At 48.9% G+C, this 70,272-nt stretch overlaps 3 protein-coding genes across 3 annotated transcripts in view; all 3 read left to right on the top strand.

The window, feature by feature from the left end:
• The window catches only part of ITPRIPL2 (ITPRIP like 2), a 1,392-nt gene extending 704 nt beyond the window's left edge, over positions 1 to 688 (top strand). The window contains exon 1 of the mRNA XM_056866600.1: positions 1 to 688. This exon is cut by the window's left edge and continues 704 nt beyond it. Coding sequence (XP_056722578.1) covers positions 1 to 688 — 688 coding nt within the window.
• An 18,921-nt stretch (positions 689 to 19,609) lies between these two features.
• On the top strand, positions 19,610 to 52,908 carry SYT17 (synaptotagmin 17). The gene is made up of 8 exons (XM_056866384.1): positions 19,610 to 19,624; positions 26,151 to 26,168; positions 27,015 to 27,163; positions 29,111 to 29,250; positions 31,070 to 31,689; positions 35,279 to 35,396; positions 39,207 to 39,362; positions 52,712 to 52,908. Exons 1-8 carry the CDS (start codon positions 19,610 to 19,612, stop codon positions 52,906 to 52,908), a joined length of 1,413 nt encoding a protein of 470 aa, XP_056722362.1.
• A 7,109-nt stretch (positions 52,909 to 60,017) lies between these two features.
• Positions 60,018 to 69,756, top strand: CLEC19A (C-type lectin domain containing 19A). Its single transcript, XM_056866440.1, has 5 exons — positions 60,018 to 60,105; positions 65,277 to 65,442; positions 66,440 to 66,533; positions 67,890 to 68,022; positions 69,655 to 69,756. Exons 1-5 carry the CDS (start codon positions 60,018 to 60,020, stop codon positions 69,732 to 69,734), a joined length of 561 nt encoding a protein of 186 aa, XP_056722418.1. The 3' UTR covers positions 69,735 to 69,756.
• Positions 69,757 to 70,272: the final 516 nt, after the last annotated feature.

Raw genomic sequence — 70,272 nt, 5'->3', positions numbered from 1 at the left:
TGCCAAGGTCAGCCTGGCCGTGGGGCCTGGCCGCCCGCTGGCCCTCCACGTGGCGCCTTGCTCCGACTACGTCTGCTGCCACCTCTCGCTGGCCGTCCGCCTCATCCCCGCCGTCCCCTTGGGCGAGGCCCTCTACCTCACCCCCTGGCCTGACCCCCGGCCCGACGCCTTCTGGACCCTCGACGTCTCCCGGCAGGAGCAGCGCCTGCTGAGCTGGCTGCGGGAGCAGGCCCCGGCCGACGCCTGCCACCTCAAGTGCCTGCAGCTCCTCAAGGGCCTCCGGGACCTGGGGGGCCGCTCCCTGGAGCAGCCCCTGGCCGCCCAGTGGGGCCGGGTCCTCTCCTCCTACGTCCTTAAGACGGCCCTCCTCGCCCTTCTCCTGCGGGGACCCTTGCAGGCCTGGGCCGACCGCTTCTTGGTGGAGAGGCTGGAGGACTTGGTGGCCTTCCTGGCGGAGGGCCTGCGGAGACACCTCCTGCGCCACGTCTTCCTGGGCAACCCCGCCCTCCCTGAAGCCGTGGGCCTCCCCAAGTTCCTCAAGGAGGCCGCGCCCGTCAACCTGCTGGCCGACTTTGAGGGACCCACCTTGGACCGGGTGGCCGCCCACCTCCTGGACACTTGGCGGCAGGCGCCCAAAATCATCCGCATGTACAGCGGCCACGGGTACCAAAGGACGCATCCCGTCTGAGACGGCATCCCGCGCTCTCTGATGCAACTGAACATAAGCGCGCAGCTTTATATGTCGTGGGATCCCTATATAGAAGAGTCGGTCACGTTCACGTGGTTGACCTTTGTGGGTTTGTCGTACGTGTTCGAGTCGGTTCTTAATTCTACGGACATTGACGTATCGGGAAAAATAATTCCAAAAAGAGACACTTTAAATGCTGTACGCGCTTCTTTGGAGCAGGCGTGGCGTGAGAAGAGGCGTTCCTTGTTCTACGCAGGAGGGAATACTTGTAATTTGCCATGCGTTGCTTCTACTTGGTCTCCATCCATTAAGAGAGAGAAATCATTCCAAAGGAGGGGAAAGACACGGTTGACTTGGATAATCTGCCGTGGGTGCAAGAGGCATTCCCTGCTTTCTCTCCCCACGGGGAATGCCTCTTTTCAGAAGCAGCTCACCGTGTACTTATGTTTTACAATATAAACATGACTTTTGTGGGAATCGGCGGTCTTGGGCACGTTCCAGCCGATCAGAATGGTTTGAGCCGATTTCATCTAAGTGTTTAATGTACCGGAGTTTGGGGCCTTAACCGGAATAGGTTCATACCTTAATACGTGCCTTCTTGGATATTTCCGGCCCGATAAAGAGTTCCCTTTGAGGCATCATGGAGGAAAGGGCAGGTGACTAAGGAGAGTTACTCCGGTCTAAGCCCATTCATTTCAGTAGGCTTACCCTGGAGTAACTCTCCTTAGGAATGCCCTGTAAGCCTGCCAGCTTAGGCACAGCTCTGACAATCATGTAAAAGATGGTAAAGACTCCCCAGCGTGGCTTTCGCAGGGTTCACTTGCACGTTTCAATTTCTTCTGTACACCCCCCTTTCCCCAAGTTTGCACCTTCTGCTTTAGGAAGGAGTAGAATAGTGCGGGGAAGGAGGGAGAAAGGGAAAAATTAACCCTCTCTTCCCTTGTTCTTTCCTTGCTGGAAAAAGTGGTTATTCCTTGCTTTATACCCTTTTTTATACACTTTCCCCTGCCCAGAGGGGTAAAAGCAATTCCGGGGGGGGGGGGGTATAGAGATAAAGCCCTCCCTCCATCTCTTTCCCTGCCCGATCCTTGGTCAGACAGTGTGGAGGTTGCCTTTTAAAAGAAAATGTCACGCGCCCTTCTTGTGGATAAAACTTGCTTTGGAACGGGGTGATGCCGGAAGGTCGTCACAACCAAGGCACGAGCTAGTCTGAAGTCCTGACTGGAGCAGTGCCAAATTGGGGTAAAAAAATATTTGGCCCCGTACCTCGATCCTGATAAATTCTTAGGAACTGGTCTGACGGGACTGTCGAGGTTCGAGGTGGAAACGGCCGCATTGCCAGCTGCTTGTTTCTGGGATTAGATGTCAAGGAAAAGGCCCGCGTCCTTGGGGGTGTGAAACTGTCTTTGAGCAAGTGGATCCTTGAAAGTCCTGCTGGAAGGCAAACGCTGCGGGGGGAGGGGATGTGCAATCTGTGCCCCCCCCTTGGGGTATCTTCTCAGTGCAAGAGCCCTTTTAGGCTTCACCAGGCCAGTGGGCGTAAGAGCTGCTCCACTTTGGGATTGGCATGGCCGCTTTGTCATACGCAAGCGAGGGTTGTGTCTTTCCCCACTTCAGATATTTGAAGTGGGAGTGCATGCTTTCGGCTGAGCTGGGAATCGAGGGAAGGGTGTTCATCACGTTGCTGGGCTTTTGGCCAAAGGGCCTGAAAAAGGCAGGACGTGATACCGAGGTCAAGGAGGAACGACAAAGAAGCAGTGTGGGTTTTGGTGGTGTTTTGGGACGGGGAATGAAAACGTCTTTCTGAAACGATACAAAGGAACCGGGTATATTCGAAGGGTAGGTTGCTTTAGGGACGTGTGGCCAAGTACGTGTCCAGAGACCAAAAAAAAAAAGCACTTTATTTTTATAAGGACTTTCCTCGTTTGTTTTGTGCCTAAAGGCTTTCTTTGAAACATAGAGCATCAGTGTATACATAAGCTGCCTTTTTGAGGGAGGGAATTTGTTCTGATCCTGAAAGCTCTTACAAAGAATTTGGCCGGACGTGATGTTGGATTGTCTGTGGGTGAATCTTCCCAGCATTTGTTAAAATAAAAGGGCTTATGCAGAGCCCCGGTTCAGGTAGAAATAAAACACAAGTCGGGCAGTGTCTTAAAAGATTTAAAATTCGTTCCAGCCTAAGTTTAATCTTTATCCCAGAATGCATTTTGTTGATCTTCACGGTGCCGTTGGATTCTCGTTTTTAGTTTGCCTCTGCCCATTTGGAATTACTAGTTCAGATCAAAACCAGTTTTGGGGGGGGGGGGGTTAATCCTTCCCACCTGGGGTGACTTTGCCGATTGAAACCAACCGTTTTGATCGGCAAATATGTACGTTTCCAGGGAAAGAAATGGTTAAAACCACCAAGGGGGGGGGGGAGGACAAATCTCAAAACAAGGGGTTATAAGTGATTATAATTGATAAGTTGTTTTAAGTGGCCCAAGTTTACTGTGCCAGATGTGTTCGGAGATTGATGTTGCCGGCTCCTTTTTTTTTTTAACTTGGAAGTGCTAAACCCAGCCCCCACAACCCCTGATCTGACTTCTGTGGCTGCTGCTTCCCTTTGCAAAACAAAGAACTGGCGAGATCTGTTCATGGATCTCTCGGGATCATGCCTAGCTTGGCCTTGCAGAGGGATCTGCCGAGGCGAAAACAGTATTTTGCTTTAAAAAGTTGCCTTTTTTAATTTTAAAGTTGCATTTTCCAGTCCGCAATTCTAAAAAAAGAAGCTAGTTCGTCAAGAAGACTCATGCAGAGTTTTCTGTAGGTAGTAATAACAAACTCGCCGGGTGAAATCTCCCAGCCCTCAGCCAAACCTTCCCAGACCGTGGGCCTTTTAAAGTCAACAGGAGTTTCGTCTGTCCTTCATGTCATGAAAGGTGGCGCGTCGATCCTTTTTTTGCACGTGTCTCGGCTGGGAGCCCGATTTGGGTTTACTCCCAAGTAAGCGTGCAAGAGATCGGAGCTGCAATATTGTTTTGAAGCCAAAGTTTTGCAAATGGCAGAGACTGTTGACATTTCCAGAGGACTTGGTATGAGCTCAGGGTGCAGAATAAGAATTTGAACTGCTAGGCTGTAGTCGTGGAATTAGGAGCAGAGCATGTCAAGAGTGTGGCTTTTAAAATCAGCTTTTCCTATAGATGCTTTGGTTATCAGAGGCTGGGGATTATTTTTTTAAAAAAAGCTTGCTTGTTGTCTATGCCTAGTCTTAGCATGCCGGGACTCACCAAAATGCTTGTCAATGTCTATTAACTAATTAAATATTTATTTAATTTCTACACCACCTCTTCAGAGACCTGCTTGAGGCATCTCAGGAAAATAAAACGAGCCAAAATCCACAACGTCAAAATAATTTTTTAAAAACCCAGCCAGTAAAATCCTAGATGCATAAAAACAGCTTTATGGTCATTGATAAAGTTTATTGCCTGCGGCCGAAGGTCATCACAATCCATTGAAAACATTAAAATCACATAAAATAACATTAAAATAACTTTAGAACAGTCTGGCCCAACAGAGACTAGTATTTAAATATGTTCCCTGATTAAAAACAGCTTTCGCTCGGATTTTCTTAGCAGCTAAAGCAAAGAGTAGACACTTTGTAGGAAACATCAGGATTGGCGACTGATAGAAGGAAGAGCAACTTCTCTGGATCTGGAGAAAGATCTAGGCCCTTTAGAAACACTCCAAGGAATTTAAGTCTGGAGGAATTTAAGTCTTCCTCATGCCTAGACCTTAACCATCCTCCCCAAGAGGGCCCATTAACTGCATTGGGAGGAAGTGGCGGTATGTATGTTGCCCCTTAGAGGCCAAGGGGGATTCACTGTACCAGAAGCGTTGCGTGACCCCATTTAAGGGTCTCGAGAACCGGCTTCTGACCAGGAAGATTCGGTGCTGCATTGCAAAAGCAAAAAAGAAAGGGATCCGCCTTTGTTGGACCGGAGCGATTATTTAAAAGCCGCGCTTTCAGATCTGCTTGCTCACAAAACATTTTGGCAAACTCGGGGCTTTGTTAGATTCACTGCTGGGTTGTTGTTGTTTTTTAAGTGCCTCCATCTCTGGCCATTCAGCCGTCACTTGGCCGGTCTGAGTCGTCCCTCTGTCTCCACAGATTTCATCGTTGGGAGTGGTCGGCGGGCTTAGGAAGTTGCAGGGCCAAGGGCTTGTTTATTAAACAGCCTTGTAGCCTAATGAGGCAATCTCTGTTCAAATCGAAGGCCTGCACAGCACGCCATTTTTCAACACCGCCGCGGAGCTCGCCTCTCCGCCCGGCGTATTTTGAAAGCGCTAAAATCTCCGCTGAGCTGTTTGCCTCTCAGCTGCCGGGAGGTAAAAACGCGTTTAATGTGGCCACCTCACCGATCGCCCAGCGCGAGCCGTAATGGCTCCCAGGTGACCAGACAGACAAGCTTTATAAACAGTTCTAGTGTCACAAATGACTACTATAGGTGCTAGTAATTTATTTGCAAGGCTGATGTAAGATTTGCAGTATCATAAGTACACCTGCAGAAGCAGGCTCTCTTTTAAGGTACAGTTTTCTCTTTTGCAAAGGTTCACCGGACCCTGAGGATGTTCCTGTGCCTTTAAGGGTTGCATAGGAGGGAAGATTCTGCCCAGTGTGGGCATGGGCTTATAACTGGCCACCCTGTCTCCTTACTTTGCAGCTCTTAAAGAAAAAGGATCCCTTTCAGGAACTGTACGCGGTACAAGCCTTTCCTATACTGTTATCTCTCCACTAAGAACTTGCTTTGTGTTGTGTTAACGTATTCCTATTTTGTGTGTCCAGTCTCTCTGCAAAACAAGGCAAATCGAGTACCGAACTTGCACCGGGCAACTGGGGTACGATCGCTTTCATTGGTTGTTGATCGGGCTGCACTCCTAGCCCTTTCACACATTCTGACAAGCACCAAAAGGAGAAAAGCTTAGTTGCATTTCCTAGACTTGTGCCTTCTCCAAGGCTCAGGAAAAAAAGGCGTGGAAGGCGTTTAAAAGTGTGGAAACCTTTTCTAATGTTGTACGCAGGCCAATGCAAGGGTGAGTCACTCATGTTTCCTTTTCAGGGCTTCCTGGAGGATGCAGAAGTATTCCGAGGGTTATTTAGGTACCAGCGCCGGGGAAGGTTGGGCTTAAGATGTTAACTAAGTTTTGAGCGTTGCAACTTTTCTAGCTTTAAATAATAATATTTTTAAATTGCACTCCCATTGTTTTGGTGAAAAGCGGCTCTGATTTGAAACGTGCCGCTAATAATAAACCGCTGTTTTGAAACATCTGAGCCTGCTTGTTTGTGTGCTGATAGAACGCCCCAGCAAGGAGCAGATCCCGCTGAAATGAACAGGACTGGCAAAAGGCCCTGTGAATTTGCAGCGACGCTCGTAAAAGGAGAGTCTGTTTTGTGTCTGCAGCTACTTTCTACCCTCTCACCAAACCAGATTCTTCTAAAGTTTTCCTTGGCGTTAGAGGTGCCAATGAGGCCATTCGACCTCCAAAATATCAGGTGTTGAGGCCTCGGCGAGTAGGATCTGCCCTTCTCTCCTGTGCCTGTTTCATGGTTGCAGTGCTTTGACACAGATTTTCAACATGTGATGCAGAAGAAGAAGAGTTGGTTTTTGTACCCCGCTTTCTTCTACCATAGGGAGTCTCAATGCAGCTTACAATCGCCTTCCCTTCCCCACAACAGGCACCTTGTGAGTTAGGTGGGGCTGAGAGAGTTCTGAGAGAACTGTGACCGGACGAAGGTCACCCAGCAGGCTTCATGAGGAGGCGTGGGGAATCGAACCCGGCTCTCCAGATAAGAGTCTGCCGCTGTTAACCACTATACCACAAGCAAAGTCGTTTGAAGCTATCTTCAAAAATGGAATGAATAAATGCTCCTAACACTGATGGATAACCTTCATCTTCCTTAGGAGTTTATAAACTTTTTTTTATATATATAAATGCTGTTCTGAAGTACCGTTGCAACGGCCATATTGTGTTTGGGGACCCATTGTCTTGATAATCGATTTGATTTGATTTCATGCGGCTGTTGGGCAGAGCCAAAGGTGTCGGCGACACCTGTCAGGTAGAAACACAAAGCCGTATATTGGGCTGTAAGATATGTAAGAAGGAAAGAATATCACCAGTCCCAACGATGGCCTCCGTCACAGAATTCTGCTGACTTGTAACAGCAGTGAATGCGCGCACACACAAAAAGCAATTCTGTGTTGATCACGGCCGTCCTAAAAAAGAACAATTTGTGCTTATTACTGCCAAAGGTGTGTGTGATGGGGGTGTGTGTGGAAGGCGTGCGATATATATTATAAGACTCCATGGGGCAGGTTGTAAGCACATGGCAGGAAGGCAGGTGACAGAGTCAGGTAACAGGAAGAGGGGGATCCAGAGTTATGACCTCAGGGCTCACGGCCAAGATTATGGGCAGCAGAGCAGATTGGCAGTGCAGTCCTACCAGAGATCTCCTGCTATTACAACAGATCTCCAGGTGACCGCGATCAGTTCCCCTGGAGAAAAATGGCCGCTTTGGCAATTGGACTCTATGGCATTAAAGTGCCTCCCCAAACCCCGCCCTCCTCAGGCTCCGCCCCAAAAACCTCCAGGTATTTCCCAACCTGGAGTTGGCAACCGTAATTAGTTGGGGGGCTGTTATTTTATCAGACATATAATCTTTTAAAATTTACTTTAGCATTTGTGCTTTATTTGGATGTTTATACCTAATCTTCAGGCGAGTACTCAAAGTAGATTTCAGCCGCGCTGAAACCGAAACCATACATTAAAACTTCAAAAGGAAAACGCCCAAAAAACAACAACCTATCAGCATTTTCTTCAGGGAGAGAATAATGCAAACCCTTCCTCTCTCCCGTTTTGAACGCAATCCGCTTTGCATGTGTTCATGCTTTTCGAAAGCTTTATGTTGAGTTGGCTTGTTCTTGGCAAGGGTCCGAGAAATTCCACTTCCTGAATGAACTAAGCATTAGATCAACGGTTATAGAGGAAGTGAATCATTCTTCCCCCCCCCTCCTTTCTTTTGAGACAGCTGTATCGCCGCTGCAAAAGACATGGGAAAAAAGATATTTCTTTGCTGTTCTGGAAACTGATTATTGAAACCTGCCGAAAATTGGTGCCGGTGAGCCCCGTTGCTGGGGTCGATGCAGAAGGCTCGGTGCTTGAGTGTTGCGCTTCTCAGGGCATTCCTTGGAGATGCCGTTTTGCTGCCTGGCAGATGGTCTCCCGATTCGTGGGGGTCTGCCAGGAAGCCAGCCTGACATATTAATCACTCAAAGACATTCTCATATGTATGAAAACGTGGGCGTCGTTCCTTCATCTGCAAAGAGTAGTGTGGAAAGCCACGGCCCATGGGTGGCTTTAAAAATGCCCCCCTCGCTACTATCGCCCTACATACATCTTGGCCCAAACATACCCCAAGGCAGCTTAAATACATATATAAAACATCAATACAATTAAGCAATCTTCAAGTTCTTGAAGGGCTGTCATAGAGAGGTGGGTGCCGAGTTGTTTTCTGTTGCCCCAGAAGGTCGGACCAGAACCAACGGGTTGAAATCAAATCCAAAGAGTTTCCTTCTAGACATTAGGAAGAATTTTCTAATGGGTTCCTCAGTTGAACAGGCTTCCTTGGGGAGGTGGTGGGCTCTCCTGGAGGTTTTTAAGCAGAGGCTAGATGGCCATCTGTCAGCAATGCTGATTCTATGACCTTTGGCAGTTCATGGGAGGGAGGGCATCTTGGCCATCTTCTGAGCATGGAGTAGGGGTCACTGGGGGTGTGTGGGGGAGGTAGTTGTGAATTTCCTGCATTGTGCAGGGGGTTGGACTAGATTACCCTGGTGGTCCCTTCCAACTTCTAAAGCAAAAAATTACTTTCCTCATTTATATCCCACATATTTTCCTACTGGGGATCCAAAACAGCTTAGATTATTCTCCATTTTATCCTCATAACAGCCCTGTGAGGTAGGTTACGTTGAGAGAATGTGACTGGCAAGTTTCCATAACAAAGTAGGGATTCGAACCTGGGCCTCCCAGATCCTAACCATTACACCTCACTGGAATGTGACTGGCCCAAGGTCACCCAGCAGGAGCGGAGAATCGAAGCCGGCTCTCCAGATTAAAGTCCGCTGCTCATGTGGAGGAGTCGGGAATCAAACCTGGCTCTCCCGATGAAAGTCTACTGCTCATGTAGAGGAGTGGGGAATCGAACCCGGTTCTCCAGATTAAAGTCCATCGCTCATGTGGAGGAGCGAGGAATCGAACCCGGTTCTCCAGATTAGAGTCCGCCAATCATGTGGAGGAGTGGGGAATCGAACCCGGCTCTCCAGATTAAAGTCTGTCGCTCATGTGGAGGAGCGGGGAATCGAACCCGGCTCTCCAGTTTAAAGTCTGCTGCTCGTGTGGAGGAGTCGGGAATCAAACCTGGCTCTCCTGATTAAAGTCTGCTGCTCATGTGGAGGAGTCGGGAATCGAACCCGGTTCTCCCGATGAAAGTCTGCTACTCATGTGGAGGAGCGGGGAATCGAACCCGGCTCTCCAGATTAAAGTCTGCTGCTCATGTGGAGGAGTGGGGAATCGAACCTGGCTCTCCAGATTAAAGTCTGTCGCTCGTGTGGAGGAGCGGGGAATCGAACCCGGTTCTCCAGATTAGAGTCTGCCGCTCGTGGAGGAGTCGGGAATCGAACCCGGTTCTCCAGATTAGAGTCCGCCGCTCTTAACCACTACACCACGCTGAGTTCTGTAGCCACTGGCCCTCAGCTTTTCCCAAGGGTGTTCCTGGCTGGAACATCTAGTCCAAGGAGAACCACGAAGAGGCCCTCGCGTTCTGCGTTCGAGAAAGAAATGCAACAACTAAATCTAGAGAGCGGCCCTGCACCGCTTGCCACGGGGATCCGGCGAACCGCGGCCGATCATTACCTTTTAATCACCTCTCGACATGGTTTCCGTTTTGGAAATGTCGGTCAGAGGCGCCAGAAAGCCCTGATGGACAACCGCCTGACGTTAACAGGCGCAGCGGCCGCCCGAGTTTCTCCCCGAGTAATGGATTGCTTGCGCCGGTCCCTGTGGTTAACCGGCACGGCGAGGCGCCTCCATCGAAAGAGGAGAGTGGTTGCAATTTCTAAAGGGGAGGCAGACAAAGCAAAAGCACCTGAGGCCTGAAGACCAGATTTTGATCAAAAAAGGGAAATAAAGAAAATGTGCTTGGACCGATGTTGCCAATTAGGGCTTTGGGGGTGGTCTGGTAACAAACCGGATTTATCTCGGTAAGGGGAGCAGGCCGAGTAAATCCGAGCAGTGGTTTAGAAGGCCTTTATAAAAGAACAGGAGGGGGGACAGAAAGTGGGGCAGGAAATTCTTGGCTTTTAAACAAAATTCAGCAGAGGAATTGGGCCACGCGACGGATGTAGTACGCAGAAAGTAATCTGGATAATGCCGAGGGGGGAAATGCAGGCAAGATCCGACAAAGGGAAGGGAGAACGCGAAACCCTTTTGCAAGTCTCAAATAATCCAGCGGCACAGGTAAAGATCTGGTGGAGGTAGAAAGAGGCACAATATGATGTGTGAATCCTCTAACTGCATCAGGGTGGATTTAAATCAAATTGATTTAAACCACTAGTCAGTAGGACTAGATTTATAAGAAGAGTTGGTTTTTATATGCCAACTTTTTCTACCACTTAAGGGAGACTCAAACCGGCTTACAATCGCCTTCCCTCCCCTCCCCACAACAGACACCCTGTGTGGTAGGTGGGGCTGAGAGAGCTGTAACTTGCCCAAGGTCACCCAGCTGGCTTCGTATGGAAGAGTGGGGAAACAAACCCAGTTCACCAGATTAGCCTCCGCCGCTCATGTGGACGAGTGGGGAATCAAGCCTGGCTCTCCAGATCAGAGTCCACCGCTCCAAACCAATGCTCTTAACCACTACACCACGCTGGCTCTTTTAGATCATGGTTTTCAAGACTCTTTGACTGCCTGCTGCCATTATAGGTTCTCTCCTCCGGGGAGAGAATAATATGATAAATCTCAGGCTATACACACAAAGTTCCCAAGACTTGTGGGGTATTCTGCTCAAAAGGTTTCTCTTTAATTTTCACTGTTTGTCCCTCCCTCCTCACACTTAGCTCCTTGTGCAGATCTGTTCCACTCCAAACAATCTTCTATTCATTGAACTTCTTGAAACTTGGCACTCAAGGGGTAAGGGGTTGGTTCTGGTAAGTAGATTTGCAAGGGGACAATGGGATTAAAGTATTTTCCATCAACTCTGTATGTTTATTTTGTAATGTTTTTGCTGCGAAGAAGAGGCATGTTATCTCTGCAGGCACAAATCCGCAGTTTTGAGAACTGCAAAACCAAGCATCTGTGACGATGATATCTCCGAGATAGAAAAATTGTCCCAAATAGTCTTACAGAAACCTCTGGAAGAGCATGACATTGTGAACGAAGGGCTGGAATTCACTTACCAGAAAATTTAAATATTGCATGACTATACAGCCTCATGCTGCGTAATTAAAAATGAATCCTTATTTCATGATAAATGGCCTTTGGACTATAAAGTATTTTTAAATCACTGGTTTTTAATCCATCCTGAACTCTATACAAACAGATTTGTCATCTTGTTTAGGGCGCTTGTGAGTCAGTTGGGCCAGACAAATGGTTTTGCTCTTGCAGCTGTGGGGTGGGAGGGTGCCTTTTGCTTCCGGGGAAACTGCTGTGCGGATGGGGGAAACGACCGCCGGGGCAGGTGTCAGCCTTATCCAATTTTGCCTCCTGAGCTGAGGATTTTGTCCTCATTAAAAGATCGCTGTGGGCCAGATGCTGATGTCTTCCTGGGGCTGATGTCTTCTCACTGCTTGTCTCCTCTCTCTTTTCGGCCTCCTTCCTTTTGCAAGCCCTGCCATTTTGTGGGGCTAATCACATCGGCTGCTTTTGCTCCCAAGGAACTCTACGACGATAAACACCGATAAAAAATGCATTCCTGTCTATGTGGGCTCCCGCGGAGTCCCATTTAGTTAGCTGGATTAATATAAGGTAAATGGGCAGATCGCTGTGCTGCTCCTGGTATTTTTTTTCTTTTCAATTTTATGGTCCTAAGACCAAACATAAAATGTTTACAGGTACATTGCTTTACCCAAACCGGCAGTATAAAACAATACCTTTTTGGTTAAAACGCCATACAAAATATTACTCTCTTTAAAAAATAAAACTGGTCAGCAATATAATATTAAACGATCCACTCTACAACTTTTCATTTCTATTTAGATTTCCTATAGTTAAATACTATTCTTCAAAACGTGGCCGCTAACTTTGTTACCTGATAAAATTCATCCTTAAGAAGGATGTTAACTCTGGTGAATTCAGGATAACTAGTGCTCTTCTTTAAAAGAGGGCCAAGAATCTTCTCCCTGCCCTCCCTATAGTAACCGCACCTAAGAAGGACGTGTTCCAGTGTTTCGGGTTCACCAAGGTTGATTTGGGCATGACGCCAATGCTGAGGCTTCTCCGGAAAGCCCTCTATGGCATCTGCTCCAAGATGGGTGAACGATGGCTGGGGCGTGCCAGGATTTGTCCACACAGCCAAGAGGGAGATTAATATTTTGAGATTGGACCCAGTGTGTCTGTGCATCGGTCAATACCAGCTCAGCCCGATTTGACCCCTGAAGTGTTCTACGGCAAGTAAAATCCCATGGAGGTCGTGCCTAGAAGCAGTGATAATGAAGGCCAGTGACCCAATACTTAACTAAAGTGGAGGAAAGAGAGCAGACAATCATAACATATTTTGAAAACTAGACCCTTCAGCCGATCTCCAAGAAGCGCATGGGGCCAGCTATAACTCAGTGGCCCCCATAACAACATAAGTATCGCCTGCTACGGTAGGTCAGACCAGTGGTCCATCCAGGCCAGCATCCTGTCCCACGGAGTGGCCAACCAGTTGCCCTGGAGAGCTAACAGGGCATAGCGTTTGGAAACGTTTCCTGACGTCGCCTTCTGGCACTGGTATTCAGAGGTTTGCTGCCTCTGCATATGGGGGCTCCCTTCAGTCACCTTGGCTAGTAGCCACTGATGGATCTCTCCTCCGTGAATCCGTCGAATCCCCTTTTGAAACCATCCGTGCCCATGGTACGCCAGTATATTCATAATTCCAATTATTGTTCCTGTTAGCCAAACATAGCTTGTCACTCTTAGGGATGAATCAGTGCGCAAAACCTGGGACTTCCTATCCATTAGAGCTGTACAGCCAGCATGGTGTAGTGTGTCAGACGGACCTGGGATACCCAGGTTTGATTACCCACTCTGCCACGGAAGTTAGCTCTCAGGCCGGTCTACCTCACAGGGTTGTGGTGAGGATAAAATGATGAATGTTGTAAGCTGCTTTGGGTCTCCATTGGGGAGAAAGGTGGGGTATAAATGAAGTAAATAAATAAGCAAACGGTTTATCAAAACTCATGAACGTTCTCTGTATTTTTCTTGATTAGATCTGCATTTTGCATGATCACGTTTCACCCAGTACTTTGTGTATTTCACAGCCCCTTGACTCTGCTGTCAGTCTGTTTTTAATACTTCCTATAGAAAATGTCTGCATAATGAATATCCACTCATAGCATCTGAAGAGGTGAGCTCTGCTCCGTGAAAGTGGATGTGGAATAAAATGTTAGTCTATAAGGTGTTGCAAGTCTTCTGTTTCTTTTTGTGTAAAGTCCCACTTGATCTAGCAAGTCCCGAAGCAAAGTAATCCGCTTTGGAGGAAATTTACTTGCAGGGATTCCAGCTCTGTGAAGCTATCTGATTTTGGGATTGCAAGGTGGCAGGTGAGAAGTCTGATTTGTTATTCTGGTTTCTGAAACGTTCAGCTTTTCTCCTCTTGGTGTCACTCTGCTGCTGCTCTTTACAATGGCAACTGCCTCTTGGCCACGGTTCTAGTCCACAAGGGCCTCCTATGCTTTCACAGTGAGTACAAACACAGATTAGTCTTCATTTGGTTGCTGATTTGTACTTTTTGCTGTTCGTACCGATAGCAGTTGCCGCTGTTACATGTTGGAAACCTGAAAAATCACCCCCTTTCCCTTACAAGAAATAATGGCCTCCACCAGTTTTGGGGTCTGATCCAGCCTTCCGACTCAAGGCGACCCTATGAATGAAAGTCCTCCAAAATGTCCTATCTTTGACAGCCTTGCTCAGATCTTGCAAATTGAGGGCCGTGGCTTCCTTTATAGAGTCTGGTCTTCCTCTTTTCCCGCTGCCCTCACCTTTTCCTAGCATGACTGTCTTTTCCAGTGATGGTCCGGATAAAAGGTGTTACATGGATTTGGTTCTGGTATTTGGTGTATCAGGTCAGTTTGGTGCGACAGCACATTTTCCTGTACGGCTTCTGCTGGATTGGGGGGGGGGGAAATTCCCTCCAAATTCCCACTCGCTCTTTTGCATTGACCCGCCTACGTGTTGCTATTTGGCAACATCTCCATCTGGTGACAGACAGATGGATCCCTCTGCTTCCAAGAGATGCTTCCTCCAGATACATCCTTGGGGTTTTCAAGAAGGGGTGGGGAGAATAATATTTGAAGGAAAGGCGAAGCTGGGAAAAAGAGATGCAAGTTGCTGAAAATGTAGCAGGTGTCTGAGCATCCGAGCAGTGTGGGGGAATGCGCCCGCTTGCCAAGTGCAAGAGAGGAAATTTTTAAAAAACACCGTGCAATTGAATGACAAGCTGAAAAACCCCATCCTTCCCAGTGGAGACATCATAACTATTCGGGGTGGCATGCGACGAATATCTCAGGAGCAGACCCTGAAGCGAAACCCATGCGCCAGGAAGAAAAGTCTGGTGAGGAAACTGTGCAGGGTGCGGAAAAAGTGAGGGCCTTTTTTTTTCCCATTGGAAAGACCAGTCGTGTTGGGTTTGGGTGGCTGTGGGAGAAATGGGGAGAGCTGGTGTTCCTGAGCCGCGGGGGGGGGGGGGGCTCGTGCGCATTCTGATGTAGCAGGCGCAAGCTCAGGTGGATCTGAGCATCGTCGCTCCTTCAGGGCAGGAGGGAGAACAGAAGGGGCTGGCAAATTTATGGGTTCGTGGAGGAGAAGCTGCTGATTCAGCCTTGGGGTGCAGGGATGGGGGGTTAGAATGACAAGAGCTTGCAAAGGAGAGGCACGGCGCTCAACAGCCAGCTTCTGCCAGGTTCTAAAGTGTATTTCCCTCCCCCGCCTGTCCAATAAGCCCAGGTGCGTCTGGTATTTTTAGGGTTGCTTCCCAATGGCTGGCAACTCCGTAAGCCTCGTGATGAGACTGGAGATGCTCTTTATGCACCCGTGTGGGGACCGGGGAGGAACGCTCCTCCTTGGTGGCAGGGAACTGCGAGCATCCAGATGCACCTGGGGGGGGAGAGACCATGTGTGAAGGTGCATGATGATGAATGGGTTACTTTTTTATATACCGAGTGCGACCATGTCCATTTTTGTAGCTGAAGCTGTGTGTGTGGGTACGCAGGGCCGGTGGAACCATTAGGCAAACTAGGCGGTCGCCTAGGGCTCAGGCCTCCGAGGGGTGCAGATCCGGCCTGAGGGGCACCGTTTTAAACAGATTAGTTTCTTTTTTAAAAAAAAATGCAACTGAAAATTTATATTTTTTTACTTTAAGATAAGTACCACAACAGCGCTATGGAATATAATCAACTGTAACGTCTTATAAAAAGTTTTGTGCTTTTATTTTTTTCTACCCGACGTCTGTTTTTGAAAACTGGTTAGCAGTGGGGGGGCACAAGTAGTTAGTAGGGTTGCCAGGTCCCTCTTTGCCATTGGCGGGAGATGTGGGGGGCGGAGCCTGAGAAGGGTGGGGTTTGGGGAGGGGAGGGACCTCAATGCCATAGAGTCCAATGTCCCAAGCGTCCATTTTCTCCAGGTGAACTGATCTCTGTTGCAATAGCAGGAGATCTTCTGCTATTTCCTGGAGGTTACAAACTTATAAACACAGCAGCATAAGACAACAAAACACATAAATCATACATGCAAAGAGTGCTATATTCTATGTGCAATGGTCAAATACAGGGAATAAATATATACAGTGATGTTAACTTTGAGTTCCTTATACCACAAGAGCAGACATATTAACTGCCTTGAACATATTCTGATGTATTCTGATGAAGACCTCGGGTCGAAACTGGGCGTTAATCCGGACCCCTGTAATACACCTTGGACTGTGAAACTTGTATGACCCCAACTTCATATTGTCGGTGCAATCAACAGGATACAATTCCGTGATGCACTTCAACAACAAGGCACCCAAATGTGGCAACCTTGAAAGGATTACTGATGGACAATGACTCCAAAGACACTGGTTCTAAAAAAAAAACGTTTAACTTTCGTATATAGTTCTTTTTGTTTAGTTAACATCACTGTATATATTTATTCACTGTATTTGACTATTGCACATAGAATATAGCACTCTTTGCATGTATGATTTATGTGTTTTGTTGTCTTATGCTGCTGTGTTTATAAGTGTGTACATTACAGTAGGCTGATTTTTTTTGCCATTACCTGGAGGTTGGCAACCCTAGTAGTTAGCCTTGCCCAGGGCGCAAAAATGACTGGCACCGGCCCTATGTGTGTGTGTGTGAGAGAGAGAAAGAGAGAAATGTTTTTTCTCATTTGTTTCTAGCACAAGGCATATGTTTAGGATGCAGAAGATCCCAGGTTAATCCTTGGCATTTTCAGTGAAAGGGTTTTAGGCATCAGGTGCAGGGAAGGACCTTTCTCCGCCTGAGACCCTGGAAAGCTGCCGCTATGTGGGCAACAATTACCTAGATGCATCAGCAGTCTCGTTTGGTAGAAGGCGGCTTTGCAGGTTCGTGTGTGGGGCCAGCATCTACAATGTCCCAGGTTCAAGCCCGGGCATTTCCATTTGAGTGGATCTTGAGCCGAAGGGCTGGGGAAGATTTCTGCCCAAGACCCTGGATCACTGCTAGGAGATCAATCAGAAAGCCGATTTTGGTTTTCAAATAAAGCAGTTTCTAGCCTGTGGGTCATACTAGTGGCTTGCTTTGCTGTTGGATCAGGTCTGCGAAGATCCTTGTTCAAATCACACGCACACCCTCACTATCGGCCTAGCCTGCTTCAAGTTGCCAAGACCAACTTGGAGATTTGGGGGGTGATGTTTGGGGAAGGGAGGGAATTCAGCAGGGTTATGATGCCATAAGAGTCCACCCCCCCCCCCAAAAGCGGCCATTTCCTCCAGGGAAACTGGTCTCTGTCGCCTCGAGATCCGTTGTAACTCCGATAATATGGAGGGATGGGCAACCACGTGTGCTGTCCCAATCTCCTTGTAAGGTGGGATAAAAACACAGCAGAGAGATTTCTGAGCTCCCCCGTCACCTACTCCTGAAGCATTGAGACCGGATCCCATTGGAGACCAAAGCAGGAAAAGGAGGGGGTTAGGGACCGGCTGGCCTAGGCTTGCCAACCTCCAGGTGGTACCTGGAGACCTCTTGGAATTGTAACTGACCTCCAGACCACATTTGGACTAGGTGATGTGAACGACCTCTGCCTGAAATCCTGGAGAGCCGCTGCCGATCTGAGTAGACAATACTGACCTTGGTGGACGAAGGGTCTGAGTCAGGCAACTTCATGTGTTCGTGTATTTAATAAGCGGTACCCCAAACTCCCTCCCCCCATTTTCTCTTAAATTTCAACATTTTCAGTCCTCTCCAACTAACTGGGTTAATATTTAACACACACACACACCCCAAATATTTTGCATTGATAATCTTTGTAATGGGACTCTGGCGCTTACATGGGTTCCTAGGATGCTAAATTGCTTTTGGGACTGGCTACCCGGTGAGGTCGGGGAGGGGGAGGCTGTGATTTAGTCGCAGGGTGACTGCAGGGAGCATGGATTGGGGCCAGAAGGTTTAACTCCCCTCTGCATTGTTTTCTGGACTGAAACCGTCCACCCCACGGCTGCTTTAAGCCCTGATAGACAAAAAACGTTTCCATATCATCTGTACCCATAGAACCATAGAGTTGGAAGGGACCACCAGGGTCATCTAGTCCAACCCCCTGCACAATCCAGGAAATTCACATCTACCTCCCACACACACACCCCAGTGCCCAGAAGATGGCCAAGATGCCCTCCCTCTCATGAACTGCCTAAGTTCATAGAATCAGCATTGCTGACAGATGGCCATCTAGCCTCTGCTTAAAAACCTCCAGGGAAGGAGCGCTTACCATCCCTTACTGCTTTTTGCAGCTAAATACCTGTAAGTAGATATGATCGTTTTATTAATTTTTACTTTGTGCATTTTTATCTCATCCTTCCTGCAAGTAGCTCAGGGCAGTGCGCGTCATTCTTCCCTCCTCTGCATTATTCTATAACCCTGTGAGGTAGGCTAGGCTAAGAGAGTGACTAGCCAGTGGTCACCCAGTGAACTTTCATGACAGAGAGTGGGAATTAAAACCCAGGTCTTTCACTTTTGGCCATGACATTGGCCTTGAAATGGAGAAATGGCATGGAGTTAGAAATGGCATGTACCGGTAGCTCAGGAGTAGACACTTTCAAGCTGAGACATGCAGCAACACAAGCCTTAGCTCTTTTTTTGACATGCTAGCTTTCTACAGGCAAGGAATGTCATCGTGTGAATGAGTGTTCAGACAGACAGTCCTGAACTGCAATCTAAAAATTCTCTCCACAGAGAAAACTAGCATCTCAGGGAATGTGGTTCTGGACAAGCTTCTCCCTGACATTCCAGTTTTCTATGTGGCAGGGATTGGTTTGGCTGAAGAGCATTGCATCCTACAAGTCCACCGCTTGAAATGGACGCAGCCTGTGCACAGATCGGCCACTACAAAGAAATTTGTATTAATATTTTCATGTCACAGGCTAGTTCTGAAACAGATAAGGGTTTGAAACTGTGCAAATTCATAGCATCACAGAGTTGGAAGGGACCACCAGGGTCATCTAGTCCAACCCCCTGCACAATCCAGGAAATTCACAACTACCTTCCCCCCCCCACACCCCCAGTGACCCCTACTCCAGAAGATGGCCAAGGTGCCCTCCCTCTCACGCTCTGCCTAAGGTCATAGAATCAGCATTGCTGACAGATGGCCATCTAACCTGTGCTTCAAAACCTCCAGGGAAGGAGAGCTCACCACCTCCCGAGGAAGCCTGTTCCACTGAGGAAACGCTCCAACAGTTAGAAATTTCTTCCTAATGTCTAGACGGAAACTCTTCTGATTTAATTTCCACCTGTTGGTTCTGCTCCGACCTTCTGGGGCAACAGGAAACAACCCGGCACCCTCCTCTATATGACAGATGATGAGAGGGAGGGCACCTTGGCCATCTTCTGGGCATGGAGTAGGGGTCCCTGGGGGTGTGTGTGTGGGGGAGGTAGTTGTGAATGCCCTGCCTTGTGCAGGGGGTTGGACTAGATGACCCTGGCGGTCCCTTCCTGAGCCTCTGAAGCCCTACCCAAAGGATGACCAGTGCCAGCGCCGTCCCCGCCAGGCTCCCCTCTCCCGTTGACCGGTCCAGCCCTGGCCGTGGCGACCAGCGCCCCCTCGCGGCCGGTCCGAAACCGCACCCTCCCCGGAGCAGCCCTGCTTCGACGCGCATCCCGGCGGCGACACGTGTTGCGCCGGGCACAGCCCCCAGCCCCTCGCCCTTGCCGGTGCGATCCCGGGAAGACGGGCGTTGCAAAGGGGTTGCAAAGGGGTTGCAAAGGGGTTGCAATGCCATGCCATGCGATCCGATAGCCTTCCAGCCCTGGCAAGGGGTTGGGAGCTTGGAGCAAGGCGTGGACCCGGGGGGAGGGAGGATCGGGCCAGCCGGGCACGTCGGAGCTCCCCGCAGGAGGCCAGGCGGAGGCTGACGCCGTGCCCAGGGCTGGGCGGCCGGGGCCGAAGGGAGACCCGGGAAAGATGGCGTATGTCCAGGTAGGGCTCGGCAGGGGCGGGGGAGGCGATGCATGGGGGGCTGGGGGGCGGGGGGGGGAGATGGACGGGCCAGGCTTGCCCAAGGGAGGCTCCCCCCCCCTCCCGCGAGAAACTTGGGCCAGAGGAGTTGAGCGGGGAGCGGCGGACTTTACTCCCCGGTGCAAGATCCAACCTGTATCACCGTGCCTTCGATTGGCAACGGGCTGGGGTCAGCCTTTTAGTTAGTTCAGTGTGCACGTATATGTATGTACGCATATGCACACATACATAGAGCTGGAAGGGACCTCAAGGGTGTGTGTGTGTGTGTGTGTGTGTATAAACACGAGTCAATACACACACGTGTATATAGATATAGAAATATATAGATATATATCCCTTTCATAGCTAGAAGGGACCTCAAGGGTGTGTGTACGTGTGTGTGTATATATATATATATATATATGTACACATATATGTGTGTGTGGTATCTATCTATCTATCTATCTATCTATCTATCTATCTATCTATCTATCTATCTATCTATCTATCTATCTATCTATCTATCTAGATGTGACGTCACCCCATGGGTCAGCAATGGACTTTTACCATCTGTCTGTCTGTCTGTCTGTCTGTCTGTCTGTCTATCTATCTATCTATCTATCTATCGTGTGTGTATATACACACTCACACATATACATACACACACACACCCTTGGGGTCCCTTCCAGCTGTATGGAAGGGATATATATCTATATATTTATATCTACATCTATCTGTATCTATCTGTATATGTATGTGCACACGTGTGTGTGTGTATGTATTGACTTGTTGTGTTTGTTGTTTTGGCCGGCAAAGCGCTCATGGGTTAACGGGGTTGCTGCAAAAAACGGGCTCGGAGGAAATTGGATCTGTGTGTCGTCATAGCTGAAAGTGAAGCCCGGGCTTGAGAGGAGCCGGGAAAGGTTTGCTGGGTGCAAAAAGGGGGTGAACAAGTATTTTGCACGCACGGGGAGGGCTTTTCCTGCTGACCTTTCCAGGCGGGTGTTGTGTCCCCCCCTCCGCACCCCTGGTTGTGACTGTCAACATCTAGGAAGGGTGAGCGTGCATGTTGAAACCTTCATGAAAGGGAAACGAGGAACGTTAAAGGGAGCAGGATTTGCACTCAGGGCTCTGGCAGAAAGAAGAGGGATTGACAAGTTTTGCAGAACTTTTCTTCTGATTTTTTTTTTGCCCCATTTGTGCATGGCCAATGTGGACTAGAATGATAAGTGGTTCCCGAGAGGTTCTGGGTATGTATAAGATCCAGCAGGTGCCTGACTGTTGAGGGACATAGGGGAGGAAGAAGAGGAAACTGCGGCACAGAGGAAGGCCCATCTAGCCCAGCATCCTGCATCTCGCATTGGCCAGCCAGAATGCCATTGGGATGCCCACAAACTGATCTTCAAGGCAATAGTAGTAACTGTTAATCCAAGGTATACTGCCTCTGAACTTGGAGGTTTTGTTTAGTCATCAAGGCCAATAGTTGTTGATCGACCTCTTCCATGAACCGATGGACTCCCTTTTTATGGCTAGCGCTCAGCCTAGTGGCCATCACTGCATCCTGTGGCAGTGAGTTCCATAGGTTAATTACTTGCGTTGTAGTGATAATTAGGAAGAATTTTCTAACAGAGCGGTTCCTCAGTGGAACAAGCTTCCTCATGAGGTGGTAAGCTCTCCTTCCCTGGAGGTTTTTAAGAAGAGGTTAGATGGCCATCTGTCAGCAATGCTGATTCTAAGGCCTTAAGCAGATGATGAGAAGGAGGGCATCTTGGCCATCTTCTGGGCATGGAGTAGGGGTCACTGGGGGTGGGGGGGTAGTTTGGAATTTCCTGCATTGTGCAGGGGGTTGGACTAGATGACCCTGGTGGTCCCTTCCAACTCTATGATTCTGTTCTATGAATAAGTATCAATATATCACCTGATACATATGGTTTGATTATCATCCTTAAAACAGCCTTGTAGGGTAGGTCGCTATTACTGCTGTATTGCAGTCCGGAGGCAGAGCGAAAAGGTTAGCCAAGTACCCAGCAGAGGAATGATTCGAACTAGGGACTTGTCAGTTTATATTTCCCTCTCCTAGCTTCGGTTCTGCAGTTTCTTTACAGCCCACCCCACCCACCCCTGTTCTTCTGACTGCAATTGCCATTCGGCAGGGTTCAGCCACCTTACGTCTAGATTTGGAGCAAGACAGCAACAAAAAGCCAGCATAAGAAAGCCGGTTTGCATAAGTGAAAATGCGACTGGTAATTGGCATGTTGATGAATAAACGTTCCTGCAGCCCCAACGAGAAGTAGCCCACAAGAAGGCTCACAATAAGTACTAAATACCCACAGAAGCAACCCACAGCATAAAGCGTGAGAGCCAGCGTGGTGTAGTGGTTAAGAGCGCTGGTTTGGAGCGGTGGACTCTGATCTGGAGAACCGGGTTCGATTCCCCACTCCTCCACGTGAGCGGCGGAGGCTAATCTGTTGAACTGGATTTGTTTCCTCACTCCTACACGCAAAGCCTGCTAGGTGACCTTGGGCTAGTCACAGCTCTCTCAGTCCCACCTACCTCACAGGGTGTCTGTTGTGGGGAGGAGAAGGGAAGGGGATTATAAACCAGTTTGATTCTTCCTTAAGGGGCTGAGAAAGCCAGCATATAAAAAACCAAATCTTCTGTGCGTGGCCTGCGCTTGGATTCCTGGCACCCGTTCCCCTTTATGTAAAGCATCTCTAAGAACCCCTTTGGTCCCATGACAATCTTTGCCTGCCTTTCCCTTCGCATACTGGTAATTCTAGCATCCAACCTATTCCTCCGATATACCTTGTCATAAAGGTTTTGTGTGTGTTTTTTTAGACAGCCATATCTGGTTCCACACTGAGCCATATTTGGCTCTGGAGCAGTGGCTTGCTGCTCTGGAGCACCGTTCTTTCAAGCCGCTGTTCTTGCAGCGGCTTGCAAGAACGATGCTTGCTGAATCAGGGCGGATCCTGGCCTACCGGCATCTGCAAACTCCAGCCGGGAGCTGACCTTCAAGCAGCCGTGACTCATGCACGTTTACAGATCGCTAGATCAAAATTTCTGACGCGACAGATGTTGGCAAGGCGGTTTTAAGCTGAGCTGCTCAGGAGCCCTGGAGCCAGCACCTGAGTCCTTTAGCTGAAAGCGTAGAGATCCCAACCCTCCAGATCGTGCTTATGGCCATGTGCAGAGTCCCTTAGGATCAGGGGCGGGTGCAGGCAGCATTTCCAGAAAAGGGATGAGCGCTGGCATCTCAGAAACAAACCCCCTGCCTGTGTGGTTGTGACCCAGGCTACGCTTGGAACTCATGGTAGCTTAACCAGATAAACCGCACCTCTTTCTATTACATGTCCCATCCTCCAAGGATCTTGGGCATGCCTGATTCTCACTGCCTCCATTTTGCCCTCACAACGGCCCTGTGGGGTGGGTTAGCCTGACAGGGAGAGCGTCGCTGGCCTACAGCCAACCTTGCAACTGTCCCCCTTCGTCCATTTTATTCTCACAATAACCTTGCAAGGTAGATTAGGCTGAGAGTGAGTTTGACTGGCCCATGGTCACCCGGTGAGCTTTATGACCAAATGGAGACTTGAACCCCAGTCTTATTCTGAGACATTAACCACTGTACAACACTGGAATATATATAACTACAAAGGGGGAAACAGGTGGGTGAGCACATGAACACATGAAGCTGCCTTATACTGAATCAGACCCTTGGTCCATCTAAGTCAGTATTGTCTACTCAGACCGGCAGCGGCGCTCCGGGTCTCAGGCGGAGATCTTTCACATCACTTTACTTGCCTAGTCCCTTTAACTGGAGATGCCGGGGATTGAACCTGGGACCTTCTGCATGCCAAGCAGATGCTCTACCACTGAGCCAAACAATGCAAGTTTCATGTAGCCATTGTGGTTAAGAACCATGGATAGACTTGTCACCAGTAAATTGGTCTAATCCATTTTTTTAAAGCCATCCTAGCCTGGTGGCTGTCGCCTCGTCAAGTGGCAGTGAGTTACTTATGTGTATAATAATTTCAACAGTCTGAAGAATAGCTGGTTCTCATTATTCTGTCTCTGTGCCCTGCTTTGTCATAAAGACAAGGCAGGCTGCTAAATTGTGGGTGTGGGGTTTTTTTTTTGTCCCCAACCCCTTGGTCCCCCACACAACAGCCCTGTGAGGTAAGCTAGGCAGAAAGAAAGCGATTGGGCCAAGGCCACCCAGCAAGAGGGGGATTTAAAGCTGGGTCTCCCAGAACCTAGCCCGACGCTCAAAACTCAGTTGTGACAGGGCTTCCCTTTTTCGGATTGATGTCCCTGACAGACACAGGCAGGATTCTGGTTGCAAACTCTACAGAGTTGCTTAGGTTGGCTCAATGAAGAAGAAGAAGAGTTGGTTTTTATATGCCGACTTTATCTACCACTTAAGGAAGACTCAAACCGGCTTACAATCGCCTCCCCCTCCCCACAACACACACCCTGTGAGGTAGGTGGGGCTGAGAGAGCTGTGTCTAGCCCAAGGTCACCCATCTGGCTTCATGTGTAGGAGTGAGGAAACCAATCCAGTTCACCAGATTAGCCTCCGCCGCTCATGTGGAGGAGCAGGGAATCGAAACCAGTTCTCCAGGCCGCAGTCCACCGCTCCAAATGGGATTGGGGGTGGTACCACGGCTGTTTTCCAAGGCCACTGGATTGCAGAAAAGAACGGGCGGCGTTTTGATCAACTTACTGAATCTACACCTCATTAACCGTAGTTAGCCGGCATTCAGACAGTCACGCTAACCGTGGTTTAAATATGACCTGGTTCCACGCGCTGTCTGAACTGAGCCATTAGATCTGGATGTCTTTGTTCCCGCGTGCAAATCAACCCCCGGGTGTTCATTTTTGCGCCATTTGTTTCCCTGCGCTGAGGTTTTCCCCCCTTACGTCTCCACAATTGTTAATGTTGTGTTTGCCTCCGTGCCATAAAAAAGGCGTGAAGCGAACAAACAGATCAGGGACTCCGTTCGAGGGAAATGAAAGGGAAGACGGGCTCACAAAGGCATACAAAAGACAACAGGAAACATCGTTCCGATCCGCGCCATCTGTTCCTCTATTGAAGGAGCGCGTGGTTTGCTTGAATAGGGCCTCAGTCTTTCACAAAGGATGCGTCGGGCTTTTGTCAGCCGTCATGAGAGCTAGAAACTTGATTTTTTTTTTAAACAAAAAAGGATTAACGCCAAATCTCGTGCCAGCTGTATCGCTGCACAGTTAAATGAAGAGCTGTGATGTTTGACCATGCTTAAGTGATTGGACGACAGTTCTAGCCACCTTTCCAAGGGGGGAGGCTTTGGCTGCCAACCTCCAGGGGGTGGCTGGAGATCTCCCACTCCTACAACTGATCTCCAGGCGGCAGAGATCAGTTCACCTGGAGAAAAAGGCCGCATTAAAAGAAGAAGAGTTGTTTTTTATATACTGACTTTCTCTACCACTGAAAGGAGAATCAAACCGGCTTACAATCGCCTTCCCTTCCCCTCCCCGCGACAGACACCCTGCGAGGTAGGTGGGTCTGAGAGAGCTGTGACTAGCCCAAGGTCCCCCAGCGGGCTTCATGTGGAGGAGTGAGGAAACAAATCCAGAGCACCAGATTCGCCTCCGCCGCTCATGTGGAGGAGCGGGGAATCAAACCCGGTTCTCCAGATTAGAGTCCGCCGCTCCAAACCACTGCTCTTAACCACCGCACTGCGGTGGCTCTCTAGAAGGTGGACTCTATGGCATTATACCATGCTGAGGTCCCTCCCCAAACCCCGTCCTCCTCAGGCCCCACCCCCTAAATCTCCAGGTATTTCCCAACCCAGAGCTGGAAACCCTAGGGAAGGCACATAGTTATGGCCAAGCATAAGCAAACAGAAGGCCATGGGCTTAAAAGACCACTTGTCACATGCGACCCTGGAGAGCTACTGCTGATCAGAGGGGGCCGCAGAGGAACAGACAGGCGGTTGATTTATTATAAAGCAACCCAAAGGATCTGAATCTTGAGGAGGGGGAGACCCAGGGTGGCCAGGTCTGGGTTGGGAAATACCTGGGGTTTTGGGGTGGGTGGAACCCGAGGAGGGCAGGGTTTGGGGTGGATCTGATCCATGTTTTTACCGAGAGGGTCCACTCGTTTCATGGGAACCCGCTTCCGAGCGAAGACTCGCAAGGCGCCCATTCAGTTTTGAAGGCGAAGAGCGGGGAACTAGAAAGAGGGAAGGTGCCGGGTGCGAGGCGGAGGGATGAAATGGCAGCCTGTTGAGGAAAGCGAACGAATGAAATGCACACGCGCCCCTCTCCAATCTTTTTATCCTTTGCTTCAGAGATGCCGGGCAATCGGAGCAGGGCGCGGCGGCGGGGTCTTGCTAGGAATCAAAGCCCTTGCTGAGTGCTTGAAGGGCAGGTGTTGGGGGGGGGGGTCACCAGAGAGGCTTGCTAAAGTGGTCTTGTCTCTTTCGTTTTTCTTCCTCCTCGGCTTTGTCGCGGATATCTAAAAGGACAGTTGGAACCAATAAATGAGGTGAGTTAATGTGATGATTCATTCCTCCTGTTCTCGTCTCTCCCGGTGGCTCGTGCATTTTAGGCTGCTTCTCTATTTCTATGGTACATTGCGGTGTTGGGGGTTTTTTTTTGGTGCGTGTGTTGTTTTTTAGTTCATGCGTTTTTCGGCACGCGCCACTTCTTCATGGACCATGTGTGTTTCGGCTTATTGAAGACAAGTTCGCTTAAAATATGGCGCAAACGCTTAAATATGTATTGAAAGAGGCATTAAAATGAAAAGCTATATTCCGTTCGCTTAAAACTTGTTGTGGATTTGCACGGATGCACGTAATTCCCCACAATATCTTATATTCTGTGCCTGGATTCCCTGAGAGCGTCGCTTCCATTTATTAAAAAAGGTTACTAGTCCTCATGTTTCAAAGGTTATCGGCACACTTTCCGATTTTCACCTCGCACTGGGTTCAATCCAAGCAGCTTTTCCTGTATGACTTTTATCCGTGCACATCCCACAGTTTCCATCGTAGCTTTTCAGACGATCAAAACACACCGGTACAGATTCTTGATTGAAGCCGGTGTGCCTCTGCTGGGCCCTGTTTGCAGCTGCCAGGGCCCTGGGAATGCATCCTCCTAGTTCACCCGTCTCGGCAGCCCTTTAGATGAGATGGCGCCAGTAGGTTTCTTGCATTTCCTCGTCTCATGTAAGTGGAATGAACTTAGCACCGGACTAACAGGAATGAGCGAAACGCGGACATGCACAAAAAGCCTAAATAAATGTTAACAGTCTGCAAGTGTAAGACCACTGAGAGCTATATCTGCCTGCAATCGACTGGTTATAATTGTGCTTTCTGGTTTCCAACGGCCTCAGGGCCTGTTGTCTAGAATCTCGGACCTCTTGCTGTGCCGATGGACCTGCGGGAGCTGCTGTCAGACTTGTTACGATTGTAGCTGCTGCCAATCGAGCGAAGATGAAGTGGAAATCTTGGGGCCTTTCCCAGCACAGACGCCTTCTTGGTTGTGAGTTGTGGATGTTGCCTTCTCCCCCACCCCCAGCTACCCCCCCAGCTGTTTTGTGTTGGCTTCCCCGCCTTCAGGCATGAACGTCCGAAGAGCCCTGCCGGATCAGACCAGGGGGGTATGCCTGGTATTTATGCCGACTTTCTCTACCACTTAAGGCAGAATCAAACCGGCGTACAATCACCTTCCCTTCCCCTCCCCACAACAGACACCCTGGGAGGAAGGTGAGGCTGAGAGAGCTCTAAGAGAGCTGTGTCTAGCCCAAGGTCATCCTGCTGGCTTCGTGTGGAGTGGGGCAACCAACCCGCTTCACCAGATTAGCGCCGCCGCTCATGTGGGGGAGTGGGGAAGCAAACCCGCTTCCCCAGATTAGAGTCCACCGTTCCAAACCACCGCTCTTAACCACTACACAACGCTGGCTAGGCAGAGATAGATAATCATGGAGCAGTGAGTAAGTAACGTGTGGCTTGACCAATAGTTGGGCCTAAACATTCTGAATTTCATCCGATAACTATATAGTGATGCTTCTCCCTGTCTGGTTGGTGTTTGTTTTAATGCTGTGCAAAGCCGAGGACAGGCCTGTCTTGCTCCGGCAAATCTAATTATGTTGACTTAACCGACACATGGCGGCAACCCTTTCCTGTCATTTCTTCTCCAATATTGACTTTCCAGCCTTGTTGGAGGGGGGGGGATCGCAAAGAGCAACGGGGGTGTGTGCGTTCATCAGCTTTGGGTATTATGAAATGTCCGACACGGACAGTCGAAAAATGAACGTTTCATGGTCCGGGAGATTGCATGGCAGTCAGGGCTCAGCTTCGTCTTTGTGGCGTCCCTAATTAATCAACCATAAAGGGAGGGGGGCTGTTCTAAATATAGCTAAGATTTATAGGTTGGAAGGTGGTGATTCAGCATGAACAACCGCTTGAAAAATGGCTGTTCTGTTTTTCTGGTTTAGCGTGTTGCTGGAATATCTGGCCGCTCTTCTTGGCTTAGTCGGTTTGCGCCTATTGCTGTTGTCTTCGGCGGTGGTGTAACCGAGCGCATGTCTCGAAGGAGGAAGATCTCGAGTTTGGTCCCTAGTACTTGCAGGGAAAGGATCTCTTATAAGCAAAAGAGCCGGGGCCAATCAGAACAGATGGTATTGGGCTAGATGGACCAATGATCTGACATGGCGTAAGGCAGATTTCTTCCTTTAGCCAGCGTGGTGTAGTGGTTAAGAGCGGTGGTTTGGAGTGGTGGACTCTGATCTGGAGAACCGGGTTTGATTCCTCCACGTGAGCGGCGGAGGCCAATCTGGTGAACTGCATTTGTTTCCCCACACATGAAGCCAGCTGGGTGACCATGGGCTAGTCACAGCTCTCTTAGAGCTCTCTCAGCCCCACCTACCTCACAGGGTGTCTGTTGTGGGGAGGAGAAGGGAAGGTGATTGTAAGCCAGTTTGATTCTTCCTAAAGTGGGAGAGAAAGTCAGCATATAAAAACCAACTCGTCTTCTTCTTCTACTTCTACTTCTACTTCTTCTTCTTCTTCTTCTACTACTACTTCTACTACTTCTACTTCTTCTACTTTACGGCAAAGAGTCATACCCCTCTTGCTTTTTCTCAGCTTTCAGAGAGGTTGACTGATTGATAAAGGTGTAGGTTTGTTGTTATGATATTGCTGGGGGTAAAGGGAAGATGACCGGGGAAGGCACTGGCAAACCACCCCGCAAACATAGTCTGCCTAGTAAACGTCGGGATGTGACGTCACCCCATGGGTCAGGAATGACCCGGTGCTTGCACAGGGGACCTTTACCTTCACAATCTAAATAATGAGGGAATCCCAAGATATCACATGTTTGTAGGGTGGTTATTTGAGGGGGAAAACCCGCGACCCGTTAACCACCTTACTGAGGCTCACGGTTCTCTTCTTGGGCTTCGGAGGTTCCAAGGTGTTCTCTTGTCTGCAGGGTAAGCAACCGAAGCGACGAGAAAGATGGCGATTCTGACAACACCACAGCGAGCGAGCCTCCCCCGACGCCTCAGGAAAGACGGAGGTCCTCTTCGGAGACGTCCAAGTCCACTTACAGTCTCGCCAGGCGGATTTCAAGTAAGGCCCCCGGCCCCTCTTTGGTGTAGTTGTGGGGCGGAGCGGCCTGGTTTCCTGATGCCGAGGCACAAGGGGCAGTGGCTCAGTGGTAGAGCATCTGCTTGGCATGCAGAAGGCCCCAGGTTCAATCCCCGGCATCTCCAGTTAAAGGGACTAGGCAAGTAGGTGATGTGAAAGACCTCTGCCTGAGACCCTGGAGAGCTGCTGCTGGTCTGAGTAGACGATACTGACTTTGATGGACCAAGGGTCGGATTCAGTAGAAGGCAGCTTCATGTGTTCATGTGACCTGGTGGACTGAGGCATAGGCTGGTGGGGGAAGAGGGTAGCCCCTGGATGATCGAAGGTCGATCAAGCCTGGATTAGGGGTGTGAGGGAGGGGAATGGCAGCCATTTGAACTGCAAGCAGAGGACAGCCCAGCTCCTCGCCCTGAGATTTTACTCCTTCCCCTTGGGGGCCAGAGGAAGTTGATGGCTTCTCAACCTTTCTTGCTCCATTCCCCCCTTTCACCATTGTTCAGAATATAATTTTCCCCCTTCCCAAAATAGTCTGTCTCAAAAGGTGCATTCCAAATAATATGCACTTTGCTGAATGGTGGTCCCAATCCCCCCCCCCAGAACCCTAACATTCCCCCCCAGGGGGAAATTCCCCCCTTGTTGAGAACCAACCCTGTTGTTCAACCCCAGTCCTCAAAGCAGTTCTCAAATCCACTAGGGCCAAATTATGTGTTACACATTTATTTGTGTTCAGATTCCCCAGATGCATCCATTAGTTGCAGAAAGGAGCCAAAGGGGGGGGAGGGCTCTGATATGAATGGGGTCTGGGATATGAGGTTTTTAATTCTTTCTTCCCCCCCCCCCCGCTTTCAGCTCTGGGAAGAAACAGATCGGCACAATAAGTAATATAAATAAATAAAATACGAGTCTAACCCAGCTTGCTGGGGGTAAAGGGAAGATGACTGGGGAAGGCACTGGCAAACCACCCTGTAAACAAAGTCTGCCTAGTAAACGTCAGGATGTGACATCACCCCATGGGTCAGGAATGACCCGGTACTTGCACAGGGGACCTTTACCCTTTTTTACCTAACTCAGAAGCCTCTCAATCCTGCCTGGTTCTCAAAAGGGACCACTGGCTGTGCTGAACCCATAGAGTTAAGAAGGCTGTTTCCTTTCGAACCAGCATTAGGAGAAAAGTGTAAGCAAGTACAGAAAATCTTCTGGGATGGTATGTCCAAAGAGGGGCTGTGGCTGAGTGGTAGAGCATGTGCTTGGCATGCAGAAGGTCCCAGGTTCAATCCCCGGCATCTCCAGTTAAAGAGACCAGGCAGGTAGGTGATGCGAAAGACCTCTGCCTGAGTCCCTGGAGAGCCACTGCCGGTCTGAGTAGACAATCCTGATTTTGATGGACCCAGGGTCTGATTCAGTATAAAGCAGCTTCATATATTCATGTGAACGGGGATTTTATCATCTCATTCCCTTCTTTTGCTCCCCTCCCAAGGGGGCAAGGTATCTAATCTGTCATTTTATAAATAAGTTTATTTATAAAGATCCTAGTCCAATTTATTGCCTACGAACTGTGTTGGGTGACCTACAGTCTTAAAAGAGACGGTGGGGGGTAAATCTACTGTCCTCACACTATGTATAATTGTGTAAATCTCTGTTGTTGCTGTCCTTGAAGGTGATGATACAAACTTCCTTAGAGAGTTGCCATATAAACGGTTCACATAGCCCGAGAGCCCTTATAAAAATTTTATAGAAGCACCAGGGGTTGTTCTAGTCTCTAAAGCTGCCCTGATATTTGCTGTTTGGTCCTCTCGCGCAGGTCTGGAGCTGAGGCGGCCAAGTTCCCCCTTAATCGACATTAAACCCATTGAGTTTGGGATTTTAGGAGCCAAAAAAGAAATAGTCCAGCCTTCCATCCTGAGGAAACCCTACACTTCCGACGACTACTTCAGGAAGTTTGAGCCGAGGCTGTATTCCCTTGACTCTAACAGCGATGACGCGGATTGTCTGACAGACGAGGAGATGTTGGCCAAGTACCAACTGGGGATGCTGCATTTTAGTACTCAGTACGACCTCTTGCACAATTACCTGATCGTCCGGGTCATCGAGGGCAAGGATCTCCCGCCTCCGATTTCCTACGACGGCTCGAGGCAGGACATGGCTCACTCCAACCCTTACGTGAAGATCTGTCTCCTTCCGGACCAGAAGAACTCCAAGCAGACGGGAGTCAAGCGCAAAACCCAAAACCCCGTGTTTGAGGAGAGGTACACCTTCGAAATCCCGTTTTTGGAAGCGCAGAGGAGGACTCTGCTCTTGACCGTAGTGGATTTTGACAAGTTTTCACGCCACTGCGTCATTGGGAAAGTGTCCATGCCCTTGAGCGAGGTGGACCTGGTTAAGGGTGGGCATTGGTGGAAGGCGCTGGTTCCCAGTTCCCAGGTAAAAGATTTGTTTTTTGTTTTTTTAAAAAAATTATTTTATAAAAGATGGGTACTAAAAGGAGAAAAAAGGGACGGAAAAAAATGAGATAAAGGATACATCCTCCTCCAATTTTCCACATAGTTTAAATTTAAGCAGTAAAAAGAAAAGTGTTCCCAAACATTGTATCATTCAAAACATTACTTCATCTCAAGATTCTCTAAAGTGAACAAAACTATATTTCATCCATTGAGCCTTTGCATCAGCTTAAACTTATAATAATCTAATACCGCATCTTCTGTTAAATATCTTAACCGTTTACGTATCTTATATATCTCTGTAAATTCTTTTCAGTTTCGTTCAGCCTTGTTGAATAATTTATGTACCACTAAAATAATAATCAAAGGAGCCCCGTCCAAGCTCTGCTCACAACCTAAGTTCGATCCCGACGGAAGTCGGTTTCAGGTCGCCGGCTCGAGGTTGACTCCGCCTTCCATCCTTCCGAGGTCGGTCAAATGAGTACCCAGCTTGCTGGGGGTAAAGGGAAGACGACTGGGGAAGGCGATGGCAAACCACCCCGCAAACAAAGAAGTCTGCCTAGTAAACATCGGGATGTGACGTCACCACATGGGTCAGGAATGACCCGGTGCTTGCACAGGGGACCCTTACCCTTAAAATAATAATTATAGAAAGGTTGCCATCTCAACACAAATTCATCTGTTGGTTTCATATTAACTAGTTTAGTTAGTTTAGCCATCAATGCAAAATCGGAAAGTTTGTTGTTCCACTCTTAGATGTCGGGAACTGTGAAGAGTTTTTTCTTAAAGTCTTTATTTAGTGTACGAATACTCCACTTTTTTGTCCAGCATTACCACCCATGACAGCCTGCAAAGCTTTGTGAAAGAGCAAAGAAAAATTAAAAACAGACAAGAACGTTGGCGTTGCGATGCGCCCAAACCATTCCTCCTCCTTTTCCGGAAGGAGCGTGCTTACTTGGGGAGGGGGTTGAAGTGGACTTAAGTTTCCCCTGACACCCTCAAAGGGACGTTAACTCGTGGAAATTAGGAAGGGGTCCGACAGCCCATTGAGCTTTGGCAGCTGTCTCTTTAAGGGCTGTCGGACCCCTTCCTAATTTCCATGAGTTAATGTGTTCTCGCTTGATTTTCTTATCCTAACTGTGATTAATGTAAATGTATTTCTCCAAAGCGCTGCTGATGCATCTCTTCCAAGGGTTTTAAGGAGTTGCCCAATGTTCTGTCTGTTGCCAGTGTACATGAAATGCAGGTACAGGTTTGGAGCCAGGGGCTATTTACTGCAGCCTCCCAGGAATGATGTCTCCCAAGAATGGTGTTTTGGGCTGGCGACAGGAAGGAGGGGGAGAGAAGAAGAAGAGTTGGTTTTTATATGCCTACTTTCTCTACCACTTAAGGGAGACTCAAACCGACTTCCAATCACCTTCCCTTCCCCTCCCCACAACAGACACCCTGTGAGGTAGGTGAGGCTGAGAGAGCTCTAACAGAGCTGTGACTTGCCCAAGGTCACCCAGCTGGCTTCGTGTGTAGGAGTGGGGAGACAAATCCAGTTCACCAGATTAGCCTCTGCCGCTAAGAGCTCTCTCAGCCCCACCTACCTTACAAGGATGTCTGTTATGGGGAGGGGAAGGGAAGGTGATTGGAAGCCGGTTTGATTCTGCCTTAAGTGGTAGAGAAAGTCGGCATATAAAAACCAACTCTTCTTCTTTTTCGTCTTCTTCAACCCAAACACCAGCAACCACCCCAGACAAAGGAACAGCTCCGCTTTTTAGACCCCTGCCCAACGTGTGCTCCAGGGTCCTTAGCCAATCTGGGTCTCGAGTCCTAGGCTCCAGTCCATGAGAACCTGGAGCCTCCAGTCAAGAGGCGTCAACATGTCAAAGGCTAGCGTGTTTCTCCCTGTTGAGTTGGAAAGGAGGCGCTCTGTCCAGAGGAGAGCGCCTTTCCCAGTCATAGCTGCCCGCGGCCCCTTTCCCCACTACAGCCATCACAGCTCTCATTAAGATAGGATGAGAGATTCAAAACTGATAAAAGGAAGCATTTCTTTATGCAACATATAGTTAAATCGTGGAACTCCCTGCCCCAGGATCTGGTGATGGCTGTCAACTTGGAAGGCTTGAAGAGGGGAGTGGACATGTTCATGGAGGAGAGGAGTATTCATGGCTACTTGTAAAAATGGATACTAGTCATGATGCATGCCTGTTCTCTCCCGGATCAGAGGAGCATGCCTATGATATTAGGTGCTGTGGAACAGAGGCAGGATGGTGCTGCTGCAGTCGTCTTGTTTGGGGGCTTCCTAGAGGCCCCTGGTTGGCCACTGTGCGAACAGACTGCTGGACTTGATGGACCCTGGTCTGATCCAGCAGGGCCTTTCTCATGTCCCTCCCTCCCTCCCTCCCTCCTTCCTTCCTTCCTTCCTTCCTTCCTTCCTTCCTTCCTTCCTTCCTTCCTTCCTTCCTTCCTTCCTTCCTTCCTTCCTTCCTTCCTTCCTTCCTTCCTTCCTTCTCTCCAGGATCAGAGGAGCCTGCCTATTATATTGGGTGCTTTGGAGCACAGACAGGTCAATGCTGCTGCAGCTGTCTTGTTTGGGGGCTTCCTAGAGGCGCCTGGTTGGCCACTGTGGGAACAGAGTGCTGGACTTGATGGGCCTTGGTCTGATCCAACAGGGCCTTTCTTATGATCTTATGTTCTGTTGTCTCCTGGCTTGTCTCTTGGTGGTGAAGGGAGTCGCCGGGCGCAAGTGGTCAAAAAGCCTTTCTCCAGCTCTCTGTAGGGACGTTTCCAAATTTTGTGAGCCATTCTGGTTTGAAGGGTTAGCATTTAGTGAGAGAGAAAAAGTTCTTAAGAAACGAGGAGTCGTCAAGAAATAGGTATAAGCAGGCAAAAGGGTATATCTGTACCTCCCTACTGATCAGGCAAGGTGTGAGTTGACAGGGCATCAATCAGGACCCTGGTCAGCTCCCTGTGAATGTGGTTGCTGCCCTGGGAGATGACGTTTTCCAGCATTCCCTCGTATCAATAGTTCCCTCTGACGTATAAATCTAGCACAGCATATGCAGAGCTAGGCCTTCCCTCCCCTCGATGTGCTTTAAAAAATATTTTTTGCATCGCGATGTATCAAAGAAGTGACTGCTCCATCTCTCTGTGGCTCAGCGGTAGAGCGTTTGCTTTGCATACAGGAGGTTCCAGGTTCGATCCCTGGCATCTTCAGTGGAAGGAGCAGGTAGAAGGGGGTAGGAAAGACCTTTGTCTGAGATCCTGGAGAGCGCTGCTGCCAGCCAGAGTAGGCAATTCCGAAAGATCAAGGGTCTGAATCATTATAAGTATAACCTGTTCCCCTGTGAGGGTCTCTGGTGAGAAGGGGATACTTCAGTCGCTGCATTATGGGCTGGAATGTAAGACAACTTCCTTGTCGTATGTTGGAACAAATCCATCTAGCAATGTTTTTAGTTTCTGCACCACAACTGAATAAGTATATTGGTGTTTTTTTTTAAAGAGAGGTTCTTAATTATTGTTTCTAATGCTCCCCCTTGTTCAAAATGCCCTCTTTTGTCAGAGTGTTTTAATTCCTCTTGCAGAACGTGGAGTTGGGAGAACTCCTCCTCTCCTTGAACTACCTTCCCAGTGCAGGAAGACTGAACGTTGATATTATCAGGGCGAAACAGCTGCTCCAGACGGACATGAGCCAAGGCTCAGGTAAATGCTTAGCGCGTTTTCTCCCGGTGTGTTTAGGCATGCCGAGCTGTTGATGTGTTAATATGCGCCCAGCTTGATAGAACGGTAAGTGTAAGATACTTGAAAGGTTTGGATGCCTTTGACCAGTGGTTCCCAAAGTGGGCATTACCATCCCCTGGGGGGCGGTGGGATTGGCTAGGGGGGCACTAAGAAGCAAGGGGGCAGCAGGAGGGGGACTAGAGGTGGGCCCCTTTAGCTGTGTTGTTCACTGATTTACAATAGATCCAGTCATGGCACCATGCTGGCAAATTTGTTGGAAACGTATCAGAATTTTTTTCCAGACTTTGAACAGCTGGTAGTACTGGGTCAAACTGGTTCATCAGTTTTGTTGAATAAATTTCAACTAAAAAGTTTTAATTTGATTTTGAATAGATGTGCAATTAATTGTTACTGTTTTGAAATTTTATTGTTCTGATCTTCTTTAGTGCGTCACGCAAACCGCTATTTTGAACAATGCTTTTTATAGGATAGGGTAGGGGGCGCTGGGCTTGGGTTTGACCGCTGGGCCGGTCTGAGTAGACAGTACTGACTTTGGTGGAGCCAGGGTCTGATTCAGTATAAGGCAGCTTCATGTGTTCATGTGGCAGTACCCCAAAAAGCAGGGGTGCAGACGACACCCTTGGGACAGGTTCAGGTCACAGCTGGAAGCCAGCAGGGTCCAGAGGATGGGGGGTCTCCTTCTATAGAACTGTGATTGTTTAAAAGTAGAATTTGGGGGTGTGATCGTTCCAAGGGAGAAAGCTGGGTGTGTAAACACCCCCCCGCAACTTGGCTCCTTAAAACATCATAGTTCCTAAAATTTATTGCGGTCTTTGACCAGCATAACAAAAGTTATCACAAGATTTAACAAAAGTTCCATATTCCTAAAACATCTTTTGGGGATCAGACCTTACACAGTTGTTATTTTCATCCATTGCAATCCAATTCCTAAATTTCTCCCTGCTGGGCTCTGCCTTGGAGTTTTTGCACGGACCAAGCTGGAATTTCTTACCTGTCACCTGAAGTGGTACAGTCCACTTTACCCCCTTGTTCTTCTGCATGCTGATTCTATGACCTTAGGCAGTTCACGGGAGGGAGGGTACCTTGGCCATCTCCTGGGCATGGAGTAGGGGGTCACTGGGGTGTGTGTGTGGGGGAGGTAGTTGTGAAATTCCTGCCTTGTGCAGGGGGTTGGACTAGATGACCCTGGTGGTCCCTTCCAACTCTGTGATTCCAACTCCGTGATCTGTGAACCCTGGGCCTTTCAGATGGCTGAAAAGGTCCCAAATGGGCTGTGCTGCTTCAGACGGCAGGGGAGGGATTGTACGTTTCAGCGTTCCTGTACATTAATCATTCCCTCTTAAGTGGAAAACACACCACACACATGGAGCTATGCTCCCAGGGTTGCTGTTTTTTTTTTCTTATTCAACGATAATATTGCAATCCAAGTTCTACTTATGGTTGTTTTTTTCTTTGCAGGGAGTTCTTACATTGGCGGGGCGGGGGGAGAATTAAAAATGTGACTCTCCCCATTGATGATCTGAAATGGTACCGCCCATTCTCCCCTTGCTTTCTCCTGCGTGTCTGAGCCAGTTGACTCGGGAAGAGTCTGTGTGTTGAGAAGAGGGCTTCCCTCTTCTGTGCGAACCGGCTTTCTCCTTCCTCCAAGCCATTATTTTGTTGTTCTTCCCGTTCCTTGCTGTTCCTGTTGACGAATCATTTGCCGCCTCGCAGAGAACAGCAGGGCGGTCGCCCCTCCGCAAGGCCGGCGTTTGGTTCTTCTTGGCGGAAAGTAAACAAGGGTACATTTTGACCTCTGCTGCTGAGAAGCCCAGATGACTCATTCAGGGATTCTAAGAATGCTTTGAGGCTGTTTGCAAATGCCACCTGCGTGCCGAAGCTCTCCCCCTTAAACAATATAAGGCATCTTGGATTTTCCATGTATGTGCCCAGCAGGCTAAGTGAGGATTGATAGATAAGCCTCTTGCATACATAGGATTCCAATATGCCTTTTTCCCCATCTAAAGGGGAGCTTTGAGTATCGAAAGCTTATACCCCTGAAAATCTTGTGCACTTCTAAGGTGGTTACGAACGTGAATCTAGCTCCTCTGCTGCGGACCAACGTGGCTAGCCTCTGAAACAGTTATCTCAAAAAATGTATTTTGAAAGAAACTGATGTTCATATGTTTATTGGTCGTAGCGCTGAAAGTAGATTCCTTTGAAATGTGGTGTTGAACACGCATGAAGCTGCCTTATACTGAATCAGACCCTCGGTCCGTCAAAGTCAGTATTGTCTGCTCAGACCGGCAGCGGCTCTCCAGGGTCTCAGGCAGGGGCCTTTCACGTCACCTACCTGTCTAGTCCCTTTAACTGGAGATGCTGGGGATTGAACCTGGGACCCTTCTGCATGCCAAGCAGATGCTCTACTGCTAAGCCACGGCCCCTCCCCCAGGAGAGTCAGATACTGTGGACTGCCCCCCCCCAAACAAAACACAAATCAGTGGGTTATAGATCAAATCAAGCCTGAACTGACCGTAGAAGTTCAAATGACCAAACTGAGGCTGTCGTATTTTGGTCACATTATGAGAAGACGAGTCACTGGAAAAGACAGTCATGCTAGGAAAAGTTGAGGGCAGCAGGAAAAGAGGAAGACCCAACAAGAGATGGATGGACTCTATAAAGGAAGCCATGGCCCTCAGTTTGCAAGACCTGAGATAGGCTGTTAAAGATTTTGGAGGACATTGATTCATAGGGTCGCCATGAGTCGGAAGCAACTTGAAAGCACTTAACACACACACACACAGCGCAGAATCTCCTATAGTTCACTGCCTGGAAAGGGTCTTGGGTCAGGCTGACCTTCTAATTGGCTCCGGTGTCTCAAACCTGTCATGTCCCTCTAGGGATGCTTTTGAGACTCATCAATCCACACTACGGCTTACCTGGGGCTACTCCGATGCTGAGAAAAACAAGTCTGTACCATGAGTGAGCAAGTGTGGCGTAGTGGTTAGGGCGACAGACTAAGCCAGATCTCCACTCGGCCATGCAGCCTGCTAGCTTAGAGCAGGCCAGTCCCTCCCTCCCTCTCGAACTAACCTCGCAAGGTTGTTGTGTGAATGCAGTGGGGAAAGGAGAACTGTGTATGGTGCTCCAAGCTCCTTGGAAGAAGGGTGGAATAAAATGTACTAGGTGGACAGTAGATCACGAAACCAGTGGGGGGATTCTTTAACCTTCCGGGACATTCAGTTGCTGATTTAAGAGTAAAAAGGTCAAGGTCCCCTGTGCAAGCACCGGGTCATTCCTGACCCATGGGGTGAAGCCACATCCCGAGGTTTACTAAGCAGACTTTGTTTACGGGGTGGTTTGCCAGTGCCTTCCCCAGTCATTTTCCCTTTACCCTCAGCACGCTGGGTACTTATTTTACCGACCTCGGAAGGATGGAAGGCTGAGTCAGCCTTGAGCCGGCTACCTGAAACCAACTTCCGTCGGGATCGAACTCAGGTCATGAGCAGAGCTTGGACGGCAGTCCTGCAGCTCACCACTCTGCGCCACGGCCGTTGATAATTTTGAATGGCCCGCGAATGATGTTATAAATATCCAAATGGCCCTTGGCGGAAAAAAGGTTCCCCAACCCTGCACTAAAGAGTTGTGCCTCTGGCCATGGCAGACACAGGACAGGAAACAGATCTCGCTCAAACCGCCGCATAATTTCCCCAGATGTTCCTTCTGTGCTACGTAACCGACCATAAACCAATCACTGTAGTGAATTTGTGGCTCTGTGTCTTTCCGATTCAGACCCCTTTGTGAAAATCCAGCTTGTCCACGGGTTGAAGTTGGCGAAAACGAAGAAGACCTCTTTCATCAAAGGCACCATCGACCCCTTCTTCAACGAATCCTTCAGCTTCAGGGTCCCGCAAGAAGAGCTCGAAAATGCCAGCTTAGTGTTCTCAGGTACGTCGGCGAGGCAGCGTCCACCGTGCCTTTTAAATGTATATTTCTGTTTCGTATGCAGAAAGCCAGTTATGGTGTCATATCTGTTGAGGTTTGAGAGGCTCGGGTCCAAATCCCCACTCGGCCGCGAAGCTCGCCGGACCGATCTCTCTCAGTCTTAACCTACCTCTCGATATGCGAGTCTTGTTTGTGGGGCTTCCTAGAGGCACCTGGTTGGCCATTGTGTGAACAGACTGCTGGACTTGATGGGTTTTGGTCTGATCCAGCAGGGCTGTTCTTATCTTCCTTCCTTCCTCTCCAGGATCAGAGGAGCATGCCTATGATATTAGGTGCTGTGAAACACAGGCAGGATAAATGCTGCTGCAGTCGTCTTGCTTGTGGGCTTCCTAGAGGCACCTGGTTGGCCACTGTGTGAACAGACTGCTGGACTTGAAGGGCCTTGGTCTGATCCAGCATGGTTTTTCATGTTCTTATGAGTCACGTGCAATAACTTTCCTCTCTCTGTGAAGGAACAGTTCGGTAAGATCACCTTGTTTCACAAACCGGCTCGTGGTGCGAATGTCGGAAACGGCTGTAACAAGCCAGGCCGCTGGTTCCTCTGTAGCAGTGGTTCCCAAGGTGGGCAGTACCACCCCCTGGGGGGCGGTGGGATTACCCAGGGGGGCACTAAGAGGCAAGAGGGCAGCAGGGGCGCGCTAGAGGTGGGCCCCTTCAACTGTGTTGTTGGATAGGGTAGGGGGCGCTGGGGTTGAGTTTGTGGGACCAAGGGGGCGGTGGCCCAAAAAGTTTGGTATCATCATCAAGTCTTTATTGCATTAGCAAAAACAAAACAATACAGAACGAGGTGGAAACAAAATCAATAACATTAAAAAATAGTAACATAATTTAACATAGGTTGAAAAATTAAACATTTCCCATCAAATATTAAAATGCAAATACAAATTTATCATTCAAATATAATAGGAAGGAAAGATCATACAATACAGAGACAAATAAAAGATGACAAATGACCCAGAGAAGAGTCAGAGATATGGTCAGCATGTCCCATCATCTTTTTATGCTTCATGATGGCAGCAGCAGATCTTGCCATTCGAGAAGTAATGTATTTGTCTCTGCCTTTCAATAATTTGACTAATTTCTCCTGATCTGACCTTCCTGGGAAAGGATAATATGGTCTGCAAAAATCGGTTACGCTCATCTTCATATCTTGGACACTGGAATGTGATGCGGGATGGATCCTCAATAGACTTTTGATCACAGGAGCGTACCCTTTTCCTACATGGGGTCCCGTTGAAACGGCCATCCAAGAACTGCGAGCGGCGAAATATCTAAGCGTGCCCTGGTGAAGGACTTTCTATGCTTGCAATTCCTTACACTGGTGAAATACTCTGGAAGAGACAGGGGGGAGAGAGATAGCTGTCTATAAAGTATTGATGTTCTCAAATTGCCTACAGATTGGGAACCACTGGTCTGTAGCATCAGCTTTAACAAGCAGCATAACCTGGAGTCTTTTTATTCATGGAAGGTTTTGCATTGGATTTGCCACTCTTTAGATGCACTTTTTCCCCATCCATATTCTCAAAACTCAACAATAAGCCACCATGCAGAGTTTTGAGAATTCAGATGTGGAAAATGTGCATCTATAGAGTGACAAATCCAATGCAAAACCTTCCATGAATAAATGGCCTTAGGAAAACGAGGTGAATACAGAAAGGCAGAAGGGGTAAATATGCACGTTGCCCCGTTTGCACAGCATAGCATATTGAGAGGATCTTACACTCCGTCAGGATGGGTTCCCATCACGCCCAATTGCAATGTCTGAAAAGGCCTTCCGTCTCCTCTTTCATCCAACTTGCAACGTTCCGGCGCTTCAACGCGAAAAGCAATCGCAAGGGAACAAAATGGACCCGGGCCACTTCTTCCGTTCTTGTTATCGTTGCTGCCGCGGTAGAAACAGATGTTCCGATCGAGACGAGAAGCTAAAATTGAATCCATTAGCTTGTTTCCAAACATTTCATAACCAGGCTGCTGCCGCTCATCAGCAATTTAAATCTCGCCCGGCATGTACAGGATTTTTTTTTGTCCTCTGCAGAAAAGGCTGTGATTCATAGGAACGCTGCGGGAACCATCTTGAATGCCCCCCTCTCGTGTGGCAGGATGAAATGATTCCTGTGATCCAGACTCTTTCTGCACAAAAGAAGTAAACCGAGTCACCCTCGGCATACAAAACCCTGGCACTCTAGCTCTGAATGCGTGTGGCAGTGAATGTGCATACATCTGTTCCATAAAAGCCAGCGTGGTGCAGTGGTTAAGAGCGGTGGTTTGGAGCGGTGGATTCTGATCTGGAGAACCAGGTTTGATTCCCCACTCCTCCACATGAAGCCGGCTGAATGACGTTGGGCTAGTCACAGGTCTCTTAGAGCTCTCTCAGCCCCACCTACCTCACAGGGTGTCTGTTGTGGGGAGAGGAAGGGAAGGTGATTGTAAGCCAGTTTGATTCTTCCTTAAGTGGTAGAGAAATTCGGCATATAAAAACCAACTCTTCTTCATCTTCTTCTTCATCATCTTGTTCATCTTCATCATCAGGAAGAGCCAACACACTTTCTCTTACAAATAAAACTGGGGGACAGTGTTTGGGTAAAGGTAGGAGCAAGCATGGTGTAGTGGTTAAGAGCGGTGGTTTGTAGTGGTGGATTCTTATCTGGAGAACCGGGTTTGATTCCCCGCTCCTCCACGTGAGCGGTGGAGGCCAATCTGGTGAACTGGATTTATTTCTCCGCTCCTACACATGAAGCCAGCTGGGTGACCTTGGGCAAGTCACAGTTCTATTAAGAGCTCTCTCAGCCCCACCTACTTCACAGGGTGTCTGTTGTGGAGAGGGGAAGGGAAGGTGATTGTAAGCCGGTTTGAGTCTCCCTTAAGTGGTAGAGAAAGTTGGCATATAAAAACCAACTCTTCTTCTTCTTCTTCTTCATAAGATAGAGCCAACGCACTTTCTCTTACAAATAAAACTGGGGGACAGTGTTTGGGTAAAGGCAGGGTTGATATTGTGGGTTCAGCTGTACATATTAGTCCTTTTCAGAGATAATGTCCGCATGTGCCAAGAACATGGCAGCGGCATATATCGGGGGTGTTTGCTACCCACTCTGTTCTCGATACAGTTCCCATGTTATCTGAATAGTGGCAATACACGCATTTTGTATGTGTGTGAACTGACCACTGGGGTTTCCAGGGTTCTGGTTTGCATGTATTAAAACCATACACATGTGTAAGATATTATTTATTTCTTTATTAGATTTATACACCGCCCTTTCCAGGCCAGAGCCAGGCTCAGGGTGGCTTGCAACACGTCCATACAATGACATAAAATCGTATTCAGGATAAATTTATGAAAGCATACAATCTACATCTCTGTGGGTGTGTTAAGTGCCGTCAAGCCACTTCCAACACATGGCGACACTATGAATCAGTGTCGATTCTTCAGCGCTCGAAACATGGCTCCCTTTATAGAGTCAATCCATCTCATGTTGCGCCTTCCTTTTTTCCTGCTGCCTTCAACTTTTCATAGCGTTATTGTCTTTTCCAGCGAGCGACTCCTGTCTTCTCATAATGTGACCAAAGTACGCTAGCCTCAGCTTAGTCGTTTTGACTTCCAGGGACAGTTCAGGCCGGATTTAATCTAGAACCCACCTATTTACGGGTTCTAGAACCCCCTACGTTCTAGGACCCACTACATTTCTATTCGTCATTAAAATCCTAGGAATAGACTAAAACTGATGGCGCCCTAACTAAGTTTCTTCCCAAATATGGATTAGAAATTAATATTATATAATACTACCATAAGCGGGGATCAACAGATATATGAGCTGCCCCTGTCCAAACAACATGTCAACCATGCATATTAAAAGCATCACGGTAGTAAACCCTCCACATGCACTCTTTTTCTGGGCTCCCAGTACATGTGAATATATTGTCTGAAAACACACATCTACAGGGCTGCTGTGAGCAGGAAGAGGGTGCGAAAGCGATTCACCAGCCTCGAAATTCAGAGCCGTCTCTGTCTCTCGCCAAAAGTTGGGAATGCAGCCTGTTGACATTCTGCCAGCTCATTTTACTCCTCTGAAGAGTTTGTATCTGTCCGAAGCAGCCTGCCTTCGTTTCGAAGGGACACCGCAGCAGCAAACACCAGCTATTCATCCCATGTGTACATTTCCCCGGCCTCCTGACTTCTGATAACCCCGGTTGCTATCAAAACAACCCCGATGCATATTATTGAGGGCAAGCCTGTGCTTGCCTCGCCTTGCTTTCTGCCCTCTGCAAAAGGAACCACCTTGGGTCCCTCTAGTCCCCTCCTAGGATCACAGCTAATTTCACGACGGAGTTTGACAACGAGAAAACATCTAAAGCCATTCCAGAGTAGAAACCATATTAGTGTAAAGTGCTGTCGAGTTTCTCCTAAATAGCTCTCACCCAGCGTGAGCAGAAATTATCTGAAAGTGCTAATTGAGTTAATCCAGAAGGGTTAATGTTTAATTTGAGCCAAAAGTCTGTTGCTTCATACCAGCCTCGTGCTTCACATGAAGCTGCCTTGTACTGAATCAGACCCTCGGTCCGTCAAAGTCAGTATTGTCTACTCAGACCAGCAGCGGCTCTCCTGGGTCTCAGGCAGAGGTCTTTCCCATCACCTCCTTGCCTAGTCCCTTTAACTGGAGATGCTGGGGATTGAACCTGGCACCTTCTGGATGCCAAGCAGATGCTCTGCCACTGAGCCACAGCCCTTCAAGCAGTATTCTCCCTGAGTCTAATCTAGGAAGGGCATTGTGGGACTCCAAATATGGATCTGAGAAATTTAGATCGTATTGCCTCCAAGGAACAGAAATCTTTACATAAGCATAGCTGTGGCCCATACATGAATTCGGGAATCACTTTGCCCTGACAGACTTCTATCACATAAGGTATATGTGAGCCCCCTTTCGTAAAAGAAGAAAAGACTCTCAGGGTGGCTGATATGACTCTTTGGCCATTTATGCAGGGTCAATTTTGATGCTCGCTCAAAGCTCCTTTTTTAAATCCGACCTTTAAAATGGTCCCGATGCAAGAGGAGAAAGTCAAACAAATTCCACCCCCCGCTCGCCTGCTCCTTCGTTCCTTCGTTTGCATAGCCGTTAGCACTAGTTGTTTGCATAGCTAAGCCGCGGCTGTGATTCTGCACGCTTCCCTCAGTGAATGCTTTGAGGCGGGGGCGGAGCAAATACAAAAGGTCACGTTAAAGGGGCTCTTAAGAAATGAGAAGCAGGTATGTGCCGGCTGGAATGACGGTTCAGCGTGAAGAAATCAAAAAAATATGCGGGGCACTTCAGCCTGGAACATGCTGCTAATTACCAAGCATAAACGGCCTTTGAGTGTTCTGACTTTTTGGCGGTTTTGCTAAGCTTATCCTGTTCAAGTTACGGGGAGAGAACAGCCTCTCATTTATCATTTATTGGAAGTTATTTGTTTCCTGCTTTTCCAGTTGCGTGACGGGTCCAGAGCAGCTCACAATTAAATTACAGAATAAATCAGAACTAATTGCACTCAAATGAGCAGCATTAAAATCTGAAGAGCAGCAATTAAAAGTTGGAGCCAAAATTTCATGGCAGCAACGTGACAGCAGGCGGAAATAATTCTCACCCTCACGCTAGAACACGTCCAAATTCATCTGTGAATAAAGCAAACTCTCCGAACCTGAGCTGAGATCGAAGCCAACGCAAGACTCGGCTGAAGCAGAAGAAAACCAATAAAGTGGTCTTCTCTAGGGATTTGAATATTGTTAGCAGGGCGTTCGGAGCCACAAAGGGTAGTTTGAGATTGGAAGCTGGCAAAGTTACAAACTGGCTCTCTTAACTGAAGCACCTACTACTGAGAGTAAAATTTACTACTGGTAGTAAATTACTCAACAGGTGGTTGCAACTCCTGATCTTAGTGTGTCTTAGCCCTGACCTGGCTCTCTTAACTGAAGCACCTACTACTGAGAGTAAAAGTTACTACTGGTAGTAAATTACTCGACAGGTGGTTGCAACCCCTGATCTTAGCCCTGACCTGGATGGCCCGGGGCAACCCAATCTTGTCAGATCTTGGAAGCTGACCAGGGTTCTGTTGGTCTTCCATGGAAGTCCAATGCTGCTACACAAAGGCAGGCACTGGCAAACCGCCTCTGCTTGTCTCTTGCCTTGGAAACCCTACGGGGTCGCCATAAACCGGCATCAACTTGACGGCACTTTTGACCACCACCAGAGAGGAGTTGCTTTCACTATAACTAGACTTTGTTGAAGACTCTCTGTTCCTTGGCTCCATCATCAACCGAAAGGGAGACTGCAGCCAAGAAATCAGAAGGAGGTTGAGACTGGGAAGGGCGGCCATGAAGGAGCTAGGAAATATTTTGAAGCGTAAGGATGTGTCACTGGCCACCAAGATCAGGTTAATTCATGCCGGCGTATTCCCTATTACTATGTATGGGTGTGAAAGCTGATAGGAGGAAGAAAGTAGATTCCTTTGAAATGTGGTGTTGGAGGAGAGTGTTACGGATACCCTGGACCGTCAAAAAGACAAATCAGTGGGTTATAGATCAAATCAAGCCTGAACTGACCCTAGAAGCTAAAATGACTAAACTGAGGCTATCGTATTTTGGTCACATTGCGAGAAGACAAGAGTCACTGGAAAAGACAGTCATGCTAGGAAACGTTGAGGGCAGCAAGAAAAGAGGAAGACCCAACAAGAGATGGATGGACTCAATAAAGGAAGCCACGGCCCTCAGTTTGCAAGATCTGAGCAAGGCTGTCAAAGATAGGACATTTTGGAGGACTTTCATTCCTAGGGTCTCCATGAGTCGGAAGCAACTTGACGGCACTTAACCCCCACACACACATAACTAAATGCCTGTCTAATCCAGTGTATCAGATGACCCCCAGGGTACCAGAATCAAGGCTCTCTGAACTGTTTGGGGGGGACATCATTTTCATGGACTAGCCAAGGTGCGAGGAGTACTTTGGGTTCTGTTTAATCTCTTCCAGACGGCCGTTGTCTAGCACTACAGTCATCAGCGAGCCTGCGGGGAGTTTTTTGCTGCTTCTGTGATGTTGAGTCACCATCTTTACAATGAAATAACAGCAATTATATCTGGCTTGGGGTATGGTCCAGACAGAGCACGCTTATGGTTTTTTCACAGGACGGCGCTGGTGCTTCCAAATTTTTGTTGTCCTCCTGTTTCTGTTTTAGAGTATCAACATTTGAGCGTTGCTCCCCTGTTCTCACCAGGGGAAGTTCTAGGTCTTCCAAGAAATTCGGCATCCTTTTACAGCACAGCTGCTGATCCTTAACTTCTTGGAAAAAGCCTGTGGAGGAATAGAACAATCATCATTTCCCAAACATCCCGAAGTTACAGCATAGGGGCTTGTGAGCATGTGCTCTGTATACTTGGGAGGTCTTTTCTGGAGGTGATTTTGAACATTTCTAGGATGCATTGTTTGGCTGGCTGGTATGCGACGAAAGGTTGGTTTCTACCCCAGAGGATATTTTTGAGAAAACATCCATCCCTATATTAAATGATAAAGCAGTGGCCCCGCCCACATGCAAAGAAGGGGTAGAGTCAAAATGCACTCGTGGGACCCCGAGACCATAAGAACATAAGAAAGGCCCTGCTGGATCAGACCCAGGCCCATCAAGTCCAGCAGTCTGTTCACACGGTGGCCAACCTGGTGCCTCCAGGAAGCCCACAAGCAAGATGACTGCAGCAGCACCATCCAGCACCTCATATATTCGGCATGCTCCTCTGATACTGGAGAGGAAGGAGAGGTGGAGGGAAGGAAGGAAGATAAGAACAGCCCTGCTGGATCAGACCCAGGCCCATCAAGTCCAGGAGTCTGTTCACACATTGGCCAACCAGGTGCCTCTAGGAAGCCCACAAACAAGAAAACTGCAGCAGCATTGTCCTGCCTGTATTCCACAGCACCTAATTTAATAGGCATGCTCCTCTGATTCTGGAGATAATAGGTATACATCATGACTAGTAGCCATGAATAGCCCTCTCCTCCATGAACAAGTCCACTCCCCTCTTCAAGCCTTCCAAGTTGGCAGCCATTCCCCACATCCTGGGGCAGGGAGTTCCGCCGGAGCGCTTCTCTGCTGAGCTGGAATTTAAATCAACCCTCTCTGTTTGCCTGACCAGATTATTGCATGAATGAAAACAGAGGGCAGAATTGGAAAGGTGGAAGGACACAGAATGAATTCCTTGGTAGCAGAGGAATTATTTCCCCCCCCCCCCACACACACACACACTTAGAAGGCAAGTCACAGAGACCACACGGACGCATGGCTGGTTCCCCTGTGGGGCGTGGGTTGCCAGGAACGGAAAGTGGTGCTCCAGATGTTGCCAGACGACCGTGGCGTGACTTGATGGCTGGGAAGGGTCAGGGCGATTTACGAAGCTGATCATTAGCTGTTCCGGGCTTCTGGAACACGTCGCACCTGCCACAGTGGGAAATCAAACCAGTCTGACAAGGAGGGACGCAAAGGTCAGTTTCTGAAAGGTTGGAGCTAGCTGGGGGGGGGGGAATGTGTGGCTTGCAATCTGGGAGCTGGGGTTTAGGAGGAAAAGACATCCTGCCGTGTGCTTGTTTCTGTAGCTTTGTGGTTCATACAGTCTCACTCATGAGCTTCCTGGTCTGCTTGTGAAATCAGCTCTCAAGAGAAGGCCTGCTGTGGTAGAGAACAGGGTTGCCATCCTCCAGGTGGTGGCTGGAGATCTCCCTCGATTACAGCTGATCTCCAGGCGACAGATCTGTTCACCTGGAGAAAACGGCTGCTTTGGAAGGTGGACTCTAGAGAGCCGGCTTGGTGTAGTGGTTAAGAGCGGTGGACTCTGATCTGGAGGACCGGGTTTGATTCTTCATTCCTCCACGTGAGCGGCAGACTCTAATCTGGTGAACCGGGTTGGTTTCCCCATTCCTACACACGAAGCCAGCTGGGTGACCGTGGGCTAGTCACAGCTCTCTCAGCCTCACCTACCTCACAAGGTGTCTGCCGTGGGGAGGGGAAGGGAAGGAGATTGGAAGAACATAAGAAAGGCCCTGCTGGATCAGACCAAGGCCCATCAAGTCCAGCAGTCTGTTCACACAGTGGCCAACCAGGTGCCTTTAGGAAGCCCACAAGCAAGACGGCTGCAGCAGCACCATCCTGCCTGTGTTCCACCGCACCCAAAATAATAGGCATGCTCCTCTGATACTAGAGAGAATAGGTATGCAGCATGACTAATATCCATTCCAACTAATAGCCATGAATACTCCTCTCCTCCATGAACATGTCCACTCCCCTCTGAAAGCCTTCCAAGTTGGCAGCCATTACCACATCCTGGGCAGGGAGTTCCACAATTTAACTATGCGTTGTGTGAAAAAATACTTCCTTTTGAATCTCTCACCCTCAAGCTTTAGCAGATGACCCCGCGTTCTAGTATTATGGGAGAGGGAGAAAAACCTCTCCCTGTCCACTCTCTCCAAACCATGCATAATTTTCTAGACCTCTATCATGTCTCCCCTCAGCCGCCTTCTTTCCAAGCTAAACAGCCCTAAGCGTCTTAACCGCTCCCCATAGGGCAGTTGCTCTAGTCCCCTAATCATTTTGGTTGCTCTTTTCTGCACCTTCTCAAGCTCTGTAATATCCTTTTTTAGGCGTGGTGACCAGAACTGTACACAGTATTCCAAGTGTGGTCTCTCCATAGATTTGTACAAGGGCAGTATGATATGATGCCCGTTAGATCCTCCTTAAAAGGTAGAGAAAGTCAGCATATAAAAACCAACTCCTCTTCGTCTTCTTTGTGGCGTCGTACCCTATTGGTACCTCTTCTCGGCAAAGCTTGCCCTTTTCAGGCTTCACCCCCCCCCCAAAAAAAAAATCTCCAGGGATTTCCCAACCCAGAGCTGGCAACCCTAGTAGAGAAAGAATGGGGTCTTTGCCTGGAGACTTTGAGGTCCAGGCAGCCTCATGTACAGTGGGGGGACCACCAGAGGCTCCTCAGCCCTTGAGGGGTCTTCGTTTTCTTCTGACGACTCTTCCTTCCAAGTCCGGGCTGGTCAAAGCAGGTGCTGACATCGCCATTTGGGGGAGCGTGAATTATGGGTACTGCAGGGTTTAGGAAAGCATCAGAGACATTTGTGAACCTTCCCAGAGCCACGGGAGTGCGTCATCCCAGTCTAAAACCAGCTGCAAATATTTAAAAAAACAAATCCAATCTTTGGACTTGAAAATAATGGTATTGGAAAACTTAATAAATCTTTCTTTTATTTCCCTCCGGGCCTGTAAGATTACATGTTCTCAAGCTTTCCGGGCTTCTTCGGGCAATAAAGAATAGGGAAAATTACTTTTCGAAATCCGGAGCAGCTCTTCTCATAAGTCATATGTGAGGCTGAGGGAAAGCCGCTGAAAATCCGCACGTAGGTGGCGAGTTGTGAAGTGCGGGTTCCTCGTTCCTGTGTGTATGTTGAGGACCGAGGGGCCACCACCGGCTTTGCCTGCTGGGTTAACCTCCAGTCCAAATGGACTTGGTACGGTGACCCATCCAGAGCAAGCCCTCAGTTTTTTTAGTTCCCTGGGCAAACTAAGAACATAAGGAAAGCCCTGCTGGATCAGACCAAGGCCCATCAAGTCCAGCAGTCTTTTCACACAGTGGCCAACCAGGTGCCTCCAGGAAGCCCACAGCAGCATTAACCTGCCTGTGTTCCACAGCACCTAATATAATAGGCATGCTCCTCTGATCCTGGAGAGAGTAGGTATGCAAGTTGGCAGCCATCACCACATCCTGGGGCAGGGAGTTCCACAATTTAACTATGAGTTGTGTAAAGCAATACCAAGGTCCATCAAGTCCAGCAGTCTGTTCCCACAGTGGTCAACCAGGAAGCCCACAAACAAGACAACTGCAGCAGCATTGTCCTGCCTGTGTTCCACAGCACCTAATATAATAGGCACGCTCCTCTGATCCTGGAGAAAATAGGTATGCATCATGACTAGTAGCCATTTTGACTAGTACCCATGGACACCCCTCTCCTCCTCCTCTTTACGCAGAGCCCAGGCTTAAATTCCTCGGAGCGATTCTAAAGGGCCTGAATCTGGCTCCAGATCCAGAGAAGCTGCTCTTCCTCCCATCAGACGCCAATCCTGATGTTTCCTACAAAGTGTCTACTCTTTGCTTTAGCGGCTAAGAAAATCCGAGCGAAAGCTCGAGTGGACTGTGCCGAGTGGACTGATATTTCCAGCTGTGTGTGGACTGGGGTGGGTTAATGGTAACGGGTGGTTATTTTTTAAGAGGGTCTAACAAGTACGGTTCAGCGATAATGACTGAAAATGAAGGCTTTGTAGCTGGCTTGGGGGTGGGTCCGTCCCCCCCCCGTGTGCTCAGGCAGATATGAGCCTGATGGGTTTTGTTTTTTTCAGATAGATCAAGAGCCATGATAATTATCACTTGAATGACTCATTTTCTAGCAAGCGATTGGAAAACGAAGGATAAAAAGGAAACGGCTTTGCCCTTTTTTTAAAAAAAAAAACCCTGCCAGATGTCGTTCTTCGTGCCTACCTATTGCGAGGAGATAGATCAAACCCTCCGGCGTTACCAAGGAGGGGTGGCGTTCTGGGAGAGAAAAGGACAAGCCGTGGTGGTTGTCTGGTTGTGACTTTAAGCCGTAGCATGCATGGTCCCTCCGTGATCTTCCCATGAGGTTTAGGCTGGGGGTCAGAGAAGATCCCACATGGAAAACGCATCATTTAAATGTCTGACAGGTATCAATCCTTTCTTCAAGGACGTCAGAGCAGCTTAGCCTGGTGTAGTGGTTAAGAGCGGTGGTTTGGAGCAGTGGACTCTAATCTGGAGGACCGGGTTTGATTCCCCCCCCCCTCCCCATGAGCGGCGGAGGCTATTCTGGGGAACTGGATTTGTTTCCCCACTCCTACACACGAAGCCAGCTGGGTGACCTTGGGCTAGTCACAGCTCTCTTAGAGCTCTCTCAGCCCCCACCTACCTCACAGGATGTTTGTTGTGGGCCGGATTGATTCTTAAGTGGTAGAGAAAGTCAGCATATAAAACCCAACTCTTCTTCTTCTTACTCACTGTGTTTAGCTATTTATACCCTGCTTTTCTCCCCAGTGGGCACCCAAAGCAGCTTACAACGTTGTTCTCCCTTCTTCTAATTGGTCCTTGCAACAACAGCCCTCTGAGGTAGGCTAGGCTGAGGGAGTGCAGGCCTGGCCCATGGTCTCCCAGCCAGCTTCCATGGCAAAATGAGCCCCTGGGGGCTTCTACATCCTAGTCTAACCCCAACAGTCGTATAGTTTAGGCTGAGAGTGAGTGGCTGGCGCAAGGACCCCACCCCCCATCAGCAAGCTTCACACTACACCACGCTGTGTCTCCTCTCCTTTAGTCAGGCACGTCTCCCTGTCGTCGAGGCGAGGAGAAAGGGGTGTGAGAGAGTTTGTTTATTTCAATATCTTGCCTTCCTTCCCTGGAGCGCACAGCGGAATAGGGCTGAGGTCCCCAACCTTTTTGAGCCTGTGGGTACCTTTGGAACTTGGGCACAAGGGGGTGGGCATGGCCACAAAGAGGCGGAGACAGCAATAAAATGGCGTGGAGTAGGGGTCCCTGGGGGTGTGGGGTGGGAGGTAGTTGTGAATTTCCTGCGTTGTGCAGGGGGTTGGACTAGATGACCCCTGGTGGTCCCTTCCAGCTCTAGGATTCTAAGATTCTATGATGCTATTGTGTGATTATCTATGATTATCTTCATAGGTGTTGAGTATCTTCTGGTCCTCTTCTGGGCATGTAGTGGGGGTCACTGGGGCTGTGGGGGGAAAGGTAGTGGTGAATGTCCTGCATTGTGCAGGGGGTTGGACTAGATGACCCTGGTGGTCCCTTCCTACTCTATGATTCTTCTATGTTTGATATGTCTAACAGAAACAGACTGTGCCCTAAAGAAATGACGTGCTTACTGGTTCTAATAAATTGGTGTGTGTGCGTTTTCCAGATCTCCCTCTCTGAAGGTTATTTTATTTTATTTTTTGTGAACGAGTTATGCTTTTATGGGTTTGTGATGTTTTGGGGTCAACAGTATTTTCCGTTTTGGAGTTTCCGCTTTCAGGCATGCTATCCGCAGTCATGTCTGTTCCATTAAGAAACCACAGTTTGTTTTTTCACCGCGGGCAAAAAAAGAAAGAAAGAAACCCCTTTAGCTCTGTTTATTTTCAATCAGTCGCAGACCCCGTATTCAAATTTGCTTTCCGCTGCCTCTCGTGTCGCATCATTTCCCCTCCCCTCCATGTCTCTTTCTTTCCTTCAGTCTACGGGCACAACGTGAAAAGCAGCAATGACTTTATCGGGAGGATCGTGATCGGCCAGTACTCGACCGGCTCTCCCGAATCCAAGCACTGGCGACGGATGCTCAGTTCTCACCGGACAGCCGTGGAGCAGTGGCACAGTCTCCGGTCCAGAGCGGAGTGCGACCGCGTCTCCTCGGCGTCCCTGGAAGTGACGTGAGCCCGGCGACACGACCGCAAGCCGACGCACCACAGACGTCATCCGCACACCCGCGCCCGCGCATACGTACATGTCATCACCGTGGAGTCGAAAACAACCGTTCCAGCCGAAGGCCACCACCAACGGGCCCGCGCCTCGGGAACGCTCCATTCCTGCAAAATCATGCATTCCGTTAATTTTATTTTCTCAGGATCGCTGACGGTGCGGGGCCACTTTGTACCGGCCGCTGCGTCCGCATCGGAGTTCTTAACATTGCCGCGTAGGGCAAGGGGAACGATTCGAAATTGTCGTCGTGCATAGATCCTCGGATTCTTTCGCCTGCTACGTGGTAGTGTAGTGCAGATCGCAGACTCGTCCGCGGCTCCAACGCTGAGCTCCATGCAAGCTTCTCGGTTCCTTGTACGGCGCCCCTACTGTGCATGTCCATGAGTCATTGTATCGGGAGATGTAAGTTCCTGTGTGTTCTTTGGTGGATGTGTGGTAACTAGGCTAGAACTTAGGGTGTTGTTTTAGCAGTAGAACATGCGGTGAAACCCTGTCTTAATCCAGTTTCTGTCCTTCGTAGTAGCTTAACCAAATCAAGTAGAGCGTGCGCTACATGTCTGGAGTTAGCACATACAAAAGGAATGTAATAGACACAGATAATCTCTTTCCTATGAAGTCTCATATGTTTTATCAATCAATCAAGTTTTATTTCGATACAATATCAGCTCTGAATAAAAACCAAAGTTAGGTTAAAATAATAAAATAAAAGAATAAAAGTTGATGATTCTGGGAGGGACTGTTTGAAGAAGAGGGGGAAAGATCTTCTATGGGGAAAGGTTTTCAGTCCGCCGTTTACAAATCCCACTAGACCGGAGGCAAAATCTGGCTACTTGAGTGGTTATCTCCCGAGAGGAGTCTGCTAAGAGAAGGGAAACTTTAGCTTCTCCCGATCTCCCAGGAAAGGATGACAGTATGGGGAGAATGTACTGCGATCTTACGTTGCTGTAAAAGGGACATTGCATATGTTTTATAAAACAGACTGAAGGACCTCTGGCGTTGTGCTGCCGCCCGCAGATCACTTAACCTAGAGTAGACCAAATAAAACCAGCGGCGCTTCTCCTAAGGAAGGAGATGGTGGATTGCACCCCTGTCTCAGGTGCAAAGATAAACACACGGGGCGCTTCTCCCACCCTTGAAGCGAGCAAATCAGTTTTGGCAGGTGAAGGAACCCCTCCCCATACTCATGGGGCTGCCCATGTCCATCGCCCATTGCTAGACTGGGGCGTTTGCCCTTTGAAAGCTCCAGGCTACCTAAGGATGCTGCAAACTTCCATTTGCCTGCTGCCAGACGATGAAGAATTCTCTTCGTTTTTTCTTTCTGTGCCACCAGAGGGCTAAAAAAAAAAGGTTTTAAGCTCTTCAAAAGCATTCTGGTGGCACAACCAAAAACCTTTTTGAAAAAGCAGAGATATTGATGGCCATTAGGAGCCCATGCAGTGCCCGTGCGGGGGGGGGGGGGCTTTAGTAGGACAAGAAAATGTGCCCTGGTGTTTCCCAGTGGTGTCCTTGGACTGTGGTCATAGAATCATAGAGTTGGAAGGGGCCATAGAGGCCATCTAGTCCAACCGCCTGCTCAATGTCAGATCAACCTGAAGCATCTCTGACACATGTTGGTCCAGCTGCTGCTTGAAGACTGCCAGTGAGGGGGATGCTCACCACCTCCCTAGGAAGCCAATTCTACTACTGAACAACTCTTAGGCCATTTTTGCATGGTAATTAGCAGTGTGCTCCAGGCTGAATCGCCCCGCATATTTTTTTGAATTTTGCATGCTGAACCATCATTCTGGAACAAAAGAGCCCATTTAAAGTGACCTTTGGTGTTTGCTGGGAAGAATCCCCCTCAAGGAACAATGCAAAACAACTGAGGCGTGTTAGCTATGCATATGCTAATGGCTATGCAAACAGGAACACAGGCAAGTGGGGGGGGAGTGGAACTTCTCCTTTTGTGTCGGGACTGAGAAAAGGCATTTGTAAAGTTGCATTTTAAAAAAGAGCTTTGAGCGAGCATCAAAATTGACCGTGCAAAAATGGCCTTACTGTAAAATATATCCCTAGTATCCAGACAATACCTTTCTGCCTGTAATTTAAACTCATTATTGCGAGTCCTATCCTCTGCTGCCAACAGGAACAGCTTCCTGTTCTCCTCTGACAGCCCTTCAGATACTTAAAGAGAGCAATCAGGTCCCCCTTCAACCATCTCTAGAACCCAAGACCCTCAAATTTTCCTTGTAGAGCTCTGTTCTGTCCAGATCCTTTGGGGAGGAGCCGTGGCTCAGTGGTAGAGCATCAGCTTGGCGTGCAGAAGGGTCCCAGGTTCAATCCCCGGCATCTCCCGTTAAAGGGACCAGGCAAGTGGGTGATGTGAAAGACCCCTGCCTGAGACCCTGGAGAGCCGCTGCCGGTCCGAGTAGACAATACTGACTTTGATGGACCGAGGGCCTGATTCAGTAGAAAGCGGCTCCATGTGTTCTTGAAGTGAGGCCTCCAGAACTGCACACAGTACTCCAGGTGCGGCCTAACCAATGTGGTGTATAGCAATTGGAGTAAAACAAGGTTTGGGAACAAGCATGGTGAGGATGGAGGAATCCTGGAAAGAGGGCCGTTACAGCACCACGGTCATGTGGACATGCCCCCCAGCAAGCAAAGCGGGTATAGTTCTGAAGGCAAGGAATCCTCCAGCCAGCATCCTCCAGCCACTCCTGATCCTACACAGGAAGCCGGCTGGGTGACCTTGGGCTAGTCACAGCTCTCTCAGCCCCCTCCCCACCTCACAGGATGTCTGTTGTGGAGTTGGGAAGGGAAGGTGATTGTAAGCCGGTCTGAGTCTCCCTTAAGTGGTAGAGAAAGTCGGCATATAAAAACCAACTCCTTCTTCTTTCTTCTCCTTTCTTCTTCCTTCTTTCTTCTTCTTGGGAAACTGTGACCAGAAGTCCTCAATTTTCTACCCTTGCACAAGGAGAGAATGAAGGAGAGCAGGTGAGAGGAGCGTGTGAGCTGGCAGTTTTCCTTCTTATTCTAGTGTGTTCTCCAAATGCAGACAGGTAGCAGGAAAAGGGGAGGCATTTGAAGTTTTTTCTAAACCCTTTTGTGACGAAGGGTCTGTTTTTAGAACCTTTTACGCTCTCCAGCGTCTCAAGCAGAAAAGGGCCTTTCCCACCATCTGTTCCCTTGAGGTCTTTGTGCTGGAGATGTTGGGGGATCGCGCCCTGGAGCAGGAAGCGGCAATGTGTTGACTTCTCCATCTCTCGATTTCGCCGTTATCGAGCTCCCCTCCAGAACAATGAAGGGCTGGTTTTTGGTTCACTGTGGACTGGGAGAAACCATTGCACCCCCCAAGTTGGTTTGGGGTGTATACGAGGTGTAGTGTCATCGGAGAGCCTTCACAGTACCAATCCCACACACCAAAACCCACTCCGAAAGCCAAAAATGTGTTGACTTTGCCACGTGTGAAGGAAAAGGTTCATGTAAATTAAAAGTTTGGGTACTTCTGTACACTTTTTTGGGGGGTGGGGTGGGGGGCCACAACATAATGTCTGAGAATGTATATTTATGGAAAATAAAGATCCATTTATTTGTGTCAACTGAGGTCAAGGTGATTTTTTTTTTGACCGTTTGGGGTTTTTGTAAAGAAGAGCCCCGTGGCGCAGAGTGGTAAGCTGCAGTACTGCAGTCCAAGCTCTGCTCACGACCTGAGTTCGATCCCGACGGATGTTGGTTTCAGGCAGCCGGCTCAAGGTTGACTCGGCCTTCCTGGCCTGCTCCGCGTCCTCAGATCCATCTAGTACATCTCCCTGGAGATCCCCTACCTGCCACCCCCTTGCCTGTAACTTTCAACCAACCCCCACCTGACCCAAGCAAGTACCAGCCGATGGCCTTACAAAAACTCAGGCCCCCACCAGCCAATTCGATCCCACAGTTCTCTTTCAGCTACTGGATGCTTCACGTGAGCCACCATGGTGTAGTGGTTAGGAGCAGTAGACTCTGATCTGGAGAACCGGGTTCGATTCCCCACTCCTCCACATGAGCGGCAGGAGGCTAATCTGGTGAGCCGGGTTTGAGTCCCCGCTCCTCCACATGAAGCCAGGTGGGTGACCTTGGGCCAGTTACAGTTCTCTCTGAACTCTCTCAGCCCCACCTACCTCACAAGGTGTCTGCTGTGGAGAGAGAACAAGGAGAGTTGGTTTTTATATGCTGACTTTCTCTACCACTTCAGGAAGAATCAAACTGGCTTACAATCACCTTCCCCTCCCCGCAACAGACATCCTGTGAGGTAGGTGGGGCTGAGAGAACTGTGACTAGCCGAAGGGTCACCCAGCTGGCTTCGTGTGTAGGAGTGGGGAAACAAACCTGGTTCACCAGATTAGCCTCGCCACTCGTGTGGAGGAGTGGGGAATCAAACCTGGTTCTCCAGATTAGAGTCTACCGCTCCAAAGCCAGTTTGATTCTCCTTAAAAGGTTGAGAAAGTCAGCACATAAAAACCAACTCCTCCTCCTCCTCCTCCTCCTCCTCCTCCTCCTCCTTCTCCTTCTCCTTCTCCTTCTCCTTCTCCTTCTCCTTCTCCTCCTCCTCCTCCTCCTCCTCCTCCTCCTCCACCTCCTTATTGTCCTTCCGCTCCATGGCTAAGCCCTTTAGGTCACAGGGGTGCCCAGTGGCCTCGAGACATGGGATGGCTCGGCTTCTCCGATTGCTGAGGCTGAAAAGGGTCTTGACCCCACCTGTAATTCCCGGTCACCCCTGTCAGCCCTTTCTGATAACCGGTGACCTCCACGTCAGCCGCAAACCTCTTAACCCAAAAGATGTCAAATGCAGCTTAGAGGCAAGCTTCGTTTGGAGAAGCTGTATTCCTTTGCCTAAAATCAGCCTGGCGTGGAGAAGGTTTGGGGGTGATGCGGTGGTTGAATCGGCAGGAATGGTGCCGATACATGGTTCCATGTGCTCCTTACTCTGCAATCCTAATTACGCTGTTCCAAGTCCAATAAAGGAAGCCACCGCCTTCAATTTGCAAGATCTGAGCAAGGCTGTCAAAGATAGGACATTTTGGAGGGCTTTCATTCATAGGGTCGCCATGAGTCAGAAGCGACTTGACGGCACTTAACACACACAAGTCCATTGGCTTCAGTTGACTTAGAAAGGCATAACTTTGCTTAGGATTGCCCTGCGATTCTTCTACAGTTATCCGTGTATACCTGTCGTGGAAGTACTTCTCTGTCATAACAGGGCACCGAACAGCGCAAGGACGTGTCCCCCTTCATTCCAGCTGAAAGTCTGAATTGCTAACTGGGGAGAGATGTGCATTCTTTCGTGTCCTTGGCCTAAACTCACGCTGGGTTTCATCAACCGTGGAAAAATCTACAGCACCTTCCAGCCAAAACAGTCTAATCCCAAGACCTTTGCTTGGTGCACGTCTACGGCCCAGTTCTCGCCGAGGTGGAAAACCTGTGTCTGGCCTGGGCGGCCTCAAACTGCAGGTGAGGACTTGCACGGTTGACTTCTCATTGGTACGCAATATCCTTCCCCCCACCTCCGGACCTAGAAAACAAGCGCGTCAAGTAAAAGGTCGAACCTAACCTTTGCCCTGACATGCTAGTTTTTCTATATGCGGGGACTAATTGATTGATTGATTGTCTAGAGGAGCATTGGATCATTTGCGTTGGGATTCTGTCCAGAGTGGCAAGGGCCAGTCGCTCTCCGCCCATGCTACCTCACAGGATTGCTGATGGCCTTCGGCCGCAGACAATAAATTTTATCACGATCACCTGGACATAACTTATATCTCCAATGGAAACTCCTTGGTGATTATATCGGGGGCTTTCCAATTCAGAAATTCCCCTCGATTGAAATAGTTTTAGCTGGTGGTTTTAATGCCAGATTGGGTAATGATGCCTCGGCTTTAATCAGAACATTGGGGCTGAATCATGGGGAGCTGCTACTACCTTTTCCCCTATATAACAGGCAATCTAGGGATAAGGTACTAAACCAGGTGTTTGTCTAGCTAAATTTTGTACTCAATATGGTAAAGCCGCGCTTAATGGATTGGCTGGCCTTGACAATATATGCGAAAGTACCTTTATATCACCAGAGCCATGTCCCCAATCGACATCCTCCCCACCCCAATTGCTTTTTAAGGTGGGGAAAGTACAGGGGGGGTCTTTCATGCATGGCTGTTTCCCTCACCGTCACCCCTCCAACAACGTTGGGTCTTCCGACCCTCAGAGGTCGCCTCGCCTCTCCCCTTGCCTTTCCCCGCATTTTTGCTTGCATTTTCAGAGGCCTGTTTTATTTCGGATTTGAAAACGGCGAGGGCAACGGCCATGCATAACAGTTCTGGGAAATCTGATCATAAATCTCTGATGTATTCTTTCAGGAAGCTGTACAGGTTCATAATCGCATCTGCTTGCGGAGGTGGCGCACCAAAAAGAAGGCATCGGGGCCCTTATATCTTCTATCCAGCGCGGCGTAGTGGTTAAGAGCAGCGGACTCTAATCTGGAGAACCGGGTTCGATTCCCCGCTCCTCCACATGAAGCCTGCTGGGCGACCCTGGGCCAGTCACAGTTCTCTCCGGACTGCCTCGGCCCCACCTGCCTCGCAAGGTGCCTGTCGTGGGGCGAGGAACGTGATTGTAAGCCGCTCTGAGACTCTTTAAGGTAGAGAAAAGCGGGGTATAAAAACCTACTGTATTCTCAGATCCATTAAGAAAAAGCCCTTTCGAAAGCGTATTTCCATCCAACGGTGCCTTAACTCAGGCAAGAATTTCCAGCTCCCGTTTCATTCTTGTCCTGTCTGGGATTCTCTGTTTTGATGTGAGCATGTGTGTATGTGGGCGGTGGGTGGGGGTGGTGGAGGGAGGTGAAAGAAGAGGGCATGTGCAGCCAGACGCTTGGCTGGCTTTTGGTGTATGTCCTCATTGAAAGTTTGTGCTTTGGGGGGGAGGGAGAGACCCGCAGATCCTCTCTGCAGCTGCTCCAGTATCCTCCGTGGCACGACGCGGGGACGCAGAGAGGAGGGAAGGCGTCAGGCAGCCGGCTTTCTGCATCCCTGGCCAGGAGACCTCTGTCCGTGATGATGCTCGGATGGAGCTTCTACGCAATCCTCTCCGGCGCTTTCCTCCTCGTCCGCGCTTTCCCGCACACCAATATCAAGATCAGTCAAGGTGAGTAGAAATTCCTATTAAACAAAGGAGAACTGGATGCAAGACCCCCCCCCAGTGCAGTTTGGTTGGGGGGGGGTCATCGAGTTGGGAGCCAGTGTGGAAAACCCCCCCCCCCAGTCTTTCTCCCACCCCAGTAATGAATTAAACAACAAGGTTTGGTAGTGGATGTCTTAGCCAGAATTGAGATGAATTTAAAGGCCATGTAAATGGTTTCCCCCCCTGCTAATTTCACAACTTGAGCGAAACTTTTCCCACCAAGGGGTCTTTTCTACTTGCTCTCTGCAGTCGCTACCAGCTTTAATTGCTTCTGTGTAAAATGAATGGAAAGGCAACTGCCAGGCCACCCCCACCCCCGTTACAAAGGGTGATCGCTTATAAATCGCCAGGGTGTCTGTGAATCTCATGTCCCGGCAGTGTTTGTATTGATAATACATGGTGGCGTAAAGACACTGTAGAGAACCGGTTTTCCTGTATTCTTTCTCGGGGAGAAAGCGGCACGCCTACCCCCCCCCCCCAAAAAAACACAGGGCATGCATTTCCATAGTGAGCCCTCCAATAAAATTATGCACATCGAAACGCACCCAAGTCTCCCTCCACCTCCCCACCCCAATAAATAATAGGCCCATTCCAGCATTCTCTCTTTGGGCTGCATTCTCTTAGCACTCCTTTACTTACAAGCAAGACAAAGAAACAAGACCCAGGGTAGGGTGTGCTGGAGAGGAGAAAGAGGTGTGTGGGTGCAGTGGATGAGTAAACGCTGGAATGGAAGAGTTGGGATGGTGGTGGTGGAAAGGGCCATCAGGTCACAGTTGACTTATAATGACCCCGTCGGGTTTTCAAGGCAAGAGATGTTCGGAGGTGGTTTGCCGTTGCCTGCCTCCATGTCACACCCCTGGTATTCCATGGGGTGAGGAAGCAATTTTCCTCCAGGCCAGATTGGCCAGGGATCCTGGAGGTTTTTTTTTTAGGGGGGCATCTTCTGGGCATGGAGTAGGGGCCACTGGGTGTATGGGGAGTGGGAGGTAGTTGTGAATTTCCTGCATTGTGCAGGGGGTTGGACTAGATGACCCTGGTGGCCCCTTCCACCTCTGTGATTCTACGATTCTATGAAATACTTGCCAGGGTCGAGGCTGAGAGTATGTGACTGGCCCAAGATCCCCCAGCAAGTTTCGAACCTGGGTTTTCCAGATCCTAGTCCTACACCTGAACCACTACACCACGCTGGCTCTCTGGGTGGAATGCAGAGTGGGAAGGGAGAAGACGATGAAATAGGAATGGGAGAGTCTCAGAATCAGGTTTATGGGTACGGCATATGCCAGTAAGACATTTGTATCACCTATACATGAGATAAAAGATTACATAGATTTTAAAAAGACAATACCTGGTTAAAATTCCTGACTAATATTTAAGAAACTAAGATTCACTAAATATTAAAAGAAAAATTAAAAAATATATATAATCTAGTCGCCGTGACCCAACTTTAAGCAGCGGACTTTATATGTGACTGCTGCTCAGATTTATGAATACGGCGAAGCCATTAAAATATTCCTATCAATTAAAAAAGCAGAATTAAAAGATGCAGTATTTAAAACCAGGGGATATATAATTCTTAAACAGATAAATAAATTAGCTAAAAACCTCAGCTTTAAAATAACATTTTCCATTTTCGGTTAATGGGAGAGTCTGCCTGACGTCAAAAGCTTCCCGCTATGGGCTTCCGCAATGGCTATATTAGATTCTTTTGCCTTTCCCCCCCAAAAAAGTCCCATTGGCAAATTGGGCCAGACATGGCAGCTCCAATTACTGTACCCTGGGAGTTAAGAAGCCTAATGGCCGCTCTTCCAGAGAATGAGCAGAAGCTACCTGCGAAGAAGGTGCTAATTAGAGGTTGACCCCAGAGCCTGGCTTTCTTCTCCAACCCGTTTGGCCTTCGCATTCCTGCGGTCCTCTCTTGTGCATTGAAGCCCATCAAATTCATGCTACCGACTGGGGGCAACTGGCGTAGACTATCGAAAAGACGAAATGGCTTGAATGGGCTTTGTTCCCTCTTTTGCTCTAAGCTGGGAGGTGGGGGCATCGTCCAGATTCTCCCAAAAGGACCGTGCCGGACGCCTGAAATCGGTGCCTAAAACTCATTCTCTCGATCACAGGACACAGCAGGGTTGAAGGAGCTGGGGATGTTTAGCCTGAAGAAGAGAAGACTGAGAGGGGTCATGATAACCATCTTCAAGGACTTGAAGAGCTGTCACAGAGAGGAGGGTGCCAAGTTGACCCAGAAGGTCGAACCAGAAACAACGGGTTGAACTTAAATCAAAAGAGTTTCTGTCTAGACATTAGGAAGCATTTCCTAACAGTTAGAGCGGTTCCTCAGAGAAACAGGCTTCCTCGGGAGGTGGTAAGCTCTCCTTCCCTGGAAGTTTTTAAGCAGAGTCTAGATGGCCATCTGTCAGCACTGCTGATTCCATGACCTTAAGCAGATGATGAGAGGGAGGGCACTTTGGCCATCTTCTGGGCATGGAGTAGGGGTCACTGGGGGTGTGGGGGGGAGGTAGTTGTGAATTTCCTGCATTGTGCAGGGGGTTGGACTAGATGACCCTGGTGGTGCCTTCCAACTCTATGATTCTATGATACTGGGGACGCGGTACCCACCTTACTCAATCCAGTTTGTTTCCTTTTATTTCAAGCTCATCCGACCAAAGATCTTGAGCGCAACATACATAAGACAAAAATAAAATTTACAACACCATAGAAGGTTAAAATATTTAAAAGATACACGAGATAAAAACAAAACTCACAACACCATAGAGTGATAGAATATTATAAACAGTATGGCTTTAAAATCTTGGAATTCATAAATTATTTTAAATTACAAATATAGGAACTGATAAATATCTTTATAGGGAGCAATATAGACTGTGCATTGATAATATTTCTGTTTAGCACATGATTTAACGTTATTGTAACTTCAAAGGCAGGACTATTGCCAAATGTTTGGCGACACCTCTAGTTATTTCTGGGTCCGTGTCTCGATTTGTTAAGTTGCCCTCCCCAAAATGCCTTTGCCCCCATAGGCACAAAAAAACAACTTTTTAGTTGTTTTCCTGCAGGCAGAGAAAGCCGCTGGGAGACTTATTTTCATTGGGGGAAACGACCTATGTGGAAAGGATTAAGCATGGCGTCCCCATTACGTTGAATCAAATTGAAATCCACCCCCCCTTGTGACTGCATTTCAGTCTCTTTTTTTCAAAGAGGAACCGCTCACGTGTCTTGTGGATTCTTTCTAGGAGAAGGTTGGTTTTTAAATGCCGACTTTCTCTACCACTTAAGGAAGAATCAACCCAGCTTACAACCACCTTCCCTTCCCCTCCCCACAACAGACACCCTGGGAGGTAGTTGGGGCTGAGAGAGTGTGACTAGCCCAAGGTCACCCCGCTGGCTTCGTGTGTAGGAGCGAGGAATCAAACCCAGTTCTCCAGATCAGCCTCCGCCGCTCACGTGGAGGAGCGGGGGAATCAAACCTGGTTCTCCAGATCAGAATCCACCGCTCCAAACCACCGCTCTTAACCACTACACCACGCTGGTTCTGTAGTGTAGCCTGAATGTGGTAATGCCAAAAGCCATGCCCAACCATGGCTGGGGACATGGTTTGGTGGTACTGTTCCTTCTTGGCTTGCAGAAGGCCTCCGGTTCCATGCCTGGGATTTGCAATTTAAAGATCGGGTTCGCGAAAAGACCCGAGACCCTAAAGAGTCGGGGCCAGGAAGAGTAGACAATATGGGCTAACGGTCTGATTCAACGGGAAAGGAGATTGATGTGAATTTCCTCTGTTGTGCAGGGGGTTGGACTAGATGACCCTTGAGGTCCCATCCAGCCCTATGTTTTTTTTTTATGTTTTCTATGCTCAATCCAGTCAAACCAAATCCCATAAAAAGATTGGCACAAAGGTTAGATTAGACCAAAGGTCCATGCAATCTAGCATTGCGTTCCTTTTCTTACCCACTGGCTTCATCAAACAGGTATTCTCAAATCTTACATTCTGCGATCACAGAGGTTCCCCTTAGCCACCATGGCCGCTAATGACTGTGACACCCCACAGATTGGTCTAGTTTTAAAGGTAACGGCCATCACAACATCGCTCCAGTTACCGGTTGCGTGAAGAAGCCCTCGTTCTTCAGACAAGGGAATTCCTGATAAGGCTCCCCTCGGAAACTGAACTACTTGTGTTCGGCCGCCTCTCCGAAACGTCCGATCCCTGCTTTGAGTGAGATTGGCAGGAGGGAATGGGATGGGCCGTGCTTGAAAGACGCAGACGTCTTTCCCTGTGCACTGCCCTTTATCTAATCCGTGCTTCCGAGGACCCTTTATCTTTGTTTCCACTGGCTCCTACCGGACTTCCTTTTCTTGCGCCGTCTGTGATCTGTCGCGTTGAGACGCAAAGACGTGACAGCGGCTGTTCATTCATTCTGGCCACGGTTGCGGGCCGCTCTTGAGACCGGAACGGCTTCCTGAGCCTGGCACTTCCCGAGACCAAAAGCAAGGGGATGGTGTCCCCTGTAACAACTGTTCTAGGAGAAGAAGCGTTTTGACAATACCCCACCAGAGCTGTAGCTGAGGAGCGCACCGCGCCACCTGGAGCACTGACCCACCCCACCCAAGAGTCCCCCCCCCCCATGACCTATTTATTCCACCATTCCTCCAAGGAACTTGGCAATACAGTTCTACATTTTTTTTGTTGGGGTATGAAGCCCCGTGGTGCAGAGTGGTAAGCTGCAGGACTGCAGTCCAAGCTCTGCTCACGACCTGAGTTCGATCCCGACGGAAGTTGGTTTCAGGTCGCCGGCTCCAGGTGGACTCAGCCTTCCATCCTTCTGAGGTCGGTCAAATGAGGACCCACTTGCTGGGGGTAAAGGGGAGATGACTGGGGAAGGCACTGGCAAACCAGCCCATAAAAATAGTCTGCCTAGTAAATGTCAGGATGTGACATCACCCCATGGGTCAAGAATGACCCGGTGCTTGCACAGGGGACCTTTACTTTTACCTTTATGAAGCAACCACTGGTGCGCCGTTCATTCCTTGGGAACCCACCTGGAAATATGGCGGCCCCGTTGATTAAGAAAGGCCAGCTCCAGCCCTTTATGCCATCTCTAACAGATTTTTACCCCTTCTGTCAGCGTTGCCAGACCCAGTCCTGTCCTACGCTTGCCCTCTCTTCTGGACTGAATATGAAGGATACTGCTACAGATACTTCCCCATCAACAAAACGTGGGCCGAGGCGGATTTGTACTGTGCCGAGTTTTCCATTGGTCTCAAATCGGCCAAGCTGGCTTCCATTCACAGGTGAGGATTGAGCAGCCGGCAGTCTTTCGGTCAAAGCCGTTTCTGCCTTTTGGCACACGGCCAGGGTGTGGAAAGTACCCTAAGAGCCGGCGTGGTGGAGTGGTCAAGAGCGGTGGTTGGGAGCGGTGGAGTCTGATCTGGAGAACCGGGTTCGATTCCCCGCTCCTCCGCATGCGCGGCGGAGGCTAATCTGGTGAACTGGGTTTGTTTCTCCGCTCCTACACACAAAGCCAGCTGGGTGACCTTGGGCTAGTCACAGTTCTCTCAGCCCCATCTACCTCACAGGGTGTCTGTTGTGGGGAGGGGAAGGGAAAGGTGACCACGAGCCGGTTTGGTTCTTCCTTAAGTGGTAGAGAAAGTTGGCATATCAAAACCAACTCTTCTTCTAAGAGAGGTTTTCCGCACGCTTAGGACGAAAGCAAAGGCCTTATCCAGACAGCATTGGCCGGACGTGACCGCCATGCCAGAATTTCCACTGGACCTAAAAATGGCTTCCTCTGCTAAGCAGCGGAGAGGAGACTTATGGTGTGACCCAGTGTGTTAAATGTTGACACTTTTGCATCCAAGTTAAAATCTGAACGGGGGTCAGAGTCTCCCTTGCCCGAGGCCGAGGATGTAACCACTAAACTATCCTGTCTCCTTGGTTCTTGTAGGTTATCCGGGCTGTGTAACCGTGGTCTTGGTATTTTCTTTCCTGATGTTTCGCCAGCAGCTGTGGCAGGCATCTTCAGAGGAGTAACACTGAAGAACAGCGTCTCTCAGTGTCAAGGGTGTAGGAAGAGGAATATATAGTCAGAAAGGGGTTGGGTTTGAGCTGAATCATTACAGGACAATGATTAGCACATTACCTTTGATACTTTTTGCAGGACAATGATTCAGCTCAAACCCAAATGGTGTGTCATATCAGTTGCCGTTCCCAACGGCGTTGTTGACTCTTACTACGCAAACCCTCTGGTGGATTGCCTCTTCATCTTACGTATTCCTATTTGTTTGGCAGCTGGGAAGAGAACGTATTCGTATACGATTTGGTCAACAGTCGCGTGCCTGGAATACCCACTGATATCTGGACAGGACTGAATGACCTCAGACAGGTATATTTTGACATCATCTGGCTACATCTAGTGCTTTCCTGTGCGACACATGAACACATGAAGCTGCCTTCTACTGAACCAGACCCTTGGTCCATCAAAGTCAGTATTGTCTACTCGGATTGGCAGCTCATTCGTTGTGACGTAGGGATGCCAGCCTCCAGGTGGGACCTGGGGATCCCCTGGAATTACAGCTCCTCTCCAGATTACAGAGATCAGTTCCCCTGGAGGGAATGGATGCTTTGGAGGGTGGACTCTTCAGTGGGCACTGCATCCCACTGAGGTCCCTGTCCTCCCCAGGCTCCATCCCCAAATCTCCAGGAGTTTCCCAACGTGGATCTGGCAACCCTATCCCCCCAATCCCCTGCCGGTAGCCAGGGGGAACCCTATTGGCAACCCTATTGACATGAGCTTCTTTCTGCACTGTGTAATCCGCCTTGAGTCTCAATGAAAAAGGCAGACTATAAATAATGTTATATGCATGGTTTGGAGAGAGTGGACAAGGAGAAGCTTTTCTCCCTCTCTCATAATACTAGAACGCGGGGTCATCTGCTGAAGCTGGAGGGCGAGAGATTCAAAACTGATACAAGGAAATATTTCTTGACACAACACACAGTTAAACTGTGGGACTCCCTGCCCCAGGATGTGGTGATGGCTGCCAACTTGGAAGGCTTGAAGAGGGGAGTGGACATGCTCATGGAGGAGAGGGGTATCCATGGCTACTAGTCAAAATGGATACTGGTCATGGATCAGACGAGCATGCTGAATATATTTGGTGGTGTGAAACACAGGCAGGATGGTGCTGCTGCAGTCGTCTTGTTAGTGACTTCCTAGAGGCCCCTGGTTGGCCACTGTGTGAACAGACTGCTGGACTGGATGGGCCTGGGTCTGATCCAGCAGGGCTTTTCTTATGTTCTTATGTTCTTAATGTAAATAAATTCTCCAGAATATCAGGCTAGATGTTAATTAAAAAAAAAAGAAAGCTTGGGGAGAAATTTCAGACCATGATGGTCCACCCTTTGCAGGATATGTGGCCAACTTCATTCGATTAGGTGGTGCTGATCGGAGCAGGTTTCAAATTGCCCCGCAGGGCAAATGGCCATCTGGGCAGGGAATGGACTTCCATCTTTCAGCTCTGCTCCCCGACGGCCAGTCTGATTGAATCGCGGCCATTCCCACCTGGGTGTTATCCTGCTATAATTTTTTCTTGGTTCAAGCTGCATGGCTGGCTATCCACATTCTCCGGATGAGTCCGATGTCTTCACCCTTTGAGTTTTCCACCTTTGTTGGATAAAGCCCATGACGACATCGTTTCAGCTCTGTTTCCATCTCTAACACCCCCGGGGCTCTCTTTGGCAGGAAAGCAATTTTGAATGGACAGACGGCTCACCGTATGATTATAACTACTGGGATGGCAGCCAGCCAGATGACGGGATCCACACTAAGCCAGAGGAAGAAGACTGTGTGCAGATCTGGTACAGATACAGTAGCGGTAGGTGGTATACATATCCCTTTCCCTACTTCTGTGGACTACCCTATGGGCAAGCTTAGATTGTAAGGTCCTTGGGGGCAAAGACCTTGACCCTTATAAATTGCCATACACATTTATGAATTCTGTGTTGTGGTTAAGAGCGGTGGTTTGGAGCGGAGGACTCTGATCTGGAGAACCGGGTTTGATTCCCCACACGAAGCCAGCTGGTGACCTTAGGCTAGTCACACTCTCTCAGCCCCACCTACCTCCCAGGGTGTCTGTTGTGGGGTGGGGAAGGGAAGGCTATTGTAAGCCGGTTTGATTCTTCCTTAAGTGGTGAGAAAATCGGCATATAAAAACGCTTATTATTATTATTATTATTAATATTATTTTAACAATAACACATGTTTGCTAGCATTATCCCTTACTGTGTTAATTTTATCTTTTCCTCCATCTTAATCATAAATTGTTAACAAGTGGGGAGGGCAGGACATGGTGGGTTAAGAGAGGAGGTTGGATGGTTGCATGTCTCATAATATCCAACAATTTTATATGCTCCTATACAAGTGAATCATGATGCAAAATGAGGGCTACTGTATTCTAACATTATTGCTTACTTCTTTGGATAGGAAATGTTTCTGCAACTAAATATATAAATAAATGCACAGTGGAGAAATTCTGTCAGGAAACCTAAATCCCATAAATCTCAGCTTGCAACGCTGCATGCCAAAGTGTCTGTTTTTGGAAGCAGTCGCCGGGCAAAATTTTCAGAAACAGATGCTAAAGCACTCCGGCTGGATCTGGGCTGACTGCGGTTCCTCCATACAAGAAAATAAGATTTTAAAAAAATAATTGTACATAGAAATTGAGCAAGGCAGAAAGGTTCAGACTTGCACCAGCGGGAGAGCCAAGCCCACTTTGGTAAGGATTGCCAGTTGCCAGACGGAACCCAGCGATCTCCCAAAATTACAACCGGTCTCCCCTAGAGAAAATGGCCGCTTTGAAAGCTGGACTCTACATGGCATTATACCCTGCGTGGTGTAGTGGTTAAGAGCGGTAGAGTCTGATCTGGAGAACCGAGTTTGATTCCCCCACTCCTCCGTGTGAACGGCAGAGGCTAATCTGGTGAACTGGATTTGTTTCCCTGCTCCTCCACACGAAGCCAGCTGGGTGACCTTGGGCAAGTTACAGCTCTGTTAGAGCTCTCTCAGCCCCACCCACCTCACAGGGTGCCTGTTGTGGGAAGGGAAAGGGAAGGAGATTGTAAGCCAGTTTGAGTCTCCATTAAGTGGTAGAGAAAGTCGGCATATAAAAACCAACTCCTCGTCCTTGTCCTTGTCCTCGTTGTCATCCTCTTCCTCCTCCTCCTCCTCCTCCTCTTCTTCTTCTTCTTCTTCTTCTTCTTCTTCTTCTTCTTCTTCTTCTCCCCCCTCCTCAAACCCCACCCTTGCCACCCCTAAATCTCCAGGAATTTCCCAACCCAAAGTTGGCCACCCTATGAGGTCACCTGTCCGTTGTTACTGACAATGCGATGCTGAAAAATCAGTGTCACTGTGTCAGACACTACATCATTGATTTCATTTCCGCCAGCTCTCTGTTAATGACATTTTAAAATCTGATACCCCGTTTTCCCATCGTCTCTCCCTTTTCTAGCTTTGCGATCCTGGAACGATAACAGCTGCCACAGAGAATTCCCATTTGTATGCAAGATTCCCTCCCTGGCTGCCGATTAGCCCTCTCTCGGGAAGCAGGAGCAGCCGCCCAACGTCTGGAGTCTCTAGATGGAGTGAAATTGGACGGACGAGGCACCTTTCCCGCAGATCCAAATTAAAAATGAAAAAAAGCGTTGTTCTGCATCTCATTGGATTCTCCCACCGAGCCCATACCAGGAGCTTGTTTGCATCCCGCACGGCTGTGATCACGCGTCTGATCCAGCTCGGGAAGCGTTTAGCCACACACGTGCCGCTTAAAAAGAAAAAGCGCCCTGAAATCCTACTGATCCGTTGACTGGGCAGGATGGGGCCCTGATCCAACCCTCTCTTGCTCCTCTAAAATGGCTCATTTGGGACTCCGGCTTTTCTAAACTCCGCTAGGTGGGAGCAGTCCCCAAAGTGCTGGTTGCAGGGCCGGGCAACCCCCAGCGTCAGCTAGGGGTGCCAACTCAGCAGAGGGGGCAGTGGGCATGGCTTGCGTGGTGTAGTGGTTAAGAGCGGTGGTTTGGAGCGGGTGGACTCTGATCTGGAGGAACCAGGTTCGATTCCCCACTCCTCC

The sequence above is a fragment of the Euleptes europaea genome, chromosome 21 (assembly GCF_029931775.1).
Source record: "Euleptes europaea isolate rEulEur1 chromosome 21, rEulEur1.hap1, whole genome shotgun sequence".
In the NCBI taxonomy this organism is placed as follows: Eukaryota; Metazoa; Chordata; class Lepidosauria; order Squamata; family Sphaerodactylidae; genus Euleptes; species Euleptes europaea.
This window is presented reverse-complemented; position numbering and strand designations above follow the sequence as displayed.

Bases quoted from the DNA above. Each gene is read 5' to 3' on its own strand.
- SYT17 (XM_056866384.1), top strand. The intron at 27,164-29,110 runs GTGAGTTGTGGA...TCTTGTCTGCAG, and splicing joins GCACAGACGCCTTCTTGGTT to GGTAAGCAACCGAAGCGACG. The intron at 35,397-39,206 runs GTAAATGCTTAG...TTTCCGATTCAG, and splicing joins GGACATGAGCCAAGGCTCAG to ACCCCTTTGTGAAAATCCAG.
- CLEC19A (XM_056866440.1), top strand. From the start codon at position 60,018: ATGCTCGGATGGAGCTTCTACGCAATCCTCTCCGGCGCTTTCCTCCTC. The intron at 66,534-67,889 runs GTATATTTTGAC...TCTCTTTGGCAG, and splicing joins GACTGAATGACCTCAGACAG to GAAAGCAATTTTGAATGGAC. The intron at 68,023-69,654 runs GTAGGTGGTATA...TCCCTTTTCTAG, and splicing joins CTGGTACAGATACAGTAGCG to CTTTGCGATCCTGGAACGAT.